General features: G+C 39.6%; 1 protein-coding gene across 2 annotated transcripts; it reads right to left on the minus strand.

Moving 5' to 3' along the window:
• Positions 1–20,531: 20,531 nt before the first annotated feature.
• Positions 20,532–58,769, minus strand: pitx3 (paired-like homeodomain 3). Of its 2 annotated transcripts, none has more exons than XM_049601261.1 (4): positions 58,683–58,769; positions 46,432–46,549; positions 32,091–32,296; positions 20,532–24,102 (listed from the first exon to the last, which is right to left on the minus strand). In XM_049601261.1, the coding sequence occupies exons 2-4, from the start codon at positions 46,538–46,540 to the stop codon at positions 23,533–23,535; spliced, it is 885 nt and encodes a 294-aa protein (XP_049457218.1). In that variant the 5' UTR covers positions 46,541–46,549; positions 58,683–58,769; the 3' UTR covers positions 20,532–23,532. The 2 variants fall into 2 exon arrangements, with proteins under 2 accessions (XP_049457218.1, XP_049457217.1); XM_049601260.1 differs by lacking the exon at positions 58,683–58,769 and adding an exon at positions 56,261–56,447 and having other exon boundaries at positions 20,536–24,102.
• Positions 58,770–72,089: the final 13,320 nt, after the last annotated feature.

The following is a 72,089-nucleotide window of genomic DNA, read 5'->3' on the forward strand; positions in this document are numbered from 1 at the left end:
GGTCATACACTTGATCTTGTCTTTTCAAAAGGTCTTGATATTGCAATAACAGATGTTTTAGATGTTGCAATATCTGACCATTACTGTATTTTCTTTGACGTAGCATGCCCCGTTGAACAGACAACTACTGATAGATACATTAACAAACGTTTCATCAATGCTGATACAACTAACACTTTTATTAATGAGTAGTATACATTATCCACCTTGCCGTCATGTTACGCTATGGTAGACAATTTTTCTAATCTTATGTCTCAGATTAATGACCACATTGCTCCTGTCAGAACTGTAAAAATTCGTAGACCACCAAAAGCACCTTGGAGAAGCAATGAAAAAGTTAAGATGGCAAAAAGAATCTGCCGGAGAGCTGAACGGAAATAAAGAAAAAACAAATTACAAATTGATTTTGAGATCTATAAAACTGCACTTTACAGTTACAGTGGCTACGGTTACATGATGGCTTCTCATTCAGAATGAAATGAATCTGAATGAAATCATTCGGAATTAAAGTGTTTCCAGGTAGTTTAAATGGGAAATATTAATTCCGAATGAGGGTTTACATGGGAGATCAGTTCAATCGCCTTTATTCAGGTCTGCGTAAGGTTTGGGGCAGGGAAGGTTTCTGATTGGATAGGGGGCGGGGCGGATGTTACGTGTTTACGTTTACCGGAAGAAAACACTGTAGTACTCGCTCCGGATAACAAGATGCTTGACGATGCCGTTCTTAGTGCCTTTTTCGGGCGTGTTTTGCTTATATTCTTAAAGCAGCAGTACGACAACAACCTTGTTCTGCTAATGCTTCATCTGTTGAGCAGGAGAAGGGAGGCAGAAGACCGTGCTGTGGCGAATGGAAACCGGTGACTGCAACGAGTCCGACTGCTCTAGCTCAGCCCCTTGCTATACAGCCCGTTGCTATGCGCGCTATATACGTCATCGCACGAGAAGGGCAAGGAAACGAGCATGCGCAGAAAGACCGGAATGAACTTAAAGAGGAATGAGTGTATACATGCACACAAAATTCTTTCATTCGGAATGACAAACGGAATAAACCACCCCCTTTAATCGGATTTAATTTTCAATCGGAATGACCATTTTTCAATCGGAATGACCGTTTATATGACCACTTTTAATCGGAATGGCCGTTCATTCCGATTAAAAGTGGAATTAACTCAGCTGATCAACAATAATCATAATAATGTCTCATTTCTATTCTCCTCAATTTCTACCCCTCTCGAGTTTTTCTCCACAACCAAATGTAATGAATTTGCTGTTTTCTTTCAGGAAAAAATCTTACATATTAGAAATAACATATCAAATTCTTCATCTGGCTCCGGCTCACCCTCTCATCAAATTACTCCCACGAGTTCTATGTCTTTATTCTCATCTGTTAACTGCAGTGATCTGCTCGAGGTCATTCAGCACCTGAAATCTAGCACTTGCTCTCTTGATTCCATCTGTACCAAACTCTTCAAATCTGTCTCTCATTGTTATAAATAGTGTTGAAAATATCATTAATAGCTCCCTGCAGACTGGCACTTTCCCTGCTTCTCTCAAGCATGCTGAAATATCACCTGTATTAAAGAAAAACAACCTAAATCCATCTGTAATTAATAACTATAGATCAATATCCAATCTTAATTTCAAAATTCTTGAAAAAATTGTTTACAAACAACTGGATGATTATCTTACAACAAACAACATTCACAATACACACCAATCAGGTTTCAGAGCCAATCACAGCACTGAAACTGCTCTTGTAAAGGTTATCAATGACCTTAAGATCCAGGTCAGGATTTAGAGTGCATCATAGCACTGAGACAGCACTAGTTAAAATTACAAATGACCTTCTGATTGCTTCAGACAAAGGACTTGTCTCTGTACTTGTTTTATTAGATCTTAGTGCGGTGTTTGACACTATTGACCATCAAATTCTGCTACAGAGACTGGAACACTTAACTGGCCTAAAGGTTCTGCACTAAGCTGGTTTAAATCTTATTTATCTGATCGTTTTCAGTTTGTTCACGTTCATAATGAATCATCTTTATGTACTAAAATTGGTTCTGCAAGGTTCTGTGCTTGGACCAATCCTATTTACTCTGTATATGCTTCCTTTAGGTAACATCATTAGAAATCACTCTGTAAATTTCCATTGTTATGTGGATGATACACAATTGTATTTATCGATGAAGCCAGACGAAAGTATCAATTAACTAAACTTCATAATTGCCTTAAAGACATAAAAACCTGGGTGAGCACCAATTTCCTTATGTTAACTTCAGACAAAACTGAAGTTATTGTTCTTGGTCCCAAACAACTCAGAGACTCTTTATCTGATGACATAGTTTCTCTAGATGGCATTGCTCTGGCCTCTAGCACTACCGTAAGAAACTTCGGAGTAACATTTGATCAAGATTTGTCTTTTAATTCTCATTTAAAACAAACCTCACGGACTGCATTTTTTCATATGCGTAATATTGCGAAAATTACGCCTATCCTGACCCAAAAAGATGCAGAAAAATTGGTCCAGGCTTTTGTTACCTCAAGGCTGGATTACTGTAACCCTCTATTATCAGGTAGCTCTAGTAAGTCCTTAAAAACTCTCCAGCTAATTCAGAATGCAGCAGCACGTGTACTAACAGGAACTAAGAAACAAGATCATATTTCTCCTGTTTTAGCTTCTCTGTACTGGCTCCTTGTAAAATCCAGAATTGAATTTAAAATCCTACTGTTAACTTATAAAGCTCTAAATGGTCAAGCTCAGTCATATCTTAGAGAGCTCATAATGCCATATTATCCCACCAGAACACTGCGCTCTGAGAACGCAGGGTTACTCGTGGTCCCTAAAGTCTCCAAAAGTAGATCAGGAGCCAAAGCCCTCAGCTATCAGCCTCCTCTCCTGTGGAATCATCTTCCTGTAACGGTCTGGGAGGCAGACACGTCTCCACATTTAAGACTAGACTTAAGACTTTCCTCTTTGATAAAGCTTGTAGTTAGGGCTGGCTCAGGATTGCCTTGTACCAGCCCAGGGCTGTTTCAAGACACTCTGGGGGCTCTAGGCAAGAGGCACCTTGGAGACCCGCCCCCCACCCAAGATACCAGTGAAAGTACGATACCAGTGAAAGTATCACGGTTCTGAGTAGTATCACGATACCACAACAAAAATAAGGCAGATGTGCCTGTTGTCATTTATAAAAAGATAAATCCCTTTTCTATAATACATCAATGATATTTCAATGGAATAAATTACTTATTGACTTATTCATACTTCAAAAACAGCATCAATAAGTGATTAACATAGGGGGGATCAAAATTAAATAAATAAATAAAATAAAAATCAACCAGCCACCCTCCTCTCCTGACAAGTAAAGAACAGTCCCTAAAGTGCGGTGAGGTTTGTGGGCTGTTACAAAAGAGAGAAATGTGAATGGCTCGTTTCTCCTCTGACACATCACACCTGTGTGCCACCATGGCTCGGCTGTTCAGGTATTTCTGGGCAGTCATAAAATCAACAAAGAGGAAATTATTGGACCTGGAGCCGAACTTCCCCGTCGCTGGTAAGCCTTATCTTGCGGCATATTTGACAGGAATACAGTGTCTGTGACCCCCGTTCAACCCGCATGGACAATGGCGCATGGACACTCACCCTCTTGCGATTGGACTTTGAACTTATCCCACAGTAGTGGTACCGTGAGGTACCGTAGTACTACGGTACTCCAACAATGCTAGCGTGGGTGGCAACCAATCATGTGGGACATGGTCTCAATTTGCGTGATGTGTGAAAAGAGACAGAAATGCTGTGCAGTCCCGCACAGTGCGGGACGTCTGGTCACCCTACTTAGCCACGCGCAAGCAGCACCTAGTTGGAGGCCCCATTAGGGGGGATTCCAAAGTGTTGTCGTTGTTGCAGTGTCTATAGGGGTTCCATCATATTGTCATTGATATGGACCAATGTTCTGGGGGCCCGTTTCCAGCTCGGGGCCCTAGACAATTGCCTAGTTTGCCTGTCCGGTTGTGACGGCTCTGTACCAGCCCCTAGTTAAGCTGACTTAGGCCTAGTCTGCCCGGAGGACCCCCATAATACACCGGGCACCTTCTCTCTCTCTCTCTCTCTCTCTCTCTCTCTCTCTCTCTCTCTCTCTCTCACTCTCTCGTGTCCTATTACTGCATCTTGCTAACTCAGCCATTCTGGATGTCACTAACTCGGCTTCTTCTCCGGAGCCTTTGTGCTCCACTGTCTCTCAGGTTAACTCGTATTACAGCGGTGCCTGGATAGTGTGACGTGTGTCGTTGTGCTGCTGCCGTGGTCTTGCCAGATGCCTCCTGCTGCTGCTGTTATCATTAGTCATACTTCTACTGTTATTATACACATATGATTATTGTCACATATATATACTATCAGATATTAAAGGGATATGCCAACATTTTTTTTGTTTGCGTGTCTTGCCTCACTCCCGAGTCCATGACAAGCAGGTAGATACCATTCTTTTGGCTATACGTGCAGTAAAAAGGGAGAGCCGGGCAGAGCTCGCCTACCGCTAATTAGCTAAGCTCAAATGCTTGGAGTCAGTGGGTATTGTTAGCCTGCCTCTGCCTGCAGTCATCAGATAAACTCTTCAGCAACTCTAAATGGTCCGGTGTGCTTGTTGTGACTCGTTTTTACCGCGTTATGTTACGTTATCTATTTTTAGACTAAGATTAGCACTTTATATAAGTTTTGAAAGAAGTACATAGGAAACTAAACCGCAGTTTTTGCGCATGCGCAAACCACCGCGGACGTGCTTGGAAGTAGGTAAACAGAACAAAGCCGACTTTGTAAGAGAGGACGAAGATGATTTCTTCGGGACTGACGAAGATCCACAACCTTACCTATTTGAACCAGAATATACAGAGGAGGAACTACATGTTTTGGAAGCTGAGCGTGCACGAAGAGAAGCTGAGACAGTCGAACAGCCTGGGGCCAAGGGGAGAGTCAGAACCGGCATGGACTGGTGGTGTAGATGTGGGGCTTGTCAACCTATGCCGACAGAAAACGAGTGCTTCTGCTGTACTGAGCGGGAGTTGGTGCTGCCATCGATGGGGAGGCTTGATATATCTGGCGAAGAGGACAGTACACAAAGAGATTGTGTCACAATGAATGATGCTTTTCCAGCTTTAGTAAATCCCGCAGTTGTTGAAACTTTTTTCCATCTACCCAAAATAAACTGGAAAAAACGCCCCAGGCCGTCTGGACCTAACGGACAGTTGTCCGTAGAGTAAGTGACTATTATAATCTTATTATAAATTATAATATAATCATTATAGCTATAATAAAGATGCATGGGGCACATATTGTTGTATATAGCAAGCTGTATGAACAATTAGTCTCTACATGTATAGAGAAAAAAGTTACAGTCGTTTATGTATTTGTGGTTATTGATTAAAAAATTCTTGTTTCTCAGACAATACAGGTTGGTGTCCTACCGCATTGTTTTGGAGTGGGCCCTGAAGGGAGAAACGCTGGGGAAAGGCAATCGTAAACCTTTGCCATCGTGTGTCGTCAGTGCTATTCGTAGAAGATATCCCTCACCAACGGGAACATACCAAGGATTCCAAGAGGCACAGGATGCTATGGATATGTTGTAGACCCAAAAGCTTACAAGCCATTCCAGTTATCAGAACACTATATAAAGACTTGTCTTGATCACACAATTGGTTGATACATTCAATCAATCAATCAATCAATCAATCAATCAATCAATTTTATTTATAAAGCCCAATATCACAAATCACAATTTGCCTCACAGGGCTTTACAGCATACGACATCCCTCTGTCCTTAAGACCCTCACAGCGGATAAGGAAAAACTCCCCAAAAAAACCCCTTTGACGGGGAAAAAAAACGGTAGAAACCTCAGGAAGAGCAACTGAGGAGGGATCCCTCTTCCAGGACGGACAGACGTGCAATAGATGTCGTACAGAACAGATCAGCATAATAAATTAACAGTAATCCATATGACACAGAGAGAGAGAGAGAGAGAGAGAGAGAGAGAGAGAGAGAGAGATGCAGGTAATGACAGTAGCTTACAACAACATTAATGAAAGTAATAATATTATAGTTATGGTTCTGGTTACTGCGGTACAATATGTTGAAAGTATGTAGCATTCACTATTCATATCCTTGTGACATATCTGCTGGCTAATAATTGTGTTCACTACCTTCCTATAATACTCTCTTTTTACCCTAATAAAAGTTTCAATACAGCATTATGTTGTTATTATTACATGCAGCGTAGCAACAATCTGTGAACAGACAGGTGACTCCTGAAGTTGTAAATAGATTACACACCATATATTAGTTCAATACTCGACCTTCTGACAGCTAAATAATTTCAAAATAGTTTCTCTTTTGTTGTGTGACATGTTCATCTATCTCCAACACTGCCCTCTTCTCTCAATCCTTCCACCATAACTGTTTTCCTTGTTTGTTTGAGGACATCAACAGTTGTGATGGGAGGATCAGGAAGAGGGCAGGGTTTGAGATTGCTGTGTAATAACATCTGTAAGCTATTTTTATCAAACATTTCAATGTACAACTTGTAAATAACATGATCAGATTTTCAAAAGTAAAATGACAACTCACAAAATGATAAACTGTGTTATTTAATTTACAATATGTACATGTATGAGGTAAGAATGAATACTTTGCGGTAAATGGACAGGTATGGATGAACCTGCAGTCTTTTGTAATCAAGTTATTTATTCAGTCGACAGACTGGTTTGGGACAGAAAAAGTAGCACTATATCACTATATTACTGTATGTCACAATATAAAACTATGCAACATGCAACTTGAATATTATTCCTCTGAGGAGCCTGTGAACCTAGATTTGTGTGCTTTTATGACATCCTCCTTGTTGGGTTTAGCAAATGGGGCGATGTTGGCAGCTAGACGGGGGACGTTCACTTTTGATGTGGAGTCTCTGAATATGACTGAGGGATCCAGCCGTCTGTGCAGTACTTGCTCCATCAGGTCATCTCTGAATCTTTGAGTTGTCTCCTTGTAAACTGGCTGGGAAACCCACTGCTTGGACTGCTTCTGAAAGACAACATTGTGTCTTTGGAGGCCTGAAATGATATACAAGCATGAATTGAGATGTTTCAAAACATTCAATGACTTCTTGACAGATGCTGTTCCATAACATTTTATTTACTGCCTTGAGCAGAATGAAATAAGTCCTATATAGCTCTAGTTTACAGTGATTACAGTAGACAACTCGTGCAATGAAAATTCTCAAAAACTAAAATGATCTTTTTTAGGTATTTTGTGTAAACTTGCCACTACTTATATTCTTAGTATTTACCTGTTGCAGTCAAAGCCTGTTCACGCTTTGTGTTGTGGTTCTCATTGTGATCCATGACAGCCAACCTTGTGCGTGCCTGCATCGAAGGATAGTCAAAATGCAGGCGCTTTGAACAGTATTTCAGGAGGGCATTATGGAAAACCTCAAGGTTTCCTGAAAACACAAAAACATAATTGACATTACAAACTACAAACTATAAACCACATACTTTATGCAATATTTATCACAGTGTGTGTGCATGACCTGTTGAAGATTGTCATTGTGGAATAATGTATTTATGTCTTATGTATAAAAACTAAAAACGTAGAATAGTATGCATACCAATGCTCCTCTTGTCTGTGGTGCTACATAACCACCCCATTTAGTGTAAATCATTTTCACAGAAAGATTTCCTGAACACACAGTTACATCTTATTGCATTTTATTGGGCCTTTTCACTATCTTCCAACACATATATACATACCTGTGTGCTTGAACAGCGTCATTTGCTCCAAATCTTGAAGGAGACGTCTGTTCATCACCACCTCATATAAGGCTTTGAACACAGCTGAGTCTTCCAGCAACCATCTCTTCTTCCTTTGCTCATCTGCTGACAAATCGGGGTGGTAGCATTTGTGCTCTTCTCCATTTTCCTCCCAGCGATGGACTCCACGGATATGATGAAGGAGTGACTTCCATCGTCGAATCAACTCCTGACAATAACATTCCCCCACAAGAAGAAATCACTGTAGCACTGATGTAACATTCCATATTAACTATCCACTGAATAAAATTAGAAACATTGTATGCCATAGACATATCAGCAAATCAGTAATAATGTTTCATCATTTTAGGAATGAAGTACTGAAAATGAGGTACTGTATGGTTTAGGTCCGCAAGGAAAAGTGAAATGCTGTAGGGCTGTCTGCAATGAGGTGTGATTGTGTTTACCTCTCCATCTCCTTTCGATGTGCTGCAGCACCACCACAAGTGATTGGTTATGCTCTTTATCCAAGGACCAATGTCCTTGCAGTACTTGCGTTTAGAGGCTTGGACCAATTTCTTTTTTATTCCTAAAATAAAAGGGGAAAAGGATTAGAAACGGACATTACAATTCAGAAATGGCACACACAGACAAATTATTTTCTATGGCTGTTCTCAGTGAAAACACAGCACAGCATTATACTAAGTGACAGGTATTGTGCTATACGGGCACATACAATATTGTTATAAGTAGACCAACCTTTTGTTATATGCCAAGGATCAAACTAGTGGTCTATGTCTGGAAAAGTCTCTCTCAAAGTTTTCCTGATAGACGGATGTCTGTCAGTGGTTACGACCTTTACATGGATCCCTTCATCCAAGAGCCTTTCCAGTCCTTTCCTGAAACCTAATGGCTCCATACCAACAGAACTTTTTGCTTGGGTCACCTTGGGGGAACAAGAAAGGTTTACGAGTTACTGGTGATTACATTTTTGAAAGAGACTTCGTAGCACAATAACTGTTATATTTTTGTCTATTATTGTGTTTTTCTTACCTGAATCAATTCAAAGAGTATGATTTCATTTGTGGAGTCATCCATGAAGGAGTAGGTTGTGTATTTGCTTGAATGGCCCGGGCTATCACTTCTTCCATCTCCACACACATGCACCGCCTCACCATCCAGAGTCTGGCAGATGAGCCGTGCAAAGATGACATTCTCCTGCATCTTGTATGCTTCCTCAATGACAGGAATCAGGTAGCTAGACTGTATGTTATAATATGTGGTTTTCTTGGGCAGTTGAAGCCTCAAAACCGCTGCCCAATCAGCAATGTCAGTATAAGTTGCACCAGTGAACAACGTTGCTGCTGCTGTAAGCAGATTGTTTTCAGCCATCCCACGGACATTTGGACATGACTCCCATTCTCCAGTGTGACTGCTGTTGCATTGCCATCTCACTTTGAGTCTGCTGCCAGATGATGCTAGGCTGTTGTCACACATTTCAGCTCCACAAATACTGCATCTTTGAAATAGTTCCATAAGTCTGGACTCATTCACTATCCACTTCTTATCCATCGAGTTTCTTGCTTTTCGTGTAACGCACGATGCGCTTTCCTAGCTAGATCCCTTTCTGAGGTGGAGGGGCTTGTAAAGGGGACAAAACTGGAATCAGCAGGGTCATCACCAGGCTCTGAAGTCATACTGATGTCCAAGGCAGATGACTGTGGAGTAATATCCATTTCATCTGTTTCCTTTTCACTAATTTCCTGTGGTTGGCAAAGCAACATGACAATATTTAGTCTCTCTACTCAATTGTATAGTTTTTCAGCACTGTTTCTCACTGCATTTCTCAGAGAGGAGAATATACAAATATCTGCCTGTTCAATTACTGAATTTTTGGTACTCTGGATAATTGCTAAATAAAAGCATGAAATATAAATATGATGCAATAAATTGATAAATTTGTTTTTATTGTCATGGCTCCTAGGCTTGTAGCATATACTTACATGAAATAGTAGGCTTGTTCGTGCCCTGCCTGAAGCAGTCGTTGTGGATGACGATGCAATGCCCTGTACAACAAAGAGATGGATTTCAGAAATTGTTGCATTTATCACAAAGTAGACATGACAACAGAGTAATTAGCATACCGATTGTCCCCTCCAACTTGGTGCCAGGGCAAAATATTTCACAGATCTTGAGGGCTTTGTGCGTGGACCTGTCTGCTCAGGACTAGTCAGCTGAAGAGTGAGTAAGGGGCCCTCAGCAGCATGGCTTTTGTGGGGGGTTGACTGTGGTACACCACTGGCACAATAGCTGAAATCAGCCACCAATTCTGTCGGATCTAGCGGGACATCTCTCACCTCGTCCTGAAATAGGTAAGATAACACTATTCAACAAAAAAGGATTACTTTTCATATTACTCACAATACATACATGAAGGCAATACATTTGAATGCAATTCATTACAGATCATCCAATACCCTACACATTCAATGGCAAATGAAAAGAATAACATCTTAGTTAGTAAAAGTATTGAAATTCAGTAGGAAAAAAAATGGTATTAGGCATAATTCATGTACCATAATCCAATTACTGTACACTATCCAGGTTTCATAAAAGATGAACATATGTAATAAACAAAAATATATAGATAGATATTCTGAACCATTGCATATACTGTAACCTTGGAAAAAATTACTTGGGCTAGCCTTGAGGCTGTTGGGCCAAACAATGTAAACATACATCGTTTTTTTGGTATTGTTGTTTTTGTAGCGTTATGTATATTATGACTGTCATGTAGCTTACTACATGCACTTCAGAGCTACCATAACTTGGTTTGATTTTACAGATAAAAATAGCGCAGTTGTATTCTCACACTGGTTTTCCCTGCCAACATAGTTGTAACGTTACTCAATAAGGGGAAACACGACGTGACCCCCGGAGTTACGAGGCGAATACAGTAAAATGGACGTCCTATTTATCTTGTCTGGCGCAAGATAATATGCCGTGCTAAGCGTTACAACGTGAAAACAAAACACAAGTACTTGCCTCGTTTACTGTCTGTGTGACACCGAGTGATGGGATGGCTGTGTCCTTCAAGAAAAGTCTCATTGTTTGGGTTCTGAATTCCAGTTTTTCGTAGTAGTCGTCCCGTGAAAAATGCTCTGAGCAAACTAGCATCCTCTTGACTGCTTCTTGTGGGGTGTTGGGATCCATGTTCAGAGCACCTAGCCATTGTTTCATCCGCTCCGGATTTCTAGTTGGAATTGAGTGAAAAATAAGATGTGACGCTATCTTCTGCTTATTGTCGCAACCCCGTACAGCACACGTATGAGGCATTTTGTAAAATTGGGATTTATAAGTCTCTCTCTTCCAAAAAAAGTGTCACAGTGTCCTACAAACTCCTTCACCGATCTACTGCATGAGCTCTTCTCCTCTTCTTCTTCTTCTTTCTTTTTATGGCGGTTGGCAAACAACTTCTCAGGTGCATTACCGCCCTTCTTCTTCTTCTTCTTCTTCTGCTTTCTTCCTCAGCTGTTTACTGGCGCGCATGCGCAGAACTGCGGTTTAGTTTCCTATGTACTTCTTTCAAAACTTACATAAAGTGCTAATCTTAGTCTAAAAATAGATAACGTAACATAACGCGGTAAAAACGAGTCACAACAAGCACACCGGACCATTTAGAGTTGCTGAAGAGTTTATCTGATGACTGCAGGCAGAGGCAGGCTAACAATACCCATTGACTCCAAGCATTTGAGCTAAGCTAATTAGCGGTGGGCGAGCTCTGCCCGGCTCTCCCTTTTTACTGCACATATAGCCGAAAGAATGGTATCTACCTGCTTGTCATGGACTCGGGAGTGAGGCAAGACACGCAAACAAAAAAAATGTTGGCGTATCCCTTTAATATATACTTTCAACATATTGTACCACAATATCCAGAACTATAATTATAATATTATTACTTTCATTAATGTTGTTGTAAGCTACTGTCATTATCATCTGTCCTGCATCTCTCTCTGTCTCTGTCTCTGTCTCTCTCTTTCTGTCTCATTGTGTCATACGGATTACTGTTAATTTATTATGCTGATCTATTCTGTACGATATCTATTGCACGTCTGTCCGTCCTGGAAGAGGGATCCCTCCTCAGTTGCTCTTCCTGAGGTTTCTACCATTTTTTTCCCCTGTTAAAGGGTTTTTTTGGGGGGAGTTTTTCCTTTTCCGCTGTGAGGGTCCTAAGGACAGAGGGATGTCGTATGCTGTAAAGCCCTGTGAGGCAAATTGTGATTTGTGATATTGGGCTTTGATGGACTGGGGGCTCATCCTACTCTCCAGTGTGCTATGTGTGAGCTCAGTCCTGCGTGTTCTTTAATGAAGCAATAGGAGAAGATATTCAGTCTCAGTTAATGTAGTTTATTAAGCAGTAAAGGAATAAAATTACAGAGCTCTGGGTCTCAACTTCACGTCCCTGACGAACAACAAAGGTGTGTCAGTTCACAAAGTCTGACCTCCTGTCCTTTCCCTGACCCAGTATATTTTGAGCGTAACAGAGTGTCATTGTGCACGCGAGGCGTTGTCCTCTTCTCATTGGCAGTTCCACTTCCTCCTTCACCACACCACGCCCCTGCCTCGTGTTAATCTGACTCCTTCCCGCTGACAGTGGGGGCGTGGTTCCTGTTTTGAAAGACAAGAGAACAACACAACTCCCTACACGTGCTGTACCTTACTATCTGTATATCACTTTCTATTCTTTTTACCATATATGAAACTAATTATCTAAGCATTGCGGTATGTGCTCCTCAGACTTCATGTCTCTTCCTCTCCTGTACTTCTCCACTTCTGCAAAGCAAACACATTCAGATCAGCTGAAATCATCTCAGTATTCTCATTGTTCACACATCTAAAACTTATATAGTGAAACACAACTGATAGTAAAACACATAAAATCATTCTATTCCCAACAGCTTTATAAATAAAATTGATTGATTGAATTGATTGATTTAATGATATTACTCACCGGATGTCCAAGAATTTCATACAGCTGAATACAGACAAGACTGAGATTCTCCTAGTTGGTCCAAAAAGTCAAAGACAAATAATGTCCTCGCACTTGGAATCACTGTCTCTGAAATGGAACTGGGGGGGTGGGGGGTCCCTTAATGTTGTGTGATTGTGTGTTTTTGTTTTTTAATTTTTTAATGTAAAGCACTTCACAGTTTACTTGTAATGAAGCGTGCTATATAAATAAAATTGACATTGACACTGACATCAATTCAATTGCTATAGGATGAGGAACAGACAAACCACAATGGTGTGTGTCCCATCTTCATCCCTCACTGTTATGTCTCAACAGAAGTAATCTCAGTAGCCAGAGGAGGACTTGGCAGCAGGTCAAGATAAAATGGGGTGGGGATGGGAGGGCAATCATATATTCATGTGGTTTGGTGTACATACTGATTATTTTATCATAACATGACAGTTGTGAGTGTGTAAAGCACTGGCAGAACTGTCTTTTAGGTGTCTGTTCTTGTCTACTGAACATTTTTTGATCATAGATGGAGCTAATCCTCACCTTAATCCTGCTTCAGTTACCATGGTTACTAGGCTGGGATTCAGGTTAACCACCTTGATGGAACGGAATTGTGGCTCAGGCTAAAGGAACGGAAACCGGAGTTTAGCCTGATGTATCAGGCTTGGCCAGAACCATGGTTTCCATGGTTACCGATGTGAGGCTAATCTTAGCTACTTTGATGGAACAGAACTCTGGCTCACATTAGCCAGACTTGGCCATTTAAGCCTGGATCTACCTTTAGCCTGCTTGATGGAATACCCCCCAAGTCTGCTAAAATACTGGACCAATATACAGTATTCAATGTATCTTTGAGGACTTTAAAAAAGCTCTATATAAGTCTGCTGTATTATTATTATTATTATTATTATTATTATCATCATCATTATTACACAAACAAGTTAACTATGTGAAATCTGTCATTGAGTTTGTTTGTTTGTTTGTTTGTTTTTTGCAGTCTACTCAAGTACTTTCTATGAGAATTGGACCCCTTAATGGCCTTACCAAAGTTAAACAGTGAAAGAGGGGACAGAAACTTTTACCTTAGTGAGGAGGTGTGGTCGACCCATTGCTAGGTATGACGCATTCTTTTAACAGATGTGATTGGTTGTCAGAGACACGCCCTTTTGTGAGCCTGTAAGGTGTGGACATCCAGTGGAAATGCAGTGAACTGCTGACTGTGAAAGTGTCATTGTTAGTCTGATCACTCTGCTGATGGGAGACTGAGACAGACCCAAATCATCACTGCTGCACTGTTGCATCTTTCCAGTTTTCCAAATATCTCAGCATTGTGATGTAGCATTTCATTTCATTTACTCACTGTCATCCACACTTTGGGTCTCATTCATGAAAAGTGAGTAAATCTGTGTGTAGATTTCCACATATAAGCCTACACTACTAAAAACCTACTCCGGATTCAGGAATGCCGCGGGAAACTCAGATTTGATCGTAAACACGTATATATGATCATGAATGCCAATCCATCGTAAAGTGACAGCGCGCTCCTGGTAATCAGCAATTAGCATAAATCCCCGCCCATGAATATCCAATGACCATCATATAAGGAGATGTAGGTGCATCCAGTCGACCTGTCAGTCATGGTGCAAACACAGAAAGAGAGGGAAAGAAGAAAGAATTTTTCCAAAGCGGAGAACGAAATAATTTTGGGTGAAGTGGACTTAAGGAAAAACATTTTATTTTCTTCAGTTAGTAGTGGTGTGACAGGGACAGGCAAAGCGAAGGCCTTGAGGGAGGTAACAGATGCTGTTAATGTTGACACATCAGTATTATTGTCTACTTAAATCTAATAATGTCATATAATATGTGTATCAGTCAATCACAGGGGCCATTTGTCTGAAAAATGAGTACCTTTGGTAGTTAGTGATAATACTTTTTGTACTTTTGTACTTTTACACTGTACAGGCATAAGTGTCATTGAGTATTTTTTTTTACATAAAATACTTTTACTCAAATAAAGGAACAGAATACTTCTTCCACCACTGACTTACCATAAATTCTGACCTGCAGGTGTAGCAGGGCTGGCTGCAAGGTCACATCAAAATGAAATACTTTAATTTGTCATAGAGGACAATTGAATGGGAGCCACAGCACATTTTTGAAAATGTTTCGACTCTCTTGTACTTCCTGGGTTTACTGTATGTGCCCTGGTCAAAGTGTCCTCTTTTGACATTAGGTGGATTTCTTCTTGACCACAGCTCCATGGAAACACCTGCAATAAACATCAATAGTCATGTGGCAAAAAGATTCATTTGTCTATCTTATCTTCACATCGATGAAACTTTTTCCTAAATCAGTGCTCACAATTAACTCTTGAGATTTATCCCACTTTAAAAAGGTTGAGCAAACAGCTCATAAAAAGTATCACCAAAAGTCACTTTGTTTAGTTAATAACTTTGAAAAGCTTGAATCAGCCAGTTCTAATTTTTTCTAATCCTCTACCAGGAACAAACTCCATCACTCTGTATTTTCAACAGTAATTACCATGAAGGTGTTTTCTGCTTGAGTCCTAATTATATTTATCACATTCCTCGCTTTCATTTAGTCCTCCTCCTCTGAGACAATAATCTACCAAAGCATTGAGGAGTAATGAAATGCAAATAGACTGTACTTCCTCAAATTATAACCAGTTGTCTCATGCAACTATCAGATTTATGGACACAGATTAGCAAAATGAGCCACTGAACTGACCCACTGTGGATAGAAAACACCTAATAGTTTTGAATAATACACACCTCAGCATTTACATATTAGATGTAACAAGGACAGTCCTGCATTATCAGTTTCTGAGTTAAGTTACTTCAACATCCATATGATTTACCTATTGTAAATACATTTTTATGTGTTTACAATAGGTGCTCAAAATGGCTTTGTCACTTCATCTTTTTTTTTTTTAACTCTATTAAAGTAAAAAGTATTGGCCAACAGATTTATGTGAAATGCTGATTTGATGTTGCTGGTCAAGACATGAAAAAAATGTTGGCTGCAGTATTTTTAGTGCATTAAAATATATTGTAATCCTGCTACAGTGCTATAGTATAGACATTACAGAAATATGCTCATTCAATTTGTTTTCCAAAAATGAGATGCTCAGATGGAGACTAAGCTCATGTGTGTTATAGGGAGCTGCAGTCAGGACGTGGTTAGTCCAGGTCTTTCAGCATAAAGACTGGGTGCAGGGAGAGACAACTCACCTGGCTCTGTCTGAAGTGGAGAAATGCAACCAACACCTCAAAAGCTGACTGGATAGTTTAATCAATTAAGAAACAGAGGTGTAATAACAAAAAATGTTTCATTTTAGAGGCTGTCTTGCTCCCAGAAACAAAAACTAGAACACAAGCATGTATTGTCCTGCAACAAATGTCCTCAATAATTCCTCATGTTTGAGGAACATTCGAAAAAATGAGCAGCTGCGTTAAGAAAACTACTGAGCCTTTTTAAAAAATACTAAAACTATATATGTTTAAACTGTCCTTACAGAATTATGTTTAGAAGGAACCAACAGGCTTGAACCTGAGCACTGAAGACTGGGTAGTAAAGGTGAATCCCAATTCTCATTCTTAGCCCTCTCTTTTAAGTGTTGTCCTCCGCAATCTTCGTTTCAAGGGCTATGTAGCCCTCGGTCTTGGCCCTAGCCCTTTCTCCAAATGAGAATTGAAACACCCCAACACGCAAAACCAAGGGGAAGGAGAAAGAGGGAAGGGGTGGAAATGAGATGTACCCTAAGTCAGGAAGTATTGAATGCACATTGTTGGTTTTGGTCTTTTCAAGAGGTTTGTTGATTACAATTTTAAGAAGACAAAGACAAAGAAGAAGAAGAAGAAGAAAAAGAAGGCCAGTCTTGTCCTTTAAGATAAGAAAATAAATTAACGCTGCTTTAAATGAGTGTAAGACTAACTACAGGCTACTGGTTTGCAGAAACACATACTCTGCCTTGCCCTTTGGCTCATTATTAAAATAGTATCAAAATGCAGTTTCTAAATTACTTGACTATCATGCATATATGGCATGCCATTTTTGGAATTTGACCTATGTCTATCCAAAATCATACTGTTCATGCAGACCATATTTTTGCAAATATATATGTATAAATATTGATTCATTCATTTTTATCACAGCTGACACTGGGCAAGAGGCAGGGTACACACTGAAAAGGTTGCGAGACTATCAAAGGGTTGACACATAGAGACAGACTACAATTCACAGTCACATTCACACCTATGGCCAATTTACAGTCACCAATTAAACTGCATGTCTTTGGACTGTGGGAGAAAGCCGCAGTATCCGCAGAAAACCCACACTGACACGTGGAGAACATGCAAACTCCACACAGAAGGGCTTCCCCAGGGGTTTGAACCATGGGTTTGAACCTCTTGCTATGATGCGACAATGCTAACCACTGCACCACCATGCCGCCTTACGTATACATATGTCTACCAATAGTTAATCGCATTTTTAATTGCTTGTTTAAAATTCCATTATTTTGCATTTCAAACAGTTTTGAAGTCCATAATAGCAAGATGAAGCAATTCTTACCAGTGTCTTGATTAGAATTCAAATGAATGCAATGAAATATACTTTGTGATCTTGATTTGTAGATTTTTTTTTTCTTTCAAATGAGTGTGGCACTGCTACAGGCTGTCTTGAAACCATTCCAACAGGCCAACCTGAGAAAGTTTCTTAGGGCCTTGACACACCAAGCTGACTGTGGCCCAACATTGAGCCGACAGTCAATGTTGGGCTGCAGTGAGCGTCTGTCGCCCTAGATGGTGCGGTGTGTCATGCGCTGTTGCCGTTGTTGCCCCTGTTGGCTTTTTTCGGCCGATTCAGCATGTTGAAGCAGTGTTTGGGATGATGGAACCCGTTGGTGAATGAAATCACTCAGATGGGCAGTTCAGCTCAGTGGATGAGAAGAGAAACAGGAGTGAGTAAAAGTAAATAAAGAGCTGAAGTCAAGAGGGAGTGAGAACAAAACAAACTTGTTACATAAGGTCAGAGTATTTTTCTTTAGTCATTGAGCTCTTTAGCAGAAATGTTTTCTGATTAGCCTTTGGGCCATTAGTTTTCCACAATGTTGACTGGTCTGCAGTCAGTTGCCATTCATTTAGCAAGCTCTGTAGTGAAATTCTTTGATTTAGTTTCATCCACAGGTCTCGGGTGATTTGCACTTTCCAAAATAGTGCTTTGTTGGGTTAAGTGACATGGTTGCCCGCTGGCATTAGTCTGATTAGCTGAAACTGTATGCTCAGTTCGTAGGTGGTAGCTCAAACTTTGGTGATGGTTTAATTCCGTTTGACACAAGATGCATATTACTTTTGACTTGTGGGGGCAGTAGTGTCATTATTTTCCATCACTGCAGCCACTGCAGCAGCTTGACTAAGGTGTGTCCAGGGGACAAACTAGCCGCATCCAGTAAAGCGGCAAAACTGCCATTTCTGTGTGAGTGTGCATGGAAATGTTCATTCATTTAACAGATAATACCTTGTTTGGTAGTCTTGTCCACCAGTGTGTGTGAATAAGTGAATGGTGTCTGTGTTGTAAAGTCCTCTGACAGCTTGCTAAGACTAGAAACGCTTCAGACAGACTGTGAAAATTGTACAAATGCATAACATTTTACAGTTAATTATTATTTTACTCATTTATGTTTTGCATGTGTCATTATTAATTTCAATAAAATGACATAATACTCAATTTTAATAATCCAAAGGTCATATAAAGATTATATGTACTAAATATTCCATATCTGCAATATGATGTTAAAATATATCTTACAACAGACCTGTGTGTTGCAGAACCATGTATGTTCCTTAAAATATCTCCACTTCTAATTCCTCCATCTGTTATTTTCTCCTCCATATTCTCTGAGGTAATCATTAGACCTTCCTATGCTTGTGTATTTTTTTCCAGACCACAGCCTGTGCTCTCTCCTCGCTTGCTGTAGTTTTGCACTGTGAGTGAACATCAGGGACCGGCTCACATCTCCCCTCCGGTGGAATATTGATTCTTTAGCAATGTGGCAGTGAAGAGCACACACTGTGACCACTTCACCTAACTCCACAAAATAGGTTTGTGTCGGGTCCACCAGGAGAATAGCTGCTGTTGGATAAGCAAGTTGATTTGTAAAGCTCTCGCTGCTTCTTTCTGAGTTTGAAAATGGTCTCTCTCTCGCTAGGCCTTTATTTGATACAATAACACTCTATAACTCTGTATCTGATTAAGTAGAAATACATTTCATCTAAAGCCTGAAAACATCTGAAATGGATTTTTTGGTTGATATATCAATTTGCCAATATATGTGGTTGACTTAACCTTTTCTGATTCTTCAGCTCTCTGGTCAGTGCCATCCATCTTGGATATAACATGGATCATCTCGACACTGATGTTCTTGAATGGCCTCAACTGAATTTCAATGACACAGCTTCACTTTACAGAATGTGCATTTCAAACTATAAAAAAAATTATTATAAATTAAATAAAATGTATTATTATTATTTTTGAGTGTAAGGCCCTTGGCACACCAAGCTGATGGTTGGCTGTTGGTCATTGTCGGGCCACTGATGAGCATCTGTTGCTCTAATTTTGGTTGGCACTAGTCGGCACTTGTTGGCTTTTTTTCTGCTGATTCAGCATGTTGAATCGTGTTAGAGACGGTGGTGCCCGTCGTTTGTAAATGTTTGTGTTATTGTTTGCTAGCACACAGTAAATATCCTTTGTTCTTTCAACATTGTGTTGTGTTGGTTATGTGCTAAATAGCCAACTAGAGTTTTGAATTTGTCCTGTTGTACACAGAACACACATGCAAGTTAGCCTAGGGCTGTAGTCTTTGTGATGTGTTTAGGTGCAACTGTTTGGCCAAGAAAAAAGGCAATGTGAGGTGACTAAACAGTTGGCCTTCCAAGCCACTAGTTTTGATGCTTTGGTGTCGGTTTAGTGTGTCTGGGCCTCAGAGGGTTAAAAATTACATGTTGCAGGAGCATATTATCCTTCAACCAAAATTAAAACATGAGAATTGGTAGAACTGAAGACAGAACTGCTGTTGCTCAGAATGTGTCTGTAGTATGAATTTGGAACACAGTAGGTTTCCCTGACAGAAAACCTACACTGTATTATTAGCATGAGATTTGGGTCAAGTCATTCTAACTCATTGCTCCACTCTCAGATTAAGTCTCTCTTGGTATATGTTTTTGATTGCAGCGGGACCATCATTGCCACTGATGACACTGAGATTTTCTAATTTTCTAATGATGTGTAGGTGTTAGCTACTATCAGATATACATTATAGTTAAAACTGACAACTTGTTTTATGCTGATTTAAGTATCTTTAGAGCCAGTATTCATCCTGTAGTATTTTTTATTTCTCAATCAAAAGTAAGACAGAGAGGGCTTTGAGACAGCACTCAGACTTTCATGTCAGGTAACACTTTCTTTGACGGGCCTGAAATAATTACTGGTTTGACAGTAATTTAAGTTTTGAGCAGCATATCACAAAGCTTGTGCAATCATGTTTTTATCATCTTAGAAATATTTCAAAAATACGATCCATTTTAACTTTTAAAGACACTGAGACAATTTTGAATGCCTTCATCTTTTCAGGCCTGAATTACTACAACAATCTCTTCTCTTGTTTGAATCAAAAATCTATTAATCGACTCCAAACTGTACAAAATTAAGTTGAGAGATTTTAACCAGAACCAAGAGACCTTGATCACATCACTCCAGTTTTAGCCTACTTTACACTGGCTCCCAATATGTTTTACAATAGATTTTAAGATTTTACTGATTACTTAAAGGCTCTTTAAGGCTCTTCGTGGTCTCTCTCCCAGCTATATCTATGACATCTTAGTACCCTGAAGTTCTGAAACAGTCTGCCCAAGGAAATCAGGTTGGCTGATTCAGTGATCTCTTAAGTCCCTTCCTAAAACATACTTTTATCAGTAAGCCTTTCCTGATTTTACTTGAGTTTTAAGTTCATTTAAACTGTCTTTTACTTCCTCTGTTTTTATACACTAAAGTGTTTTTATCAGTTCTTTTAAAAGTTGTTGTTTACATGCCTTGTCTGTTTTAATTATTGACATGTAAAGCACTTTGTAACTCTGTTTTCAAAATGCTCTACAATGTCTTAGAAAGTCTCCTGGAGAGCCCTATGTAATTATAAGATAATAATAGGAAAAATAGACAGTTATCAGATTTTTGTTTTCTTTCAGAATGTTGTCGAATCTTTTCAATCTGTTAAAAGTCCATATTTTTTCATGACAATGCTTTATCATCTTATTTCATTATTTTGGTACTGTGCCTTTTTGCTACCTACAGTTTTGCTACCGACAATGTTAACGTGAGGTGGAATGCAGCCTGAATATCTAAGTCAGAATACCTCACCAAATATCAGGGCCCCCTTTGGAAAATGCCTGATGGGTGGTTCCTGCTCTGTCTCTCTCTCAGCTAAAGGGTCCTTGCCCTAAAAAATGTTGCATGCCCCTGGTTTACACAATACAATTTTTTGGCCTCACAATTAAATTTGGAGTGAGTGAGGGGAGTTGATATACTGTATTGTTATGTGAAAGCACTAATTGCCAGGTCAAAAATGAATATTAATTGCCAGTCTATTGTTTCTTTTAATGTTCATGTTTTATATGCCAAAACACATTGTACTTTTTAAACTTATTTTTTAAAAATGTAGTTTCTCCTTTATTTTTTCCTCTTTGTTCAACAATTGTTTAAAGCAGTGGTTCCCAACTGGCCCAGCCACAAGGACAAGATTTCTCTTTAGTCATTAGTTTAATGTCCACACAGTTAAATATATTCAGCGTCATACTTTCGTTTGGCTGTGTTGTCGAGCTAGCTTGCTGTTTCTGTCAAGTTCATGTCCGCTAGTCACTCACTGTACAGCAGGAAACAGCATTCCAAATAAAACCTCAACAGAAATTTACTGCACTTCAAAATAAAGGTTTTTTTTTTTCAAACTTGACATGTTTGCAAGTCATTTGCAGTCCATTCAGAATGGACCAGCGACCCACTTTTGGACCACAACCCATCTCTTGGGAACTGCTGCTTTAAAAGATATTTTATGACCGGTGGTTATAAGCGGCAATAGAAGAATTTGTGTGGTAAATTTAGCAGCAGAATTTCAGTGTTATGTAATCTAAATGTTGAAACATTTCCACCCTCATGACGAGACATTTGAGAAAAGCTGTGTGATTTCAAATTTGACTTTGTAGAATTTACCTAGAAATCAGTGTGAAAAAAACAACAACAACAACAGTTGAAATGTCAGAGCAATAAACATTTATGGGGATTGATGGGCTGCTAACCCCTTGTTTGTGGCTCCGCTGGGACACCTCGCTCCTTGAAGCTCTTATGTAATCCTGGCCCTGCTTCAGCCTCAGCCTCTGTGAATTCCTGCTGTGTTACTGGATAGCCTGTGGTTACCACTCAGAGTGTAGGTCAAACATATCACTGAGCAGCCATCAGGAACATCTATATCTCCCCACCTCTCTCCCTCCAGCCTACTACTCCCCTTCATCATTGCGTAAGTGTTGCCATGGAAGTGATTCGGGGTTTCCATGACATTGTGCTCATTGTTGCGAGAACATTATGTTTTGGTCTATGTCACTCAACTAAAGCCGTAGGCTGTAGATTACAGATATGAATGGATGTTTACTTTTCCGTTCAGTGCCAAAGTCCATCTGTAGTTCATAAAAACAGATCCTTTAATTGGTTCTTTAATGAGACAAAGCAGGCTACACCAGGAAAAAAAGTTTCTTTTTTTGTTTTGTTTTTTGTTATGACAACTGCACTCTTACATACATTTTTACAGTCATGGACTCCCTTGGAATAACACCACACAAATCTATATACTTAATGGCTTTTAGAGTTTTACTTGAAAAATCTTGCTGATGTTCTGGTATGTGTATGAGTATATGTATGAGTAAATTGTTGTTTTTGTGTTAAACCACTTGAGGTTATGTTCACGTTCCAGGACTGCCCTCCTCTTGCCCATCCAAGATGACTTTGACCAATGACCTTCCAAGGGGAGAAAAATTCACAACAAAGTTTAAAGTTCCTAAAAGATGTGCTCATAGTACATAAACCTAGGGCCTTTGATTTTGATGAACATGCTTTTCTCATCTTTGAAGTACGTTTTCATATATTTTTTGTCACATACAAAACAAAAAAAATGTCCATTATATACATTCTCCATTTCTCTTGCATCACAACCACAGGTCCCTTTTCCTGCAACGGCAGCAGAAATCACTTTTAATGTTTTTGGGCCAAGATGTTGACCACCAGTCCAGTTGAAGATTCCATGTTTTATTTACTCTTGGATTCTATATTTACACTAATCATGCAATTCAAAAGAAGGAAAAAAATGATAATGGATATAAGCTTTAGAAATCCTTTGAAGCAGTTGGTCAGTTCAGCAACAAAGTCTCACAAACTGGAAAGAATTCCTTTGAAGTGCGGTGGTCCATCTGGGCATATCTATTTGTTATGTCAGTTTTGAAGATTATTCTCTTTGTGTACCATCAAAACATGATTGGCCAGTCTGCACCACATCTGGCAGTTTGGAGATGGAACTGAAGAGATGTGAAGTGGGGTAATAGTAACTTACAGCTGGTCAGTTGGGTCAGGGGTCGTCATCTGCGTTTCTTCTTCATACCGGCCGGTCCACAGCATATTGGCAGGGGCTCAGGTTGGACACAGGATTCTGCACTGCTGGATAAGCAAAGTTGGTGTGCTGCTTGGCCTTGAGCCGCAGACTGGCCAGACTGGAGTTGCAGGTGTCTCTGTACATGTAGGGACTTGCCGTGGTGGCATAGGGGCATGTGGCTGCAGTCACTGCCACCGAGTTGAGCGCAGTAGGGCTATTGAGGTTGTTGAGGTTGCCCAAGTTGTTGAGCCCCGTAGTGGGAACCCCGGCCACCGCTGAGGGCACCATGCTAGAGGCCATGTTCATGGAGGGGATGGAGCTGGGGGGAGAGAACATGGGCTGGGATGACAAGGGGCTTACATTCATTGAGTTAAAGAATGGGAAGCTCTTGGCGGAGAGTGGGCTGCTTGCTAGGCTCTTGGTGGCCCAGTTGTTGTAGGAGTAGCCCGTATACATGTCATCATAGGGCTGCATGAGTCCGTTGAACTGGGCACCAAAGCCATTTTTGCATAACTCTGCCTGCTGGTTCCTCTCCCGCTTTCTCCACTTAGCACGGCGGTTCTTGAACCACACCTAGGGGAGCCAAAGGCAGAAAAAGTCATTTCAGTGTTCAATCTATTTCCTGAACCCTCTTTGATACCTGATGCTTCCCTTAAAGCATTAAAGGCTTTGTTTTAGACCTCAAGTTTTCCCTTGTTAACATAAAATATGTATGACTAAAAACAGTCGCAATTAGTTTTTTAAAAAACAAACAACAACAAAAAATATATTGTTAGGTATTATTTATTATTTAAAAGTTTAAAACTCAAAAACTAATCAGGACTGTGGGTATAGTTTGGTCAGAGGTATGTGACATCATCTTTTTCAAACTGAGCCCAGCCCACCACGAAGCAGTGAGAAGAGCACAGAGGAAAACAACCAGGTCTCACCCCAAAGTTGTCGAAAACTGGCACTTGGTCAGTGACTTCTGGCATCAGACATCAACAAAAAAAAGCAGATCAGCATGATACTAGAAACGCGGCAGGACAACAACTAAAGTTAAGGCAACAGAAATCCTGGTAGTGCAGGTGGATGGGTTGAACAACCACCAACTTTCACTTGGCAGGTCGTTGTTCGCTTCCCATAAGATTGTAAAGCCAAACCCTGTTCTTTTTTTCAAAACCCAACCACGTGCGTTTGTTGTTGAAGGAAAAAAATGTCAATTCATGGTGTTGTACTGACATAGTGCATTTATTTTGAAAGCGACTAAATGTGAAAAAGGAAGTGTATTTTGAAAACAGACAATGCATGCAACAGGCAGAAGTTGACACGGCAACCAGAATACACACAGGGTACCTTGCACGTCATAACTCGACATGGAAAGTCCATGACCAAACATTGATCTGTGATAAGGTTGGAGTGAGAATGTGTTGAGGGAAAAGACAAAAAAAAATAATAATAATATGTCTGATGTGAAATAACCAGTAGTATGCCTTCTATCAATCCATGCATCCATCCATGCATCCATCCATCCATGCATCCATCCATCCATCCATCCATCCATCCATCCATCCATCCATCCATTCATTCATAGTATGTTAAGCTGATATTCTAACAGTGCTAACTCCAGACTAACCTTCTGTTTCTATTGTGAAGTTTGAAGAGGAGGTTTGTCAAAGCAAAATGTTGCCTGTTCATTCCAGCTTGTTAAAGGCAGTGTTGGGAGGGTTACTTTTCAAATGTAATACATTACAGATTACTAGTTACCCTGTTAAAAAATGTAATAAATAATGTATATTTTAATTACTTCATCAAAGCAATTTAACTTAAAACCTTTGATTGGTTTTTGATTGCTTACCTATCAAATGTTTTAAACTGGGCAATGCAGCTGAAATGTCAACATGGTTTTGCTGATTTATTTTGTAATTTCATTATGTACCTCTGTAACATGTAACTGGTTACTCCTATACACTGGTTATAGGCATTATAGTGTACTTGCAGTGACAGTGAAACAGGAACATGTTCCTTTTTAAATCTGTTCACATTCTGATGCTAAGCTTTAAGTTTCTTTGATCAGTGATTAATTTCTTCTCTTCTTATTCAGCTGTTGCTCAGAGGGATCTTTGTCTCTTTTAGTTGTCAGTCTGGTTGAACCACTTGACAGCATTTTGTTCTCCATGTACAAAACAGATCCTTCATAATAAATAACATCTATTTGTAAACAGACCAGGTGAATTAATCCTGTAAAAAGACTGAATAAAGCAGTTTCACATTACAAATTAGTGTACCTCTGACGCAGACTGGCTCGTCAGGGACAAGCCGCTAGCCGCTAGAACCTGCTAATGTCTGCTCACCTTTTTTCTCGGATAAGAGTCAGACATTCAGGAGGTTTTTACAGGGAGCTGAATTATCCACAGAGGTCTCTTCTCCAAAACAAACTGACCGCATAAGTTAGGCCAGTAAAAACATTGAATAAAGCAGTTTCATGTTACAAATAAGCGTCTTCCCAATGCTGCTCATTACCGATGGGATTCTAACTACAGTGGCTGACACAAAAACATGAATATCCCAATATGGAGCCAGTGGTGGTTTGTCTGTTCTGGACTACTGTAGAAATCTGGCTGTGCAACAAGGTGATTTCCATAAACCAGGACCCACTCCTGCTCTGTAGATATAAACAGCTCTTTCTAAGGTGAAGAAAGCACAACATTTCTTATTTTCAGGTAATTATACACTAAAGAGAACATACTTATTATATTATATTCAATTTCTGCAAATACATCCCCCTAAACCCTACTTGCTGTTCCTTTAAGGAATAAATATGGAAATTTAGCAGTTTTTCTGGTTGTTGTGATCTGGCAGCTTTTGTATATCTCTACTGTAACTGATGAGCACAGTAGGAACGATGGCCAAAACTACAAAAGTAAACTTATGTGTACAGTAAGCCTCTGTAATTATGAAGCCAGTAGTGCATCTGTCAAGGTAATAGGGGTTGAATTGTAATTGTGGGCCTCACTCAGTCACACATACACACACCATTAAAAGCTGCTAGGAAGGTAAGTTTGAAAGCTGACATATGGAGTTGTGAGTAAAATCACTGACCTGGACAGTAATGCTTAAGTAGCAGACCAACCATTTTGCCCACTTGTTATTATGAGGCACGAGATATTTCATCTCTTATATGGTCTTATGTTATTTTTGCACACAAGAAAAAAATACAGTGACTGAAGAAGTTATTTTCAAATGTCATAAAGTGTCAGGAGTCAATAAACTCTAATTCTAAATCACATCCAGTTAGAGTATCCTATCCATCTAAAGTCATTTCAGTAATATTGTGTGCATATGTCTCTAGAATTTTTTGAAAGACATAATGATCCCAGAAAGTAAGTTGAAGTGTATCATCAAACAGTTATATTAGGCAAGGCTTATTAAAACTAATCATTGACTTATTTGAATAGTGAGATCTCAATGAAAGAAATGTCAGGGAAGGGCAATCTTCACATTTGTCATTTTGTGGTCCTATATTTGAAAGATATTAAATGGATTAAAGCTTTAGTGGAAAATGTAAATTGAAGCTTTTTAGAAATGAAAACTATGCAAAGTTCCTCTTGGTGTAAAGTTATGGACAAACTTTGGCTCTGAATTAGACAGATGAGGACAAAAAGTCTCCTTATCATCTGCATGCGTTTGCTTTGCACTAAAATAATTTGCCATCAAATGTTTTATTCCTTTAATCGCCATGAAACTTTTACAGGCCTTTTCTTTGTTGATACTCAGCCGCCGCTCTGCTTCCTTGGCATACATGCTGTGTATCGTCCAACCCTCTGTTATTATAGTAACAGAATGCTGTTGACCATTAATATGAGCATAAAGTGCATGACTCTGAGTTTTCCATTCCACCCAGTGACAGTAGGGGAAACCCCAGGCCTGAGGACAGAAGCTATCCAATCTTTACCTTGACTCAAAGGCAATGCTGTTTGAAGGTTTGTGAAAAGGCTGAATGTCAAGGTTATTTACTGGCTCAACTGCAGCCACATTCATATGTCAAACTGTGAAATGGTCAGGACTGAACGAGAAGGAGATCAAGTTACTTTTTTTTTTAAAAAAAAAAAAGCATTGATATATATTTTATGTAAATTGAAATCAAAGAATCAAGACTTCTGTTAGTGATGTGTTTTAAGTACAGTATATTGCCTGTCAGTGGCTCAGAAAATGAGACATCCCAACAGGCATGCTGTATTCTGAATGACATGTTTGAGGTTCCCAGCTCCTGATGGAGAAATGTAGATAACTCTGGCACTCATTTCAAATGTAGGTTAAGCATTCTTGGTGATGTCAGCATATCATAAGGGCTTCCACTACACAACATCACCTTTAAAATATGCAAAAATAATTTTTCATTTTTGTGACATGGCCCTTGATATCAGTCCAGTCTCTGTTGGAATAATGTCCAATCTACGCATGAAGTGAAGACATGAAGACATTTAGTAAGGAAAGTGAAGGGTGTGGAAGTAACACATTGCCGAACCTTAGACATGTATTTATTAATTTTTTGGCCACTGGTGTAAAAGGCTGTAAACACAACACCTGATATATTATCACCTCATTCACGTGCTAGCAAACCTCTTTCCATGACATGCAGACATAGAGGTCCATAACATTCATCAGTCATATTATTATTTTATTTTCATATTTGTATTCATTTTAATGTTTACATCACACACAGTCATTTGATTGATTGTTAATATAAATTTAATTAATTACCTTAACCTTACTGTGATATGTTTTCTCAGATATTATAGGAATAATCATGCATAAAAAGATTAATGCTGAAAAACTGCAATTGAACATATGCCAGCGTCGTATGGGTAAGTTGGTTGCTTAATATACCATAATGGGCTACTTGTAGCCTACTTCTACAATAATTTTTTCCATAATAGATGATACTTGTTAGTATAGCTAGATGAAACTGTTGGGAAATGATAGTGGAGCTACATTGCTTAACTTTTACCACCCACCAAGGTATTTAAATAAATGTGTGTCAGTCAAAGCCCTGCTGTGCCACAGCACTGCCATTAGCAGGGCTGTAGACCAGAACACTGCCTATCTCTGGGTCAGCCAGAGATAGGCAGTATGGTCACTGAATATATTTAAAAAACGTATTAGTTACATTTGAGTATTTTGTAATTTGAATTTTGCAGGACACAAAAAGTAAGACGTAATTTGTAACAAAATACTTTAAGGGCTCGTATTTGAGTATTTGAAATATTTAACCTTCTGAAAAGTTATAATCCTGATTAAAATCAGTCCAAAATAAAAAAATAAAAAATAAAAAAAAACTTCAGGAGCAGAGCATTTATTCTTTCTGCAGCAGAAAGCTAAGACTTTTTTCTTTTGTGCCATCACATTGTCCACATGCAATGACATCATCACATTATGCTACACATAAAATGCACGATATTGGATTTTTTGGCGGTATCCAATATGCCAATATATTACAACTTATTTGGCAAATAACCAATATCGATATAACCACTTTTTTCCCCACCTAATTTTAGTGATCATAAAGTCTCTTCTGTAGTGGAGTTAACATCATATTATACATGCATACTCTTATTGTGATGGCCCACCAGCAGATGGAGATATGAAATACAATACTTTTCAGTGTATGTAATATTCATTCATTGAAAATGAGTATTTGTAATTTGTGACAAGATACTATTTGATGTATTTGTGCCGGTCTCTGGCATAAGCCCAGCTGCCAGAAGAAAATGTTTCATACATTTCTGCAAATCACAAATATGTTACATTTGTACGTTTCATTCGCATCATATCAAGGTTTCTAAAGGGGTGTAATATCTGAGCTGACTTTGTCATCAGGACGTGGAGGGGATGGTGAATGGTGTGTCACCTTGGCATGATGCCTGCAAAGCTGCAGAACACTCTTCGGTTGTGTTCTAGCTAGTCATTGCTGTCTTTTCAGCAGCTTGGAGGCTAACACACATTCAAAATGAATGAGTCAAGTCAAGTAAAGTAATTTTTAAAATCACACAGTTGCTTTGTAGATCTTTACAGTCTGTATAGCAGGCAACATTCTCCACTGCAGGACCATCGACTGAGTGTTGTCACTTTGTTCCATCATGTCGCAGCTTTGATGATTAACAGCAGCTCTGTGACAAATCACGTGAATCAAGCTGACAGGTGAAGTATTTTGGGCATGTATTAATCTGCCTGCATGTAGGGGTTGGACAGGCCACAGAGAGACATTAAGGACGAGACCATGTGTAGTCTGTTGTCCTTTCAAAATAACAACCAAGAGTGTGTGCTATGTGACCTTTCATCCAGCCAACATTAATTTGATCCACTACTAAGGCAGGCCAGCGATTGTTTTATCATCCATCAGAATCTGTGTCCTCCTGCTCCATATAGTTACAATGACCAAACCACTGGGTGTGGCCACCCTGCTGCACCTTTGACATTTACATTTAGTGTGTGAACTAAATCTTTAGTAGGACACTTCATGGAAAGTTTTTGCCCTTTTATTCTCTAACCATTTAGGTATTATATTGGATAATTTTTTCCCTAGTTACATCACAGTAAACTTATGTATAGAATATACAGTAACTGAGGCCTATAAAAAATGGTTGGGATTGGCTTTAAACACACTAAAAGAGTTCAGTTTGCAACTTATGAACTTGTGCTTTAGCAGGGGTCACTCTCATGACAACTAATATTACAATGACACAACACAACACCAACACAGCTAATGCTAATGGTACAATAGACACCACAGCTACTAGTACTGCTGAAGCCAGACATTTGAAGGACGTTTATAAACAAATCAGTACAGTTTCCAATGAAAAAAAAACACATTAAAATGCAAATTAATTGTGCCCACCTGGTCTAAATAAAAAAAAACAAGTTGAAGTTGATCACAAGAAATCATTACCAAGGGGTGAGATCACAAGCCGACAGCTGCAAAGTCCTGTTCTTTTTTCCTCCAGTACTGCTTTCTCTAAATGGTGTGTTCTGCAAAGCTAAAATCATAGCACATCTTTCTCTTGTAACAGCTGTAATGAAGCCAGTGGTGGAGCCCGTACCAGCTCGCTTTGGGGCATTTGAATTTATGAGGAATTTATTGATTATGTCCACAGAATATTTCATCTTCTAACCGCTTCATCCTCTTGAGGGTCGCGGGGGGGCTGGAGCCTATCCCAGCTACATCGGGCGAGAGGCAGGGTACACCCTGGACAGGTCGCAAGACTATCGCAGGGCTGACACATAGAGACAAACAACCATTCACGCTCACATTCACACCTACGGACAATTTAGAGTTACCAATTAACCTAGTCCCCAATCTGCATGTCCTTGGTCTGTGGGAGGAAGCCGGAGTGCCCGGAGAGAACCCACGCTGACACGGGGAGAGCATGCAAACTCCGCACAGAAGGGCTCCCACGCCCGGGATCGAACCGGCAACCCTCTTGCTGTGAGGCGAGAGTGCTAACCACCACACCACCGTGCCGCCCCCACAAAACATTTATTTTATTTATTTATTTTAGTTTTCAACATACTGTTTTCTGGAGATACTTTAAAAAAAAAAAAAAGTTAGGATAGGTTGAGTCGTGACGACAAATACAATACAAAATATAATGTGCAATTTCTTTTAAAGTATCACTTTTATCACTGAAATGAGTAAACCATTTATTAAAATTAATAAATGCATCTTTTTTGTTGAAGGTCTGTTAAGACTACTAAAAAAACCCTAATCAACCAATCATAACTTTTTGTTTTTGCAAATTATTTATGAGTGCATTTAGAGTAGAAGTCCACCATTACAATATAATAATAATTTTTTACATAACTGGATTCTGACCAGGTTAAGTGGCAAAACATATACTCACAGTGGTTCTTCTTGTCTTTCAAATGTCATCTATGTCTGTGATTCAGTATACAATCATTCATTTCATTTGGGAAGTGGGCATTGGTAATAACTGGGGCTGGGGATAGACGGGACAGGTTGGGGAAAGTTTTATAAAAAAAAAAAAAGCTTAGAGCAGCTCATTAAAAATAGAAGAAATAGATGTAAACTAGTCCATTTTTTAGGACTTTGAACTTAGTTCAAAATACAATTGCGAACTATGAACAGGAACAAGTTCATTTTAATCTGTGAGAACTGAACTTTAAGCTAGCTCTTGTAAAGTACGAACAAAACTGATTACACTGGCTGACTATAACCTTTAATTCTGTCTATATTTCTTCTTAGGTTTGTGTGATAATAGCCAGATTAAGATTTTGAAATCTGATTAAAATTTTGGTTATCAACAGATTCGATCTAACTTAAAAAACAATCCCTATTATCTTTAAAGCATCAAAAAAGCTTTAAACATGTATCAGCAGTCTTTTTGGCCACTTAGGGGCAGCTTAAACACAACAACACCTTTAACTAAAACTACACTGTGCTGTGTTGCTTAGCACACCTTCAACCAGAGAGGAGGAGCTCATCACTGAAATCACCTGCTGTAATAAAGATATGATCAGGGTTCTCGGTTCCAGTGGGACCATGGCAGAGTGTGTGTACTCACCCTGACTCGTGCCTCAGTGAGGTTGGTCCACACTGCAATTTCCTCTCTGGTGCTCATGTCGGGATAGCGGTTTCTTTGGAAGGTGGCCTCCAGCTCTTGGAGCTGCTGACTAGTGAAATGAGTCCTCTGCCGCCGCTGCTTCTTCTTCAGAGAGCCGTCCTCAGCACTGGACTCATCCAGCTGGTTCTGGTGGGATTTCTCTGTGTCTACAGAAGGAAAAAAAATTTTTTAAGGATACTGGGAAGTGCAGCTTCAGTGGAAAGATAGATGAGAGTATGCAAAATAACAAGTTACACCAATGAGAACAAAATGCATCACTGGGTCATTTAAAGATAACTGTACTTAAAGATTATAGAAATGCATACATTGTAGATGTGGAATATCTCAGTGTCATTGGTTTTAAGGCACGTCATTATTAAACAAGGGGAGAAATATGTTGTTACACCTACAAACTGATGTGTGCTGATTTTGTTCATCAGTTTATTGTCACATTGCACTACACTCTGGGAGACAAAAAGAAGCTGTGGGTGCCAACTGACCCCACACACACCATATATATATATATATATATATATATATATATATATATACATAGCATATAGCTGGAAGCACCTTTTTGCAATTGTTTTAAATGACACTGAAGCTTTTTGCACGCTGTTTTTGTGCTGCTACACACCTCGCATTTCTGCCCTCTAGGCACCTAATGTTTTTGCCGGTGCACTCTGAATTCCTTGAGTTGAAAAAACTTCAACTCAGAGAAGAAAAGTGCTCCACGTCATCTCTGCTTTTTTTCCATTGTCCAGTCAAATGATTTTAGAGGCAGGCCTTCTGTGGTGGTTGCGAAAACAAGTTTACAGCTGGTAAACAATGGCAGCGGCCGAGGAGGGGGAGTTGCAGCCATTTTTAACTCTAGTCTGATAATCAGCCCTAAATCTAAACTAGATTATAATTCATTTGAAAGCCTCGTTCTCAGTCTTTTACATCCGACCTGGAAAACCTCACAGCCACTTTTATTTGTTATAGTGTACCGTGCTCCTGGCCCGTATTCTGAATTTGTATCTGAATTCTCAGAGTTTTTATCCAGTCTAGTTCTTAAATCGGATAAAGTTATTATTGTAGGCGATTTTAACATTCATGTCGACGTTGATAATGACTCCCTGGCTACCGCGTTTACCTCATTATTAGATTCCATTGGCTTCAGTCAGGGTGTACATGAACCTACTCATTGTTTTAACCATACCCTCGATCTAGTTCTGACGTATGGAATTGAAATTGATAACCTAAAAGTCTTTCCACAGAATCCCTCGTTATCGGATCATTATCTCATTACTTTTGATTTCTTTTTACTCAATTACACGCCACTCAGCAACAGTTACTATACTAGATGTTTATCAGATAGTGCTGTTGCAAAATTTAAGGAAAAGATTACTTCGTCGTTAAATTCAATACCAATACCTTCAGTAACAGAGGTTTCCCGTGCTGACTTTAACCTCTCCCGAACTGATCATTTTGTTGATAGCACCGTAGGCTCGCTGCGAACAACACTCGACTCTGTAGCTCCTCTTAAAAAGAAGTTAAAAAAGCAAAGAAAATTCACTCCTTGGTATAACTCTCAAACCCGTAAGTTAAAACAAATATCGCGAAAATTTGAAAGGAATTGGCGATTAACAAAACTGGAAGAATCTTGTTTAATCTGGACAGACAGTCTCAAAACTTATAAGAGGGGCCTCCGCAATGCCAGAGCAAACTATTACTCAGCTCTAATAGAAGACAATAAGAACAATCCCAGGTTTCTTTTCAGCACTGTAGCCAGGCTGACTGAGAGTCAAAGCTTTATTGAGCCTTGTATTCCTTTAGCCCTTAGCAGTAATGATTTTATGAGCTTTTTTAATGACAAAATTCTAACTATTAGAGGCAAAATTCATGACCTCCTGCCTTCAGATAGTACCTATCTAACCTCAAACACAGCTGTAAAACCTAATATATATTTAGATTGCTTCTCCCCAATTTCTCTTCATGAATTGACCACAGTGATTTCTTCATCTAAATCATCAACGTGTCTCTTAGACCCCATCCCAACTAGGCTACTTAAGGAGGTCTTTCCTTTAGTTAACACTCATATATTAGATATGATCAATACATCCTTATTAACAGGCTATGTACCACAGTCTTTTAAGGTAGCTGTAATTAAACCTCTACTAAAAAAGCCCACTATTAGCCAATTATAGACCAATATCTAATCTTCCCTTTATGTCAAAGATCCTTGAGAAAGTAGTCGCAGACCAGCTGTGTGATTTTCTCCAGGATAATAATTTATTTGAGGAATTTCAGTCAGGATTTAGAGTGCATTATAGCACTGAGACAGCTCCAGTTAAAATTACAAATGACCTTCTGATTGCTTCAGACAAAGGACTCGTCTCTGTACTTGTTTTATTAGATCTTAGTGCGGCGTTTGACACAATTGACCATCAAATTCTACTGCAGAGACTGGATCATTTAATTGGCCTAAAAGGTTCAGCACTAAGCTGGTTTAAATCTTATTTATCTGATCGTTTTCAATTTGTTGACGTTCGTAATGAATCATCCTTACGTACTAAAGTTTGTTTTGGAGTTCCGAGTTCTGTGCTTGGACCAATCCTATTTACTCTATATATGCTTCCTTTAGGTAACATCATTAGAAATCACTCTATAAATTTCCATTGTTATGCGGATGATACTCAGTTGTATTTATCGATGAAGCCAGAAGAAAGCAATCAATTAACTAAACTCCATAACTGCCTTAAAGACATAAAAACTTGGATGAGCACCAATTTCCTGATGTTAAATTCAGACAAAACTGAAGTTATTGTTCTTGGCCCCAAACAACTCAGAGACTCTTTATCTGATGACATAGTTTCTCTAGATGGCATTGCTCTGGCCTCTAGCACTACCTTAAGAGACCTCGGAGTAATATTTGATCAAGATTTGTCTTTTAATTGTCATTTAAAGCAAACCTCACGGACTGCATTTTTTCATCTGCGTAATATTGCGAAAATTAGGCCTATCCTGACCCGAAAAGATGCAGAAAAATTGGTCCACACTTTTGTTACCTCAAGGCTGGATTACTGTAACTCTCTATTATCAGGTAGCTCTAATAAGTCCTTAAAAACTCTCCAGCTAATTCAGAATGCAGCAGCACGTGTACTAACAGGAACTAAGAAACGCGATCATATCTCTCCTGTTTTAGCTTCTCTGCACTGGCTCCCTGTAAAATCCAGAATTGAATTTAAAATCCTACTGTTAACTTATAAAGCTCTAAATGGTCAAGCTCCGTCATATCTTAGAGAGCTCATAGTGCCTTATTATCCCACCAGAACACTGCGCTCTGAGAATGCAGAGTTACTCGTGGTCCCTAAAGTCTCCAAAAGTAGATCAGGAGCCAGAGCTTTCAGCTATCAGGCTCCTCTCCTGTGGAATCATCTTCCTGTTGCGGTCCAGGAGGCAGACACCGTCTCCACATTTAAGACTAGACTTAAGACTTTCCTCTTTGATAAAGCTTATAGTTAGGGCTGGCTCAGGCTTGCCCTGTACCAGCCCCTAGTTAGGCTGACTTAGGCCTAGTCTGCCGGAGGACCCTCCATAATACACCGGGCACCTTCTCTCCTTCTTTCTCTCTCTCTCTCTCTCTCTCTCTCGTATTCTATTACTGCATCTTGCTAACTCGGCCATTCTGGATGTCACTAACTCGGCTTCTTCTCCGGAGCCTTTGTGCTCCACTGTCTCTCAGATTAACTCGTATCGCAGCGGTGCCTGGACAGCGTGACGTGTGTGGTTGTGCTGCTGCCGTGGTCCTGCCGGATGCCTCCTGCTGCTGCTGCTGCTGCCATCATTAGTCATTACTCATACTTCTACTGTTATTTTACACATATGACTATTGTCACAAATGTATACTGCCAGATATTAATACATACTTTCAACATATTGTACCACAGTAGCCAGAACCATAACTATAATATTATTACTTTCATTAATGTTGTTGTAAGCTACTGTCATTACCTGCATCTCTCTCTCTCTCTCTCTCTCTCTCTCTCTCTCTCTCTGTCTCATTGTGTCATATGGATTACTGTTAATTTATTATGCTGATCTGTTCTGTACGACATCTATTGCACGTCTGTCCGTCCTGGAAGAGGGATCCCTCCTCAGTTGCTCTTCCTGAGGTTTCTACCGTTTTTTTTCCCCGTCAAAGGGGTTTTTTTGGGGAGTTTTTCCTTATCCGCCGTGAGGGTCTTAAGGACAGAGGGATGTCGTATGCTGTAAAGCCCTGTGAGGCAAATTGTGATTTGTGATATTGGGCTTTATAAATAAAATTGATTGATTGATTGATTGAGTAGCAGCACGGTGGGCCTCATGTTTGCAACCTGCAAAACACTTATAAAACACTTACACTTAATATTTAACCTAGCGTGTCCTCTCCCACGCACTCTGCAATGTTGTTTTTACAGTGGCCCAGAACAGACAAACCAAACACTGACTCTGGATAGGGCCATTTGCAATTTTGCATTATCACATTTTCATGTTGACCACTATAGTTCTCCTTCACACTTGGCATGCTGGAGAACCTCACCACTAGACGCCACTAAATCCTACGCCCTTGACCCTTTAACAAATATATCTGCAGTCAATCAAATTACCACTAACTAAGTGCCGTACAGTGGACCAAGGGTCTACAGGCAGTTGAATACCAAGCGACAACCTCTTGAGCTGAAAAACGCAGTCAGTGTGGAAGTACCAAAAACTGCAGCTCCTCTAATGGCCATTGAGGCTGGCTCCTAGAGCGAGTCAATCCCCATAGACTCCAATGTTAAAATGCCCAACTTTACAGCAGAAATTAACAGGTTTACAGCCTGGTACAAAAACAGTTTTGGTCTCTATAGCTAATTTCAACATTAGTTACAACTGTAAAGGTGGTGAATTTTTATATAACTGACCCGATAAACTTTATTAAGGCTTAAAGTTATCTATAATTAAGGGCGTGGCCACGTCAAGGTTCAGGCTGTCTATTAGTGCTACGGATAAGCTCTCATATTGTAACAATAGTGCATTTTGTGTGAAAAGCATGACATTTCTAGCATAGTAAACACAGACCATGAAGTTTATTTTCAGATTCAGAAGTCAGATTTGACCTCTAAGGGCTGTGAGATGTCAAAATCAAGATGGCCACCAGTCCCCCAGGTCTAATGTACAAAGGCCTTTAATTTTGAATAATTCAGTATAGAAAAAAGGCTTAATTTCCAACCAAAGTGGGGATGCCCATTCATTTGAGATTGACAGAATTCAATGAAAATGCATTAATGTCATTGTTAAGGTAAAAATTTACCAAAAAAGTAAGCAATCAGTTGAAATCTGCAAATGAACCCCAAGTGGCGTCACTGTTTTTGTAATTAGTGCAGTGCTATTTCTTAGTGTTTGTCAATACATGTTTTAGTTATAAATGCTGTTGTAATACAGGAAAAGAAAAATTTGTTAATTCATTTTTCACATTGAACACACATTAAAAAACATACAGGAACTCATAGAGGCAATAACGTTCATTCATTCATTCATTCATCTTCTAACCGCTTCATCCTCTTGGGGGTCGCGGGGGGGCTGGAGCCTATCCCAGCTACATCGGGCGAGAGGCAGGGTACACCCTGGACAGGTCGCCAGACTATCGCAGGGCTGACACATAGAGACAGACAACCATTCACGCTCACATTCACACCTACGGACAATTTAGAGTTACCAATTAACCTAGTCCCCAATCTGCATGTCTTTGGACTGTGGGAGGAAGCCGGAGTGCCCGGAGAGAACCCACGCTGACACGGGGAGAACATGCAAACTCCGCACAGAAGGGCTCCCACGCCCGGGATCGAACCAGCAACCCTCTTGCTGTGAGGCGAGAGTGCTAACCACCACACCACCGTGCCGCCCCGGCAATAACGTTATTAACAAAAATTGAATATGGTTATGTGAAAAACAGGAGGGTTGCCAGTTCAAGTCCCCACATGGACCAAATATGGAGTGTGGACTGGTAGCTGGAGAGGTCCTTGAGCAAGGCACCTAACCCCCAACTGCTTGGGGCGCCTGTCCAAGGCAGCCTCCTCACTCTGACATCTGTCCATGTAATGCATATATAGGTCCTGTTTGTGCATGTGTGTGTATTTTGGGCCTGTGTGTATATGACAACAGAGTAAAAAAAAATGAATATCCCCTCAGGGATTAATAAAGTATATCTTCTTCTTTCTCTGAACCCTCTCTCTGTGTCCTCTGCCAAACAAAGCAGAACACAGGAGTTAAACCTACAGTTATTAAAATTCTGGGGTTATTCTCCCTAAACACTGTAAAAGTTCTTCATGTAATATAGCAAACGGTCCTCTTACGATCATTGATATGTCTGCAACACTACTGATTCTACATCATTCTGTCATTTTCACATACACATGACTACATTTCTTTTTCTGTGTAGGTTCTTTGACAACCTAAACATGCCCTTTGTCTGTTATATATTTGCAGGTTATTGATGTTTTACAAATGTCGTCATTGAAATCTCCCATGATGGTAATCGTGTTACTTAGTGGATCCAGCCAATCAAGTAACTCTCCTTAATGTTCTTTAAACAAAGACATGGGACAAGATGGTAGTCTGTAAATCACTGCTTTTACTATGTTGAAAGTCACACACTCATACAATAAACATTCTAAACTGATATAATATGTGCTACTTTAAAATGTTGTACATCAGACTGTCTGCACTGTTCATGCAAACATCATTTTGTTGGGTGTGCAAAGCAACCAATGTAGGGTTTTGCTGCTGTATGAGGAACTTCAACATCAACTACTAAGGGCTCTAGTTTCGCAGACCGGGCGAGGCGGGGGCACAGCGCAACTGGGTGTGGCCAGGCGGATTTTCCAAGTTTGGCACACTGTGTGCCTGGCGCAGCTACTCCTCTTTCCCACCTCCATCCCTCCTACCTGCGCAAGTCAGAAAGAGGGAGGAGAGAAGGCATGGAGTGGGTTTTACACACATCACACCAATCAAATGAGCCCCTCTCCTCGCCTTTAAATGCGCCGCACGAAGGCGTGATGAGAGTTCACTCAATTCACCATGGCAGAAGATAGCAGCAGTGTCAGACGGCCAAACTTCTCCCAGGAGGAAACTGATGTTTTGGTCCGGGAGGTCCAAGCTCACAGTGTCCGAATATACGGAACTGCCAGCAGACCTCCACGGGCTGATGATGCAAAGGTAGCCTGGGAGGAGGTCACCACAATTGTAAATCAATGTTGCGTGTCTCTCGTGCGCATGCTCTCTCTTTCTCTCTCGCAGTCTCACTGTGTTTCTTTTCTTTTCACTTTTTTAAGATGACAGATGCTGAATATATACTCCCTATCTGATGCTGTGGCTGTTTGTGGTTGGCTGAGAGGGATGTGAACTCATTAGTTTGCAGCTGTGTTAATCAAATCAGGTTGAGTTTCCATTACGAGTGCCAAATGGTGCCAATCCCCTTTGATCTGACATCAGATGTGACGGGACAGTCGATATATAGAGACACATTTATGTGCTGATTGCAGATAGTTGCATCGAATAGTGTTTTTTTTGTGCCTGACATTCTGGAAACCTGCCTGTGAGGTTTTGGTGACGTGTGCGCACTGTCCACCGGTCAGCTAAACTTCGGCTTACACTGGCTGCACTCCACCTGCGCTGACAGTAGACCTGGTTTCAGCTGGCGAGCTTTTAGCACACCTTCAGCGAAGCCTTTTAGCACGAAACTGTCACTGCGCCAAGCTGGATCTGTCGACACCTCTCCCTGCTGAGCTGCCACACCCATCTTAGCACTAAACTGAGTGCACCTCAGGTTGCGCTGCTCGAATCTATCCCATATCTTCAAAAGGTTGAGGGTTAACATCATTGTGACATCATAATGCTCTGCAAAAACACTTTTCTGGCCATTATTCAGTATTATATCTCAGGAACAGAAGGAAGGCATTTGGATAGATAGTAAATTGGTGACACTAATCTTGGGTGTCTATCTTGAATATGTGCTGACTGTACAGATCTTCTGTGCTGCTGAGGGGAAGATGCGTATGAAGCATCCATGCTTTAGAATGTTTAACTTCTTTTCAGTGACATCTATATTTGAAGTATTGTCTACTGCCTTGGCTGCATATTAGTCTGAACAGGCATGGATGTAAACTGTAACTGCATACAGTGGTGAAAATGTCAAAGGAGATCTGGGGTTGGTTTTTATTTCTCTTTGCATGCATTCATAATCTTTCACTGGCACATATGTCTTTAACTTGACAGCACTAAATAGATTACACCACAGGTTAATGCCTCCATCATCAACAGACAGTGGCTGGAAAAATGGGACAAAATTCCATCAGCAACCATACTATAGATTACTGACTGGTGAAAAATCACCACATTGTTTGATCTGCTGTGATCTGCCATTAATATATGCCATTCTATCCTCACTCGTGCACACTCATGAGCTTGTGGTGAAGAGGGAGCTGAGTCGCAGGTGAAGCTTTCGATTTACTGGTCCATCTATGTCCCAACCCTCACCTATGGTCATGAGCCCTGAGTAGTGACCAAAAGAATGAGATCGCAGATACAAGTGGCTGAAATGAGTTTCCTCCATGAGATGGCTGGGCTCAGCCTTAGAGATAGGGTAAGGAGCTTAGACATCTGGAGGGAGCTAGGAGTAGAGCCGCTGCTTCTTCACATTGAAAGGGGTCAGTAGAGGTGGTTCAGGCGTCTGATCAGGATGCCTCCTAGGTGCCTCCCGCTGGAGGTGTTTTGGACATGTCCCACTGGTAGGAGGCCCCGGGGCAGACCCAGAACACGCTGGAAGGATCATATATCTCATCTGGCTTGGTAATGCCTGGGAGTCCCCCCAGGAGGAGCTGGAAAGCGTTGCTGGGAAGAGGGATGTCTGGGGTGCTTTGGGGGGTTGCCCCTGCGACCCGACCCCGGATAAATGGATGAAAATGGATGGATGGATATATGCCATCAGTTTATGAGTAACCATGGATATTTCATCATCTGAAATTTGCAGATTAGTGTATTTGGCATGCAAACTGTTTATGTTTTCCTCACCCAAAGGTGTGGGTGACACATGTAAATTGTATGCAGCAATGCTATTCAGGGGAGATAACACTACACAAATGTTTTCAGGGTGACTTTCCTGTCCTGCACCACCTGTTACAAAAACATGAAATGAGTCCAGATTTTCAACATATGTCTCATCTGAACACCATTGTCTTATTTGATTTTTTGGTTCTGGGGATCTGAAAAGTATGACCAAATGAATGGGCATCCCCAGCTTAGTTGGAAATGACACCTTAAATGTTTTCCTACAATGTTTAGTTTAAAAATAAATGAGTTTTAACATCAGACTTGATGGACTGGCAGCCATCTTGGATTTAACCTCTCACACCCCTCAGAGGTCAAATCTTAAGGTATGTACCAACTATGTTAGAAATGTCATGCTTTCCCATGAAATGCACAATTTGTATTTATCCACTGTAATATATGGACAGTGTCTTCAGACTCTCAGTGAGATCCACCTCTTCCTTCTCTAGACCTCCACCAACTCATCCAAATATGGTCACCTATGGCTGCAAAAATCCAAGATGGAGATGTTCAAGATGATGTCATATTGGCTCAGTGTTCAAAAAGTTACTTTTGAAATTTAATATATTAAAAATTACAAGTTACCCCATTAAAATGTAATTAATAATGCAACTATATTAATTACTTACTATTTAATTGCTTATCTAACAAATCTTTTGAACTGAAGTTGAAAAGTACTAAAAACTAAAGTCTACAAATACTGTACTCCCAGTGGCTTTGCTGACCCATGTTGTCCAGATATATGACAAAGGAAGGCATTCCTGCACAATCAAAAGATCCAAAGTAACAGAATGAATGTTATATTGTACATACTTTCTCAGCTTTTTACCAAAAAGAATATATTCACCAAGCGGCAACCTCTAATGCTAAAAAATGAAGGCAACACAGAAGTGCTAAAAACTGCAGTGCTTAAATGACCACTTGAGGCTGGCTCCAGAATTCAGTCAGTCCATACAGACCCCCATGTTAAAATGTCTAGATTTACAGCAGAAATAAACATGTTTTCAGCCTGACACAAAAACCACTTTTGGTCTCTATAGCTAATTTCAACATTCATGAAAACTATGCATAACTCACCCATTTACATTTTATAAAGACTTAAGGTCACACATAATTAAATGACAATCTGTCTGGTGATAGTGTCCTCAGTTTGTCAGTCAGATCACTTCTGGTTCCAAAAAAACAAGATGGCGACAGCTGAAATGACGAACTGGAGGCTTCGACATGGGAGTCCAGAGACCAGTGGGTGATATCAAGGTAGTGTACTCTAGTGCTAATTATAGAGAGGTGTGTTCTTAACTCTGTGTTCACACAATAATTTATCTGAGTTTGTAAGAACCAGGTGGTGGAAGAGGTGTTCATATCATTGTTGAAGTTAATGTAAAAAAAAGTCTATAGTAATTACTGCTGCTGTCAATAGTTCACGCTGAAATGTTGTGGAGTAAAAGTATAGAGTAGTATCAAATGGGAGAACTGAAGTTAAGTACCTCAACCTTTTTACTTAACTACACTAAATGTATTTAGTCAACCTAGTCTCACCCCAAAGTCGTCGAAAATCAGCGCTTGATCAGTGAAGCTGTCCTTTCATGTAAGCATGACACACAGCCAGTCGGGAAAACGTGGCTGGACAATTACTAAAGTTAAGGTATTGGAAGTAGTTGCATCTAACAGGCTGAAGTTGACACGGCATCCCAGAATGTCAACAACCAACACACTCAAAGTAATTTGCACGTCATATCTGGAATTGTTGTGGAAATTAGCCTTGAAAGAATTCCACCCAAGCTTAATAATTGAAAAGCAATCACTTTAAACTAAATATTTATTAGAATTTACAATAATGACTATTCTCTTTTAACTGGAAATTTTATTCTCCACAATTCTTGAACTCTGTGCTCTGTCTGTTGAGTTTCACCTGGCCCATTGAGCTTTGAGTAAAAGACCATAGAGACAGGTAGAAATGAACTGAAGTTAATTTAATGGACATGGATTTATAACACTGTATCCACTTTCCTTATAATTACCACCAGATTTCATAGTTCTTCAAAAGAAACTAAGAAATAACAGTAACTTATTAGTTTCTTTCTAGGGAATTATTATTAGGGAATTGTCATTTAATTCATTGCATTAAATAAAAGCCTTTATACACACTCGAACTTGCCAAGAAGCACCTAAAAGCAGAGGTCCAGTAGAGTCTAACTGGCTGAATTCTGGATAGAGAAGCAGAGCAGTACTATCCAACCCCTGCTGAAACTGACTGGATATCGTCAGATCAAACATCATCTGAAATCCCTCCATCCCACATGCTGGAAAATAACAAGCATGGGTGTGACATCGCCAAGAGAGAATGATTTCAAACACTGCATTGCACTGCATTCATAGATGTGCAGGGGCAGTGAGTGATTGCATTTGGCCCCCAGCACAGTGAGTTTAAACGACCACACATCCATGTTATGTCTGCCAGGGCTTTTCTCTGCCAGATCTGACTCCCGCAATTTGAGGACCTCACAGAAAGAAGTGAAATTAGTTGGCCAGCTAATCCTGCGGATCAGGCTTTTGTGACTGGGGCAAGTTGGGCTCTGTTTGGCGAGGGCTTAGCTCTCGGAGCAGTTCGAAATGATCAGCAGGGTTTAAAAAGAGGCTCCACAGGGCCGCCGGCAAAACCAATAAGGGCCAGGCCGAGGCTGTTATCTGGCAGTAAACTGACACTGGGTAAGCTGTCACTTAAGGCCAAAGTCTATAACACAATACTGAGGAGAGGGCAGTCCTTTTTAGAGTGGCGCGCTGACCAACAATAGGAGCAATCTGACTGATAATGTGCCGACATGACAGAGCCGTTCCAGGTCAGCTTCTCAGAGAGCTTTAATCAGAAAAACAACTCCAAGAGGCTTTTAACAAAATCACTTTTCAGCATGTGGAAAAACAGCATAATTCAGATTATGTTCACAGAAAAAAAAAGCTGTCATGACTGAGAGACTACATGGACTATCACATACATATTTAGTCCAGGTGAGAGCTCTGAAATGCTGGCTGCCAAACTTGCTCTCACGGGTAAAATCAAAGTCAGTTTTTACAGGAGCTGCACCTTTTTTTCAGATACAAAGCTTCTTCTAAAGAGACACACTCAGGTCATTCACTCATGGGTGTGAGATAGAACACGTCCATGCCTGTGGCATGGGCGTCAGCTTGGTGTGGTAAGGTGTGGCAGCCACATTACACATCAGCATAGTCCAGTCCAGATTTGAGCTTGTATTTTTGTTCGTTATAAAGGAGAACAAAAGCCAACAATAAACTGTAAGAAATGCATTTATAATCTTTCAAATCAAATCCATCGTGGATTCAGGACTAATATTCCGTCAGTATTGTTTATCTGATTTCAGAGGGAAAATACTGGAGAAAATACAAGTTATTTCGATTCATTATCAGAGTAAAGGTCTCTGTAACTGTACAAATACATTTAAATTTGTACAAATTATTTCCACACAGCCAGCAATTAATTGTGGAGGGATAAATACTGAAACATTTAATTATTCATTATTTTCTGGACGAAAAGACATTTGAACATATTAAATCTCAAAATACTAGTGGGCTTATAGAATACCCACCATGTGTAGGTTTTTATTTACAGAAGGTTTAACCACATTATTAGATGGGTTTATTCTTATTTTCGCAAAAGAGGAACATTCCTTTATTTTATTCAAATTGTGTTTGTGTTGTGTTTTTCGTGCACAAATTCAACAATATTTAAGGCTTTTATTGTGAAAACAGATTTGATAACACATTAATTAGAATTGGAATTCCGTCATCAGTACAAAAGATAAGCGACTGTGATAGAGTATCAGTCATGTTTTTCTCTGCTGTGCTAACACATACTGTCTGGGCCTTTATTCATAGAATCACTTTGACATTTAGGCCCAATAAAAAAAAACAAAGTCCAATTAGAGAAAGAGTCTGCAGACAGCAGCTGAGTTTCACTCAGACTCACTTCTTTAGGGCTAAATGAGTTAAGTGAGTGGTCCTTGAGAAGACCGCAGCAGGAGACACACCAAAGTATTTTACACTACATTTCTATCCTAAATAGTTTGTGTTTGACAGTTTGTTAAGACTGAGTTTAGCGATTATCTTGGGTTACACACACATAAACACACACACACACACACACACACACACACACACACACACACAGATAGATATAGATATATCTATCTAATACGTGGGTGGGTGAATATGTACAATATATGGAGAAGTTAGCCAGAGTTTAGAAAATCCATCCAGGTGATTATTTGTCACATGACACTCCATGGCTAGGACAAGCTCACATGGTCAGTAATGTAAACTGAGTTTACAAAAGCTGAGAGTAAAGCTTACAATCAGACAAGAAATAAACGAGGCCTAGTATTATTCCACCAATCAACAGTCAGCATTTATGTGACAACAAAGCAAAATCCATTCATGAAGGCCGTGACATGCGGTTGAAAGACCCCTGAAATAGCATGCAAGTGGACCTTTTGACAAATTATTCAAAACATAATCTCTTCTTTCTTTCATTCCGATGTATTAGTTTTTAGTTTGTTGATAATTAAATGAGTGGAATACCCAGACGATCAAACAGACTATTCAGTCTGGATTTTTAATTCTGGATGTTAAAGTGTGCTGAATCAACTGGAGCCGCTGAGTCTGATGTTCTCAAGAGAAATAATTTTTTCGCGATTAATCTATTCAAATTAAAGTGAGTTGATGTTATTAGACGACAGACCATCACCTGCGCCTGTCACAGCGCCAGAGAAACCGATTTACAATTTAACAGGCTGATGTGACTGATTACTGTTTGTTTTGGAGACAATTGGCCTCCATCATTTGTTGAAGCTATTGTGCAGAAATGCTTAGGCTTCTCCCGATCATCATCATCATCATCATTATTATTATTATAATCACTATTATTATTATTATCATTGGATGTTTCATTGTCGTTTCCTCGTTTTCTTTGTGTGATACGCCTAAGGCTGTATGTTTCTGCGTGCACGGAATCACTCCATAGGCTATTTTCATATTTAGTCCATTTATCTTTTTCTTCCTCTTTCCAGAAAATTTTATTTTGATGCAGTGGTGCACTGGGAGAGCTCCACGGAACATGAGCCCAGACTGACAGACATAAAGATGCATGAACAATGCACAATGTTCGGTGTGAACTGACCGCTGTTGTCCTGGCCTTTACATCCCTGGTCGTGCTGCGGAGTCCCAGAGTCGGAGAGCGACAGCGCTGGGCTGCGGGCTTCACTGTCCGTCAGCAGGTTAAAATCCATAACCAGGTTCTGCAGACAAACACACAGACAGGTCAGGCTTCACCCTCCCAACACACTCAGAGCTAAGTGCAGCCGCGAACCCTTCATGACCATGTCAGCCGATGTCAGGCCGTATTGTTCCTATCGCATAGGAGCAAATTTAATACCGTATTAATATCATAATTATAATCTGGTGTCATAGCATCCCCACAGCCTCATTTTAGCGTTCCCCTCTCTCCACTACAATAATGTTTGAGTTTTCATGTGCATACAGTTTACATTATCATGTTGTGTTTTCTATTATATTTCAGATCATTTTAAATAACTCGAGTATTATTTCTATAATAAGGAAAAGCGTAATTATTGCTTATGAACCTGATCTGCTCTGTCACTATTCCTATGTCGTTTAGAAGGATTCATTTGTGTGATCGTGTGTCTCGCTTCCTGTGATGTTTTGAGTAATAACCTAAGAATCTTTGTAAAAGGTAGGCTGCAGATGACAATGATCATTTTCCTGTTAGAGGAGTACTGCAGGTCCTGTGCACTATTTGTCCCCACACACTTTTATCATTTCACTTTGAGTTAGAGGAAGAACTTCATTTGAGTTTGCATGCAACGAAAGTGCAAACCTCCGTAGTGCATAATATGCATAAATAAATAAATAAATAAATAAATAAATCATTTATAAATGAGTCACTGAGTAAAACAAGGCACCACAATAACAAAATAAACACATTAATAATCAAATGCAATATAACGGGGGACAGTGTGTTGGGGTGATTTGGCTTTGAATCAATCATGAGTGTGTAGTGATTTATTCAACGGCACAACAGCATGGGGCACCTATCGAGAGAGCTCCTAGCCGCTGCACTAATGTACAGCGCGCCGCCATTGCCGCCATACTATTGAGTTACTCACCGAAATCTCTAGCTGCCACACGCCAGATGAGTGAGGAGAGGAGTTCATGTATTAATTAATACCCTCATCTGAGACAATGAAAATAAACGAATGCTATTTGCTTCGGGTTTTGCTACAGGCATCCCACCAGTTTGTCAGAAGAGAGCCTTAAACAGTTCTGCAGCCTCCTGTAGCTTCATGTTTTTTAGGTAACAGAATACCTAAAAATATTATTTTTCAGTTTATATTCTCTTAAACAGACAAATCTAAGACAGAAAGGACAGCACTTATTTTAGTTAAGATATAATAACAAAAAAAAAACGATCAAAGATTTTAAGCAGGGTAACTGCATTTATAATTTGGTAATTTGTAGCATTTCTAATTCTTCATTTTTCACGATTAGTAGCTGTATCGTTGTGTTATTTGCTAGCAGGGGTGTAGCACCAAATTCTGGGCCCAATGCATTAGCAGTCGCTGTGGGTCTCCCACCCTTCCTCTCTTGATCCACAACAGTCTTATGCACCTTTTGATTTTTTTCTTTTCTTTTTTTTCTTTTTTTTTATACAAAGTCTGGGGAAAGACATGACAGTATACGTTGGTGCTCCAACAGCAGAAGCAGTCACTCACTTGGTTTATATGTTTAGAGACAAATCCAAGTGCAGGTGCAGACTAAACTACTTTGCACTTTTATGGGTTGAGAGGGGCCTCAGGGAGCTTCCTCTATTTTTTTATACGAAGTTTAGTATTTCAACCGATTTATTCAGCCAATTATGGTACTAATTTCTGAGAAACAAAAATTTTTTTTAAAAAAAACTAACTCAACACTCAACACTGTGTGTGTGTGTGTGTGTGTGTGTGTGTGTGTGTGTGTGTGTGTGTGTGTGTGTGTCTTTTTAGTTTAAGTACACCCTCCCGAACAAAAAGACTCCATATAGATTCAGGTTCCTAAGTGGGGAAAATATCAATTGATTTCAGTCTGTATAGGGTTTTGTGCAAATTTGTTCAATTTGACAGTGCATTCTGTTTCTATTTTCTCTTTGATCTTTCCTTTCACCCTGGGCTGTGGTTGTAATCTTGATCCCTTTATATGAGCCTGACATAAGCAGCTATAACAAGACCTGCCCTGAATTGACTCTACTGTATTTAGGGCTATATGGGGAGAGCAATAGAGTTATTGCTGTAGAATACACTATGACATTGCCAAGCCAAATTCTTGCCAGTGAGGTCGGAGTGTTGCTCAGTGGAGCCCAAAAATAGCTAGTCATTTTTTTTATAAGAGAGCAGTTAACACAAGGATTATGATAAGTGCTATATTGTAGGTAACTGGACTTGCTTTGCCTCTCTTCCAAGAAGCTTCCTGAAGAAGAAGAACTGAATAACTGAAGAAGCTTCTTGGATGAGAGGTTGTTGTTCAGGTTGTTCCTGAAGAACTAAAGAAGCTTCTTGGATGAGATGCAAAACATCTTCAAGAAACGCAAGCAAGTCCAGTTGCCTACAATATAGCACTTATGATTACCATGACCTGGATGACTAAGAATCTTCACCGACAGATAGAATATGTGTTTGTGTTGGGAGGAGAGCACACACAGTCTGTAAAAACTGAAAATTTATGGCTAATACTTTGAAAGTAAAGTCACTTCTTGTGTTTGATAAGACATGCATCCAAAATTGTGCTGCATGTTATCATGTTGTTATTAAGCCTATATCTGTGTTGTCAAGTCACAAACAGCAAAGCATTACACTTAAGCAACAGTAAAATCAAAGATGTCAAAACACTTTATCAAATGTTTGAAACAATTATCCACAGAGGAATAAAAGGGATGAAGGAGGTGTTAAGTGAAGCCTCAGCCCACCTAAACTCAGTGTGGTGTTACTGTTTACCCTCCTTTTGTATTTTCCAGGACACTGGTGAGTAGCACCTAAAGTTTACAGGTGCAGTGGAAAGTCTTAAAGCTGTCGCATACTACAATGACTCCGTGTCATCGAAGATTTAAAAAGGCAATAAACCTCATCTCTGAAAATCAAATACGGATTTTGAGCCAAGGTTTAACCATCTTTGCTGACTTTTAGGCTGTTGTCAGTCTCTCTGTGTGTAGTTACCATTGTGGATATGAGCTTTAGAAGCAGCAACTTTTCTGGGGAATGTGTACTCCCCTCACCTCTCTTCGCCACCGGAGGATAAGCTCCCCCTCTGTGTTTCCCTGCCATCTGTTTGCCACCATGCCAGTCCTTTGTGTGCCAGTCATGTGACTTCTGCTGGGGTTAAATCTGAAGCAGGGGAGGCAGAGTACAGAGCATGGTATGCCCCAACAACAACAGATTGTATGACTTGGCTGAACTCTTGAACCAGACTCACTGTCACCACTTGAAGTTGTTGAAATGACATTATTTCCCCCTGTGCTCTTTGATCATCAGTATACACTTTGTATCTTCCACTCTCCTTTTAGAGCACAGTCATCCTTTTCAAAGTCCTAAAACATGCGGCGTATTATTTGATTTATTTAAAATTCTCTCGTTGTGTTATATACTGTCTGTTGTATTTTAATCTGATTTACTTCTGGCTGTCTTAATGCAAATGTAAGCTTTCATTCAAGGTGTCAGAGTCACCGTCCCCACTATGTATTATTTGTAAAACTGTAGAATGAAAAATCCTCTTCAGGTCATTAAAACATCCAAACACAATACTGACATGACCTCTGTGTTCAGCAGGCACCAAGGACACATAAGGATCCTAAAACTCAACACAAGTCAATGTTATAAAAAAAATCATTAAAAATCCATTGTTGAACTGTAGCTTTCGCAAACAGATGTGAAAAGTAAACTCAGACCAAAAGCACAACTTGCAGGAAAGGCAGTAGGCCTCTTTCTCAGGATGAGTGGCATAGGGGTTTGCCAAATAACAGTGGAAAACTACAAGCTTCGGAATTTGGGCAGGATTTTGTTGGAAGAGTTTGATTTGTTCCTTAGTTGCACCTCAGCAGATGTGACATATAAATATTGACTCAGAGTGTTGGAGGTCATGCCAGGCCACAAATGTAAATCATTATCATATATTTTGGTCCTGGCCACTTACTGGTAGAATATTTATCAGATTTTTTACAATGGAAAAATGGACATATTCCCTCAGAATACAATAAGATAAATTCACCAATATATGGTCATGGTGGACTAATTTTATCAAACCCCAAAGACAAGGCTTTACATGAGACACCTGTACATAATTTGAATACCACCATTCGATCCACCTGTAAACCCCAATGCACTCAACTTAAAATTTTCTGGAAATAGCTTGCACTCAAAACTTTAAGTTTAGCACAATACAGTAACATGAAAGTGTTGAGTACAACAGACACAAAATAAATGTGTCACATGACTCTTGTCTGACTGGAATTTTACATCAGTTCAAGTTTTTGTGATTGTTGTTGTTGTTGTTGTTGTTGTTGTTTGAGCATTTAATTCTATGTCATATGAAAATAAAAATATTGATTACACATTTTTGCAACATTTTTCTAATTTCATTTAAGTATCAAAATATATATATAGTCTCACATTTAAACACAGTTTTCTTGTAACTGTAACCCATTAGAACCATTGTGAAATACATAAACATTAATCACTGAGTTAAGGGTAACATGAGCGATATACAACACATTTAAACACAGTTTTCTTTGGCTTATGACCTTAAACACATTGTCTCATGGCATCCTGGGAAACCTATTAGGCAAAATCAGCTTTATACATTTTAGTCAAATTAACTCAAAACCCAAAAATCATTGACTTAACATAAAAAATTATGTCTAGCTCACAAGGGATGAGTTTTTGTGTCAAGTGAACATAAAGTTTTTATGTCATTTTGACAATCTGGAGCACTGTGTAGTCTTTACAGTACAGTACACAGTTTTGTTTGGTACCAGCAATGTGAAATATGGCCATGGGGGAAGGAACTTAATACATTTCAATTCAGAAATTTCAGTATCTTTTTATGTTTGTAAAGTGTAAAGTAAAAGTGTAATTCTTTCACATTCCCACTCTTAATTCATTTAATTAATAAATTCATTTATTGTCTCCCTCTTTGGGACTTTTCCTCTTGTTCATTGCTCATCACTTGTTCATCATTTTTCAATTTCAAAAGCATACCATGAAAATGTGATCTGCATTTGTGCTCCACTGTCTGGCAGGTTCCCTCGTATCGCAGCTACGCCTGGATTGTGTGTCGTGGTTGTGCCGCTGCCGTGGTCCTGCCTGATGCCTCCTATTGCTGCTGTTATTTCATACTTCTACTGTTATTATACACATATGATCATTATTGTCACATAGATGTACTATTTAATATTAATATACACTTACAACATATGCTACCACAATTACTGTTATTATTACTATAATATTATTACTAAAGTTAATGTATTGTAGCTGTTGTCATTACTGTCTGACCTGCATCTTTCTCTGTCTCAGTTTCTCTCTCTGTCTCGCCGTCTGATTATGTGTCATTTTGTCCTATGAATTACTGCAAATTTATTATGTTGATCTGTTCTGTATGACAACTATTGCATGTCTGTCCGTCCTGGAAGAGGGATCCCTCCTCAGTTACTCTTTCTGAGGTTTCTACCATTTTTTCCCCCGTTAAAGGGGTTTTTTGGAGGAGTTTTTCCTTAGCTGTTGTGAGGGTCCAAAGGACAGAGGGATGTCATATGCTGTGAAGCCCTCTGAGGTAAATTGTTATTTGTGATATTGAATTTAATTTAAGTTCTTTTGTTGGCTTTGCTGTCAGTACTTTGTTGTGTGGTTGAACAAGAATGATTGATTCTTGTTCAATCACCACTGATTTGTCTCATTTGTGTGATTTGACATATTAGCAAGCCTCCTCTGATAGAGCTGTAGCTCGATGTTACAGGCAAATTACTGATCTGGCAAACACAGCCAACCTTCATGCGATCATCTTTGCAGAAGGATTCTGTTAACTTATTTTAAGAAAGGTCAAAGTGTTTTATGTCCCTTTGAACAAGCTAAAGCTGAGCTTTCCCTTTGTTGAATATAACTCAGCACAAATCTACAGCAAAAAACATGTTGTTACCTCTTTCAAATTAAAAGGAGACCATAATTTTTGTTTGAAACAGCATTACCTTAGCTGTATGTGTGTGTTGAGACATCTCTCTGGGTTTTTTTTTTTTTTACACTCCACAGGACAGGTCCTAGTTGCTGTTGGAACACTTCAGTCAGCGTACTGGCCTGACAGAGCAACAGCTGTCCATTTGTGAGGGCAGAGTCCAGGTCTACTAGCAGCAAGGTCCAGTATTTTGGTCAGAATTATAAATGTGAGCCAGTCCTGAGAGCTAAATCTGCCATGACAGTAATGGATGGACAGACGGCCTGGTGTCAGTGTGGTGCTGAGAGGCTGGCCGGCTTGGCAGTGAGGGGTGTGCAGGTGATGCAAGCCAGTCATTTTGTCCAGAACAAGGTGTCAGTACCCTCCACCTCCACCCCCTCCCTGTTCCCCACCCTGCCACACACACAGGCACACACACGCACATCAGGGGTGCCACATGATTATATTTCCAAAATCAAGAGCCCCTCTCCCCCTCCCTGTGAGCTCAATATGGCCAACAAGCTATCACTGAGCTAACAAGCAGGCTGAGGCGCTCAGTAGCTGACAGTCAGATGGATCTCTGAGCCACTCCAAAGCAGAAATGGTAGCTGTGCATTCGTTGCTTTCCCTCTGTAGTTACACATCCTAGTGTGAGCTAACTCCTGAGTGAACTTCATGAACATCAAAAATGGACCTGAGCTGATTTGATTAGGCTTTTACCCTCCTCTTCATCTAGTTTACCACAGGGCCCAGGCTATTTCCTGGAGCACTTGGGGCACTGAAGCAGTCACTTCTGCCTTCACATCCACCCAACATGCTGTATCGTGCTTATTTACTGAAATAAAACACTACTGGAATGGCACTGTAAGTTTCCTCTTAATGCTGAGAGCCTCCTTTTAGAAATGGACACAAATCAACTGCAAGATGAGTCTCTGGTCTTCATATGCAGCTGTTCAGTAACACCGATTTCATTAAAATATATATCTGCTGATAATAGTAATAATGATTATAAAATAATAATAATAATAATAATAATAATAATAATAATAATAATAATAATAATGGAGGAAAAATCCTCTCATTTTTCGGGAGATTGTCGGGTCCATCTGGCGGTGTGCGCGGAAGTCTGTTGCATTTCCACGGACTGCAGGCATTAGCCCGGGAATTATTCATAAACGCGTCGAGAATTAATTCCCGGGATTAAGAGTTGATTAAGATGTGTGTCACTTTGCTGCCTGAGAACTTATTAAGGGCCTCCTCGAAGAGACGGCAGATGGAATTTCAGTCCAATGTTTGTAGATGTTAATTTTTGCCCTCCTATAACAGCCATTTGCATATGATTGAGGGAGTGGGGAGCAGGCAGTCCTGCAGCAGAATCACTCCTCCGTGCATAGACGGACGGGAAATAATTGGCTGTGCTAGCTAACACAAGTCCATAACAGTGATTAACACAGAACCCTTCTATATGAACAATTTATTACGGTAGAGCAAGAAATGTATTTCACTGATTTTGACTGTCTATAAGAGGATAACAACCTATGTTATGCAGGATGTATGGAGAAGATTTAAATGAGTCCAAGGTATAAGTATAAATGATATGATGAATATCGTTAAAGTTTCGGCGATAGCCTATTATGAGCATGTGAATTAAGATTTAGAATAAGTTTTTCTTTCACAGTTAATGGTTTTAAAAGAGTTAAATATAAGGCCTAGAAATTAAATACAACCCCACCGCTTTGAATTTATGTAAATGCACATTTTTTTATCTGCACATTTTGTGTGTTTTAGCAGTTTGAAATGTATTGTTATTCTGGGATTTAATTCCATGATCCAGATGCACTGTGATGTAACTTGCTGGCCTCTCAGCGCAGCGGGCATTGGTTTTCAGAAGCGCCTCTGTTGCACACGGTTGGTGATAAACACTTAAAGAAATATTTACATTCTAGCCTGAGGCCGAACGTAAATTTCGATTAAACAAATCTTATTTTCATATGTCCTGACCTGGGAACAGATGCAAAAGAGGCTACTAACTGAAGGCCTGATGGAGGAAATCTAAGCCGGTGATTCTTGGAGGTAACTCTGCCCTGCCTTTGATTTTTTTTTTTTTTAACAGCGCGAGCTTTAAAACTAACATAAATTGTTAAGCACAAGGAACTGTATCCTAAACCTTAAAATACGCATCAGGCCTTTTTATATTGAAGAATATAAAATATCATTTCTGGGTTACAACTCGTGCACTGAGGGCATTTCTAAAATGACAGAATTTTTATTTGGGCCATTTATTTTGGACGAGTAATGCAGAGTGGGTTCCATATTTCACATTCAGTTAGCCACGGTCCAACAACGGGCCGTGAACAATAAGAAACTATTTTTAAAATCAATATTAACCGAAATATACATAGGCCTATTTTTAAAATATACATCCGCTGAGGAAAATCGTAAAATGCTGCTAAAAGATCCAGAAAAAGCTAGAAAGTAGACCTTAATTTTATTTCATTTTATACTACTACTACTACTACTACTACTACTACTAGCTACTACTACTACTAATAATAAAAATAATAATAATAATAGTTATTATTGTTGTTGTTAGGCTATTTTGCTGTTGTTGCTGTAGTTGTTGTTTTTGCTGCTGTTATTATTGTTGTTATTGTTGTCGTCATACCGCTGTCACTCATAAATATTAAAATGTTCAGAAAAATGACATGACCTGTTCGTAATCTTTGAAATTGGGATGCAAATATTACAAGCATAAGATAGAAGTTGGGGAAGTGTGTTTGTTGCGCGCGCTCACGTGCGTGCGTGCGTGTGTGTGTGTGTGTCTGTGACAGGGGGTTCACAGCTTTGTTTTTCTGTCCGCGGTCTCCTGTGGCCCCGGCAAACACCTGCCACCTATCAATTTCCTCCACATCTCCAAATATTTTTGACCTCCCAAATATTTTCACAACGTCCGCCTCTGCGGAGTCTTAGAATTTTGGAGAAAATATGCCAAGCTATCAACATGATAGCCTAATTCAGTAGGCTGTAGTTCTACGGGGAAAAATAGGCGTTTGTTGGATTGGTCGCTCTGCTTCACACGGTTCTTGCCATTTTTCCTCACACACAGACGGACGGAGAATTTGGCGCTGTACGAATACTTCGTAACTGTTGTCACCGAAACGCCATCACTGTAGACTAATGTTAATATTAATGTTAATATTGACATTAATGTAACGTTAAATTAATGTAACGTTAAAACGTTAAAATTCTGCAAGGCCCAAATTACATGGAGCCTTTCCACAGAGCCTCTTTTGCTGTTTGAATTAAACGTTTTCTTTTGATATATTTTTTAAATCACGGTGATCATTTTTGTCTAAATGGAAGATGTGATACACACTTTCAAATATGTCACAGTGCCTAAAATGATGCCTCTCATCAACAACAACAATGTGCTCCGTGGACGCACACCTTAAAGTAAATTCTGCTGTTCAGAATTTCCTTTTCTAGCCTATTTGTTTCAAGCCAAATCCACAACCCTTAAAAGCTTATTGTTGGTACTTCAACTTGTACACGAAGAACTAAGCGTTTCTGGTATGGAAAGCTCCAAACTGTAGCCCTATCTTAAAAGAGTTAATGAAGCCCCTGCTCTACATATCGGCTAGATTTTGTCAACTTTTACGCACTAATTTTAAAAAGCGCTTGGTCAATTTCAGACACTAAGACAAAAAGTAACGTTAGAAAGAGATAGAGGAGTGAGAAGTGCGGTTACTAGCACTTACATCGAATCCCGGTCAGGTTAAATTAATCCGTGGAAAACGCAAAGAGCTTTGCTACAGGCTGATGGGTGTCCTTGACTCAGGTTTGCTGGTGACATGGACAAAAAGTTCCCCGCAGCGTCCAAAAGTCAGAAAAGGCGTCGGTCAGTTTCCTACTTGTTCTTGTTCTTCCCTCTGTGCTGTCAGACATGAAGGCTGTGGAGTAGTGAGGCTTGATCCCAGCACAGAGTATAGGGGGGTGGGTGGGGGTGGGGGTGGGTGGGGGGTGGGGGGGGAGGGGTTTACTTCATGCTAAATATTGTGCGTGACAGGTCCAGTGTAGAAGAGACGGCCCCTACCCTCTCTCTCTTTCGCTCTCCCCCTTTCGTTACACGCACATGGGGCACATGCGTACGCATACACACACACTAAGTGCAAACACACACTCTTCCACCTCCCTCTCCTGTTGGCTCTCTGTCTACAAACAAACCTCTCCTCTCTCCATCTCTTTCTTCCTGCAGCCTCTACAGGGCAGCTATTTATTTACCTGCACTGTTGTAAGTTGGAATAGCAAAGGGCTGGGGATTTGACATATGGTAGCTTTTAGGTCCAAATTTCATTGTTTTGTATTTTATTATTTATTTTACAGTGATTTTCCAGCTAAATCTAAGCAACAGTTTATTTAATATAAAATAAAAAACACTTGAGAAGTAAGAAACAAAGTTCCCTGTACACTGTAAACCCCAATCAATTCATGACACAACATTTTAATGTACAAAAACTCATCCTTTGTGGGCAAGTCAAAAAATTTTGAGTTAATTTGACTAAAATGTATAAAGCCAATCTAACCTCAATAGTTTAAGACTAATAAATAGCACTATCATTGTGCACTTGACATATTGTGGCGTACTGGGGCGAAATGGGTGGTGTTTCCCAACATGCCATGAGACAATGTGTTCAAGGCCATAAGCCAAAGAAAACTATGTTTAAATGTGTTGTAAATCACTCACGTTACCCATTACACAGTGATTAATGTTTATGTATTTCACAGTGGTTAATGTGGTAAAAGATAATGAGTTAAGTCGTATACAACATTAGTGACCTCCTGCCTGTGTGGATAAAGCTGTGCAGATATGAAATAAAAGGGACTTCCTGGCTCAAAAACCTAAGCTTGCCACAATGAATTTTCATAGTTCAATGGAACTTAAAGTAGGTGTTTTTATGTTCATATGACATACAATTATATGCTCAAACAACAAAATATTTATATTAAACTGGCATAAAATTCCTGTCAGACAAGAGCAATATGACAAATTTATTTTGTGTCTGGTGAACTCTAAATTTTTATGTTACTGTACACAGCAAAAAGTCCAGTGTTGAATTTCAACACCTTTTTCACACTTTGACTCTCCAGAGTCAAATCAACACTTCCGAAATAGTCAAACTGTTAACACTATGCCAGCCATGGACAGGGGTGGACTGGCCATCTGGAGGTTCTGGAGAATCACAGAGCAGCCGGTACTCCAGGATGGCCAGCGGCCGCCACACAGTCATCACTGTTTTTTTTTTTTTTTCTGTTTTTTTCTCCCTTATAATCTACTGTTCCACGTCCAGTCCGCTAGGTGGCAGCCTTTAAATTGGATGCTAGCTGGCCCATAGATATCTATGAGCCAGCCGGCCGGCAATCAAATTGAAGAAGAAGGAAGCGCATACCGTATGCACACCGGTTGTTGTGGGCTGGGCCGAGACAAAGTCCAGGGCTGTTTTTCAGTCCCAGTCCGCCCCTGGCCATGGACAACCTTAGACCTGGGCATTCCCGGCTATAGCCCCAGATCTTTTAAGCCTTTTGTTGTTGTTGTTTTGTTTTTTGTTTTTTTTACTAATAAAGCACCTCGTTTCGAACTTAAAGTCCAGGGCACGGCACGGGAGCACAACAGACAGCAACACATGTAGCACAACAGCACACAACACACTCACCGTCACACCAGCTTACATGACATATGTACATGACTATATGTTCGACTTTTTGTTTCTGTAAATCCCTATTGATGTTTAGTATACACACATACAACTGTCCGTTTCATGTTTTTCATGTATTTTCCACTCCAAACTGACCACACACACATCTAAATGTGAAGTAAGGGATAATGTATAGTGAGCTGGTGACTGCTGAAAAATAACTCGCGACAGGGGAATAGAACCCCGACGCGTAACGTCCATTCCCAGTCATGTTCCATTATCTCGCTTAGAACATGGCTTACTAGGCCTACTTACTTCTTCTAGTTGTGCTCCTGGCCCTGCGATTTTTTTTTTTTTTTTTTTGCTGGGGACATGTCATATTTTAGCCAAACATCAAGCGTTTTGTCCTCTCCAAAAATGTTAAAAGTGATGTCCTGAAAATGCTGCATTTTGCCACTCCAATCCTATTTGGCTTGTGTGGACTAACCTTAACTGATTTTGATGCTCCTCAGTCTAAGGCCGTTGCTATGGCATCCCGAGCAGCAGGGCAGCGGTGATACCTCAAGAAATAAACACCACAGAATTTTGTTGATTGACCAGTCAGAATCACATATTTAAGAGTGCCATGTTCTAAGCAAATTTACTCTTCTGTGCTTTGGAGGATATGTGTTGAAAGAGCAGTGTCTCTGCTTTCATTTGAGATGAATGGTGTGTGTTTTGCATAATGTGGCATCGCGGTAAAGCCTGGGATATCGATGCTGTATGGAGTTTGATTTGTTGTTATTTATTTAGGCTAGTTGTTGTTTGAGCTGTGTTTGGGGCATGTAAGAACGGTTTATACCGCCTTGTAGCCCAGGTTTTGCTGTTTAATTTGATGTGCAGCTTATTCTTCGTGATTAGTCCATTGTTTCACACTGTTTGGAAAGTCATTCTCAAAGTCCCCCAGTTGGGGGATTTTCGGGTTTAACAGGTGTTAACCAACAATTTGGGCAACCCAATAACAGAAGACAAGTGCTCATTCTTTGTCAAAATAAAATCAGGTGGAATAATTCAAAAGAATTGTTCCCACTTTAGGGCTAAAGCCCTTGATGTTTTCAACTCCTAGCAACGTCCCTGATGCTAGCGCTGCTTCTTTAATTTACAAAACAGAGTTAAATCAACACTATGGGATTATACAAATAACACTGCTCTGAGTTTCATTTTGTACCATTAGAGTAGCGTTAGTTTCACTCCCTAAAGTGTCAAGATATCTACACTGAAAAATGTTAAAACTATAGAATCACAAAATAATAATTCCAACAATAATAATAATAATTTTCCAAAAAAACATTTATTTTTTAAAACTTTTTTAACTTTTTAGTTATAGCCTACAGTTTAAATACTGTGAATGAAGGTATAATGTATAAACTTTCATCTGAAACATTGTATGAACTTTCAATATTAAACAGTAGTATATAAAATTTAAGCTCAGATACTTATACACCTTTCATCACTTTGTAATACTCTGAATGCATGATGATGGTAATTTAAATTCTCTGTGAATAGCTTATTTGCCAAAAAAACGTGATCTTCAACCAAAAGTATATCACTTATTTGACAAAAGACGAGCATGTCTTCCTCCATTATACTACAAATAACAAGTTCAGGATAGTAAATATGTTCAACTTTTAAATGTGAAACCAACTACTGACTGCTGGGGAACAGTTACCGACACTTGAAATAGATGAGCATTGTTTTAGCCTCTTACTCACAGACTAAGAGTACTACTGGCTGGTTAAGCAGTCTGGCTCTCAACTCTCTAACTCTGGGTGACTTTCATTTTCCCCACATCAATGTTATACATTGTTGTCTGCAGGAATGTGTAAAAATTCAACAATGCAGCATCATAAGACAAATTAAACACAAAATGTGCTTTAAAAAGGTCATCAAATGCCGCAAGGGTGCAGTTTGCCTGGCATGAAACGAGATGCTTATCGATGGTGATGTAGTAGCTGTCAATCTTGCTCTTCTGATGTCCAACAGCAAGAAGGCACGGCTGCCGACCTTGCTGGTTGCGGAGATGCTCCTCCAAACTACAGCATGACTAGAATTGAGACAAGAAAACTGAAATTTGACACAAGAATAATATGCAGCCACAGAGAAAACTACATTATAAAAGTGAATATTCAAACATCTTCTCACTAGCTAGTGTAAGATGTAAATGCCTACAAAGACTTTATTTCAATCTCATCCCCTTTTTAACAACCTTTATTTACACATGTGGCTAACAAGGTCACATGTGAGAAATTATTGTTAACATCTCAATTTAATTACCTTATGAAAGACCAGAGGTCTCTACACTGCAGCACATGCACTCATTTTTGGAGACTTCAATCCCCCTGGCGGCGGTGGAAAAAGATGTATCATTAACAACAGGGAGGCCATTTCTTGGTCGTAGCCTGAGGACAAAGAGTCACAAAGAAACTGAGAAAGTAGTCGCAGACCAGCTGTGTGATTTTCTCCACGATAATAAAATAATAAAATCCAAAATTGAATTTAATATCCTACTGTTAACTTATAAAGCTCTAGATGGTCAGGCTCCATCATATCTTAGAGAGCTCATAGTGCCATATTATCCCACCAGAACACTGCGCTCTGAGAACGCAGGGTTACTCGTGGTCCCTAAAGTCTCCAAAAGTAGATCAGGAGCCAGAACCTTCAGCTATCAGGCCCCTCTCCTGTGGAATCATCTTCCTGTTGCGGTCTGGGAGGCAGACACCGTCTCCACATTTAAGACTAGACTTAAGACTTTCCTCTTTGATAAAGCTTATAGTTAGGGCTGGCTCAGGCTTGCCTTGTACCAGCCCCAAGTTAGGCTGACTTAGGCCTAGTCTGCCAGGGGACCTCCTATAGTACACCGGGCACCTTCTCTCCTTCTCTCTCTCTCTCTCTTTCTCTCATGTCCTGTTACTGCATTTCGCCAACTCGGCCGTATTGCACGTCACTATCTCTTCTTCTCCAGAGCCTTTGTGCTCCACTTTCCTTATATCGCAGCGGTGCCGGGATGGTGTGATGTGTGTGTGTGGTTGCGCTGCTGCCATGGTCCTGCCTGATGCCTCCTGCTGCTGCTGTTATCATTAGTCATACTCTACTGTTATTATACACATATGATTATTGTCACATATGTATACTATCAGATATTAATATATACTTTCAATATATTGTACCACAATAGCCAGAATTATAACTATAATATTATTACTTTCATTAATGTTGTTGTAAGCTACTGTCATTACTGTCTGTCCTGCATCTCTCTCTGTCTCTGTCTCTCTGTCTCTGTCTCCCCTTCTGTCTCATTGTGTCATACGGATTGCTCTTAATCTATCATGCTGATCTGTTCTGTATGACATCTATTGCACATCTGTCCGTCCTCGAAGAGGGATCCCTCCTCAGTTGCTCTTCCTGAGGTTTCTACCGTTTTTTCCCTCATTAAAGGGTTTTTTTGTTTGTTTGTTTGTTTAAGATATTTTTTGGGGCTTTTTAGCCTTTAATGTATAGGACAGGCAAGTGTGAAGGGGGAGAGAGAGAGGGAGTGACATGCAGCAAAGGGCCACAGGCTGGAGTCAAACCCAGGCCGCTGCAGCAACAGCCTTGTACATGGGGCGCCTGCTCTACCACTAAGCCACAGGCGCCCCTAAAGGTTTTTTTTGGGGGGAGTTTTTCCTTATCCACTGTGAGGGTCCTAAGGACAGAGGGATGTCGTATACTGTAAAGCCCTGTGAGGCAAATTGTGATTTGTGATATTGGGCTGTATAAATAAAATTGATTGAAATTGATTGATTGAAAAAATAACGGTAAACTCTTCAAATCTAATACTTTTGAAATTTGGATGAGAACAGGGAGGCTTTATAAAGATAGTTGATTGATTGATTCTTTATTTCAAACATATTTAAAAAAAGAAAGTAAAAGAAAAGACATATAAAATAAATCATACGTGTTATAGTTTCTCAAAAAACAAAACCAATGTTCAAATCAATACACAACGTATGCTCGAAAAGGAGCAGGAGGAAGCCAAGCTTTTCAGTTCCCAACCCTTATTCACCGTTCCATCATTACATATTCAAAACAAAACAAAAAACCCAAATACAAACAAAGTCAACAGACTCCCTTTTAGTTTTGAAATTCCATGTTCAAAACAAAACAAAAACAAAAACCCAAATACAAAACAACAAAGTCAACAGACTCACTCTTAGTTTTATAATTCTAAAAACAACAAATCAACCAAACAAACAACAAAAAAAAGAAAAAAAAACCAAATACAAAATCAACAGACTCTCAGGTTTATAATCACCGATCCCTATGTAATCAAAATAATGTTTCACTCTCCACCCTACTTTTCCTCATCCTCATAGTTTTTTAGAAACATGTTTTTGTAGCCTATAATTTTTTAAACAGTTTTATGTTTGTGCTGTTTTTAGCTCCTTCTCCAGACCATTCCACAATTTCACCCCACAGACTGTTATGCACATACTTTTCAGAGTTGTTCTGACTTTAATTCTCTTCAAATTAAATTCCCCTCTCAAATTATACCCACCCTGTCTTTCCCTAAATATATTTTGCATTTCACCAGGAAGTAGGTTGTGTCTTGCTTTGTATATGATTTGTGCAGTCTTATGTTTAACTATATTGGTGAATTTCAAAGTGTGTGTCTTTATGAATAATGAATTTGTATGCTCAAGATATCCAGTTTTATTTATGATTCTTATTGCTCTTTTTTGTAACGTGCATAACGGCTGTAGGTTGGATTTGTAGTTATTTCCCCATATTTCTACGCAGTAGCTCATATATGATAAAATGAGTGCATTATACAGAGTATGTAGTGATTTATAGTCCAGAATGTGTCTTGATTTCCCCAAAATTGCAATGGTCTTTGCTATTTTTGCTTTGACATGTTTAACATGTGGTTTCCAGGAGATTGTATGGTCTACAGTCACACCCAAAAATTTTATTTCATAAAATCTTTCTATACTTATGTTATCAATTGTCAAATGTACTTGAGGGTTCATTTTATATTTACCAAATAACATAATCTTTGTTTTACTCAAATTTAATGACAATTTGTTTACATCAAACCACCTTTTTAATTTATTCATTTCTGTTGTGATTGTCTCTAAAAGCTGTTGTAAATTATCCCCAGAGCAGAAAATGTTTGTATCATCAGCAAATAATATAAATTTCATTATATTTGATATTTTACATATGTCATCAATATACATTACAAACAGTTTAGGTCCCAAAACAGACCCTTGCGGTACTCCACATGTTATGGGCATGTTAGCGGATTTATGATTTCCAATCTCCACAAACTGCTGTCAGCTACCTAAGTAGCTCCTCACCCACTCCAATCCCACCCCTCTGATACCATACCTTTCTAGTTTAGTGAATAGAATGTCATGATTTATTGTATCAAATGCTTTCTTTAAGTCTATAAAAATTCCCATTACATGTTTTTTATTGTCTATGCCATTTGTGATTTTCTCAATGAGTTCTATTAGTGCCAGCGATGTTGATCTGTCTTTCCGGAATCCATATTGACTGTCTGCTAAAAGTTTGTGTCTTTCACTGAAATTGTCTAGTCTTGCTGTGTACAGTTTTTCGAGTATTTTGGAGAATTGGGAGAGTAGGGAAACAGGCCTGTAGTTTGTGAAATGGTGTATATCCCCACATTTATATAAAAGGTATAACTTTAGCTATTTTCATCTTGCTTGGAAATTTACCGGCTTGAAAAGACATATTACATATGTGAGTAAACGGTTCTGCGATCTCTTCTACAACTTTTTTTTATTACAACCATATCAATGTTATTCCAGTCAGTTGAGTATTTGCTTTTACTTTTCCTAACAATGCCTACCATCTCTTTTATTTCAACTGCTCTAAGGAATATGGTGTTGGGGTTTCTATCCCCTAGAACAGCCTCCACCCCTCCAGCTGAGTCTAGGTCCTGAATTTTTCCCGCCAGATCTGGCCCCACATTTACAAAGAATTTATTAAAACCATTTACCACATCTTCCATATTATTTATTAACTTGTCATTCTCAATATAACGTTCTGGGTATCTTGTATTTTTATTTTTATCTCCATTCCTAATAAAACTATTTAGTACATTCCATAACCCCTTCATGTTATTTTTATTACTATTAAGTATTTTATTATAATATTCTTTCTTACATATCCTCATAATACTAATTAATTTATTTTTGTATGTTTTGTATTTAATTTCTGCCTCTAAGGTTTGATATTTTAGGAATTGTCTATACAGTGTGTTTTTCTTTTTGCAGGCATTTTTTAACCCTTTGGTTAACCATGGACTATTTGCTTGTTTTTGTCTATCATTGTATTTCCTTACCGGACAGGTTTTATCATATAGTGTTTTAAAAAATATTCAGAAATCCATTGTATGCTTTATCGATATCTTCTTCTTCATATACTACTTTCCAGTTTTGTTTTAGTAATTCACTCTTGAATGCATTTATGTTTTCTTCAGTTCTTACTCGTTTGTATTTCATTTGAATAGTATCCTTTGTTTTCCTGTAATCACAGTGATAGACAATAAAAACAGACAAATGGTCACTGCTGTCATTGTATAGTAGCTCACTTTCTGTATTGTTTTCCGTACTATTTGTGAATATATTATCTATTATACAACAGTTAGTTCCGGCCCTGCAATCTGATTGGTCGAGAGACAGTAAAACTGTGATGATATTGGAGTATAACATCACGGTTATTTCACCGTGTATGTATCACTCCGCCTCACAGCTGATTGCAATCAACAATCAAATCAAAACTGACGGTTAGTGTCAGTTAGGTCAGCAGTTGTGTTGTGGACTAATTAATTCATCCACTGTCAAACAGCCAAAAATATGGATTTATTTCCTAAAATAAGTTTTGAATTGAACTATGAATGGTCATCAGAGAAAGATGAGGGAGAGGAGAAGCTGAATCCATCTGAGCACACATCCAGGTTTGTCAGTGTTTCATCAGTGGAGCTCAGTGACTTGGAGAAAAGCAACATACTGTCAGATCAGAAGGCAGAGTTGGCTGTGCCTGTGAAGCGACAGTCCACCATGCAGTCACCAGAGACTTATTTCACCGGCTGCACAATTAATGGAAACGTGCAGATAAATGTGTATAAAGAGAAAGTGCCTGGTGCACCATGTTTGCGTTACATAGCAACGGTGACAGCGGAGTCCTGAGGGAACTATTTTTGTTGGCGGAAGACAAATAAAATGCTTAAATTATTTATTTTGTCCTCATTTTTCAACATTTCTTAATCAGCCTTGCTTATTAACTGTTGAACTGTTGTATAAAAGCAATATCACACTCAAGCTCGTGATGTTGTACTGTGATATTGTAACGGCTGTGATTCGGTCGTAGGAACGAGGCCGCGGTACAACATCACGAGCTCGAGTGTGATATTGCTTAATTAATGTGGCACAATGAGAAGTAATTCTACTAGGTCTGGGAATTTTCGGATATAAACCCATACTGTACATCATATTGATGAAATCTTCTGTCATTTTATGCTTCTTTGGATTTAACAGATCAATGTTATAATCTCCACAGATGAACACAGTCTTTTGCACTGATGTAGCAAACATTTTTTCCATCCAGTCAACAAATATTTCAATACTAGATCCTGGATTTCTGTATAAACAGCTCACAATAATATTTTTTGTTCTTTCCATACAAATTTCTGTTGTGATACATTCCACCAAATTATCAACAGCTTCTGTCATACTCTCCACCACCTTATACTTCAGTCCTTTGTCCACCTATATTGCCACACCTCTCCATCTCAAAGTCCACACCACTGTCAGTGTTGATCCATGTCTCTGATATTGCTATGATGTTGAATGGGTTCTTGAACTGTCTCAAATATTTCTTAATGCTGTGGAAGTTGGTGTATAGACTTCTGCTGTTGAAGTGGATGATTGCTATGTTGTGCCTTGATTGGAAAGTTAAATTGTAGTGCTAATCTGTGTAGTAACTGCAGCTGTTTTTTAATATCATTAAGTAAGTTGTTATCTGGATCAATATCATGTTCTATGTCCCGTATGTTATGTTCTGTATATACAAAGGTTTCTAGTTCCGATGTGTGTTTATTGTCAGGAATTGTCATTGTATGGCTTGACTTACGTGGGACTAAATAAGAAAGAAAAACAGTAAACCTACAAGCCATGAGGTGGCTGAAACCGGGCTAAACATATGATTAACGCATTCATGGGCCACTTGTCAGTTGAATAATTGAGTTCCACAGGTCCGTTGCAATAATACTCCAAAGTGTATTTACACCACACAAAATAGTCCAAAATGCACAATTGCATGAAAGATATGATGCAAACGGTATACCTTGACAAGTGCAAACAACAACCCAAATTGACGGTCAAAAACTTGTATGCTCCTGCCGTAACAAAACACACCTGAATATCACCAGAGCCATACAAGTTAAAAGACAGGCAAACCATTTCCGCTCCACAGGCAGGTGGAGCCACTCCACCTCCACCAATATTGGAATTGCACGAACCCAAATGCATACAGAGACATAATGCAAAGAAATAAGGATACATAAGGTGTAACAATAAAGAAATGTAGAAATAAATTAAATATGACAAAACAGTCCAGCAATATATTGAGCTTGCCTCCACCTCCTCTTCACATACAGATCCTCCTTCACAAAGAGCCCGGCTGGTAAGACTGGCTTGCCTTTCATTAGAAGAATGTGGCTAGGAGGAGTGGCTCAAGATCATTGGGATCGTCACAAAGTTTAATGATGGGGCGTGTAGAAGCGAAAATCGGTGCCTGGAAGTGGGCCAGATGGCACCCGAACTCGTCTCCTACTTCTCCTGCAGATCGTCCTCTGATGTTGATTTAGTACCTTAGGTTCAGTTGGCAAACACTTAGAGAAACACTGGAGTCAAGTAAAATCAGGTGCAATCGAGTTTAATGTGTTCACAAGCAATAACACATACAACTCACTGAGTCAGGCTCGAGCACGACTGAAGACTGGCTCTCAGTGCACTCTCTTATATGCTGGTGGAGGTTAGAGAATCTCCACCTCTTTCGTTAATCCTTCCCACTTAGACCCAAATCTGTTGGTGGCGAGCTTTTCCTTTTGTCCAATCCTGAACAGGCCTGTTTCTATTGGTCTAATCACTTTCACTTTAGGCCTGGAATTTCCCAAATTCTCCACCCTTAGATTTGGGCCTGCTTTCACTTTATTTTTAAAAAACATATGAAATCTGGGGACTTTTTCTATACAGTCCCCTGTACTTTCAAACAATGTGAGCTTAGAATGTGTGTCATGCAATACAAACATTAAAGAGTGTGTGTGTTTTTATTAGACAATACATGGTGTGGTGTACGTGTGCTCTTCAATATAAATGCATAACCTTGTGTTGTGAATACATAAACTTGTGTACCATTGTTTTTTATCACACATGGATGCATAACAAGCAGTTTTATAAGAACTTGTAACATAAAATATGGTTATATGAACTTCACTCTTAATCAACCTATGCAGTTTAATACTTTTATCTGATTTAAGATTAAATCTTACACTACAGGCGGTCATTTAATATTGCCTCCACTTTGCACAGGACTGTGTGCAGGCCATCGTCATCCAGAGTTTGCAAGTGCAAAACAGAAGTGAGAACCTTCCTCACCATGCGTTTAATTCACTCCCAAACTCTTCCATGGTGCAATGCCCCTGGTGGGTTGAAACTCCAGTGAATTCCATCTTGCAGTAAAGCTCCTTCAACTTCTCCTGGTTCAGGGACGCGAGCCTCCTTCAACTCCTCCGCTCCCACAAAGTTTGTTCCATTGTCAGAACGTATCTGGGATACCTGCCCTCTTCTGCAGATGAATCTCCGTATGGCGTTGATGCACGCATCAGTATCCATAGATGGCGCCACTTCCAAGGGGACAGCTCTGCTTGAGAGACAGGTGAAAATCACCCCATAGCGCTTGCACATACTTCAGCCTCTCTTCACTTCAAACGGCCCGAAGTAGTCAAGTTCTGCTGTTGAAGTGGATGATTGCTATGTTGTGCCTTGATTGGAAAGTTAAATTGTAGTGCTAATCTGTGTAGTAACTGCAGCTGTTTTTTAATATCATTAAGTAAGTTGTTATCTGGATCAATATCATGTTCTATGTCCCGTATGTTATGTTCTGTATATACAAAGGTTTCTAGTTCCGATGTGTGTTTATTGTCAGGAATTGTCATTGTATGGCTTGACTTACGTGGGACTAAATAAGAAAGAAAAACAGTAAACCTACAAGCCATGAGGTGGCTGAAACCGGGCTAAACATATGATTAACGATTCATGGGCCACTTGTCAGTTGAATAATTGAGTTCCACAGGTCCGTTGCAATAATACTCCAAAGTGTATTTACACCACACAAAATAGTCCAAAATGCACAATTGCATGAAAGATATGATGCAAACGGTATACCTTGACAAGTGCAAACAACAACCCAAATTGACGGTCAAAAACTTGCTCCTGCCGGTAACAAAACACACCTGAATATCACCAGAGCCATACAAGTTAAAAAGACAGGCAAACCATTTCCGCTCCACAGGCAGGTGGAGCCACTCCACCTCCACCAATATTGGAATTGCACGAACCCAAATGCATACAGAGACATAATGCAAAGAAATAAGGATACATAAGGTGTAACAATAAAGAAATGTAGAAATAAATTAAATATGACAAAACAGTCCAGCAATATATTGAGCTTGCCTCCACCTCCTCTTCACATACAGATCCTCCTTCACAAAGAGCCCGGCTGGTAAGACTGGCTTGCCTTTCATTAGAAGAATGTGGCTAGGAGTGAGTGGCTCAAGATCATTGGGATCGTCACAAAGTTTAATGATGGGGCGTGTAGAAGCGAAAATCGGTGCCTGGAAGTGGGCCAGATGGCACCAGACCTCGTCTCCTACTTCTCCTGCAGATCGTCCTCTGATGTTGATTTAGTACCTTAGGTTCAGTTGGCAAACACTTAGAGAAACACTGGAGTCAAGTAAAATCAGGTGCAATCGAGTTTAATGTGTTCACAAGCAATAACACATACAACTCACTGAGTCAGGCTCGAGCACGACTGAAGACTGGCTCTCAGTGCACTCTCTTATATGCTGGTGGAGGTTCGAGAGAATCTCCACCTCTTTCGTTAATCCTTCCACTTAGACCCAAATCTGTTGGTGGCGAGCTTTTCCTTTGTCCAATCCTGAACAGGCCTGTTTCTATTGGTCTAATCACTTTCACTTTAGGCCTGGAATTTCCCAAATTCTCCACCCTTAGATTTGGGCCTGCTTTCACTTTATTTTTAAAAAACATATGAAATCTGGGGACTTTTTCTATACAGTCCCCTGTACTTTCAAACAATGTGAGCTTAGAATGTGTGTCATGCAATACAAACATTAAGAGTGTGTGTGTTTTATTAGACAATACATGGTGTGGTGTACGTGTGCTCTTCAATATAAATGCATAACCTTGTGTTGTGAATACATAAACTTGTGTACCATTGTTTTTTATCACACATGGATGCATAACAAGCAGTTTTATAAGAACTTGTAACATAAAATATGGTTATATGAACTTCACTCTTAATCAACCTATGCAGTTTAATACTTTTATCTGATTTAAGATTAAATCTTACACTACAGGCGGTCATTTAATATTGCCTCCACTTTGCACAGGACTGTGTGCAGGCCATCGTCATCCAGAGTTTGCAAGTGCAAAACAGAAGTGAGAACCTTCCTCACCATGCGTTTAATTCACTCCCAAACTCTTCCATGGTGCAATGCCCCTGGTGGGTTGAAACTCCAGTGAATTCCATCTTGCAGTAAAGCTCCTTCAACTTCTCCTGGTTCAGGGACGCAAGAGCCTCCTTCAACTCTCACTCCGCTCCCACAAAGTTTGTTCCATTGTCAGAACGTATCTGGGATACCTGCCCTCTTCTGCAGATGAATCTCCGTATGGCGTTGATGCACGCATCAGTATCCATAGATGGCGCCACTTCCAAGGGGACAGCTCTGCTTGAGAGACAGGTGAAAATCACCCCATAGCGCTTGCACATACTTCAGCCTCTCTTCACTTCAAACGGCCCGAAGTAGTCAAGTTCTGCTGTTGAAGTGGATGATTGCTATGTTGTGCCTTGATTGGAAAGTTAAATTGTAGTGCTAATCTGTGTAGTAACTGCAGCTGTTTTTTAATATCATTAAGTAAGTTGTTATCTGGATCAATATCATGTTCTATGTCCCGTATGTTATGTTCTGTATATACAAAGGTTTCTAGTTCCGATGTGTGTTTATTGTCAGGAATTGTCATTGTATGGCTTGACTTACGTGGGACTAAATAAGAAAAACAGTAAACCTACAAGCCATGAGGTGGCTGAAACCGGCTAAACATATGATTAACGCATTCATGGGCCACTTGTCAGTTGAATAATTGAGTTCCACAGGTCCGTTGCAATAATACTCCAAAGTGTATTTACACCACACAAAATAGTCCAAAATGCACAATTGCATGAAAGATATGATGCAACGGTATACCTTGACAAGTGCAAACAACAACCCAAATTGACGGTCAAAACTTGTATGCTCCTGCCGGTAACAAAACACACCTGAATATCACCAGAGCCATACAAGTTAAAAAGACAGGCAAACCATTTCCGCTCCACAGGCAGGTGGAGCCACTCCACCTCCACCAATATTGGAATTGCACGAACCCAAATGCATACAGAGACATAATGCAAAGAAATAAGGATACATAAGGTGTAACAATAAAGAAATGTAGAAATAAATTAAATATGACAAAACAGTCCAGCAATATATTGAGCTTGCCTCCACCTCCTCTTCACATACAGATCCTCCTTCACAAAGAGCCCGGCTGGTAAGACTGGCTTGCCTTTCATTAGAAGAATGTGGCTAGGAGAGTGGCTCAAGATCATTGGGATCGTCACAAAGTTTAATGATGGGGCGTGTAGAAGCGAAAATCGGTGCCTGGAAGTGGGCCAGATGGCACCCGAACTCGTCTCCTACTTCTCCTGCAGATCGTCCTCTGATGTTGATTTAGTACCTTAGGTTCAGTTGGCAAACACTTAGAGAAACACTGGAGTCAAGTAAAATCAGGTGCAATCGAGTTTAATGTGTTCACAAGCAATAACACATACAACTCACTGAGTCAGGCTCCGGAGCACGACTGAAGACTGGCTCTCAGTGCACTCTCTTATATGCTGGTGGAGGTTCGAGAGAATCTCCACCTCTTTTCGTTAATCCTTCCCACTTAGACCCAAATCTGTTGGTGGCGAGCTTTTTCCTTTTGTCCAATCCTGAACAGGCCTGTTTCTATTGGTCTAATCACTTTCACTTTAGGCCTGGAATTTCCCAAATTCTCCACCCTTAGATTTGGGCCTGCTTTCACTTTATTTTTAAAAAACATATGAAATCTGGGGACTTTTTCTATACAGTCCCCTGTACTTTCAAACAATGTGAGCTTAGAATGTGTGTCATGCAATACAAACATTAAAGAGTGTGTGTGTTTTTATTAGACAATACATGGTGTGGTGTACGTGTGCTCTTCAATATAAATGCATAACCTTGTGTTGTGAATACATAAACTTGTGTACCATTGTTTTTTATCACACATGGATGCATAACAAGCAGTTTTATAAGAACTTGTAACATAAAATATGGTTATATGAACTTCACTCTTAATCAACCTATGCAGTTTAATACTTTTATCTGATTTAAGATTAAATCTTACACTACAGGCGGTCATTTAATATTGCCTCCACTTTGCACAGGACTGTGTGCAGGCCATCGTCATCCAGAGTTTGCAAGTGCAAAACAGAAGTG

The sequence above is a fragment of the Epinephelus fuscoguttatus genome, linkage group LG16 (genome assembly GCF_011397635.1).
Source record: "Epinephelus fuscoguttatus linkage group LG16, E.fuscoguttatus.final_Chr_v1".
Lineage (NCBI taxonomy): Eukaryota > Metazoa > Chordata > Actinopteri > Perciformes > Serranidae > Epinephelus > Epinephelus fuscoguttatus.

Bases quoted from the DNA above. Each gene is read 5' to 3' on its own strand.
- pitx3 (XM_049601261.1), bottom strand. From the start codon at position 46,540: ATGGATTTTAACCTGCTGACGGACAGTGAAGCCCGCAGCCCAGCGCTG. The intron at 32,297-46,431 runs GTCAGTTCACAC...TTCCTTCTGTAG, and splicing joins TAAAGGCCAGGACAACAGCG to ACACAGAGAAATCCCACCAG. The intron at 24,103-32,090 runs GTGAGTACACAC...TGGCTCCCCTAG, and splicing joins TCACTGAGGCACGAGTCAGG to GTGTGGTTCAAGAACCGCCG.